This window comes from Geotrypetes seraphini, chromosome 1, assembly GCF_902459505.1.
Source record: "Geotrypetes seraphini chromosome 1, aGeoSer1.1, whole genome shotgun sequence".
NCBI classification, from domain to species: Eukaryota; Metazoa; Chordata; class Amphibia; order Gymnophiona; family Dermophiidae; genus Geotrypetes; species Geotrypetes seraphini.
This window is the reverse complement of record NC_047084.1, coordinates 520,987,256-521,059,344: the sequence shown is the minus strand read 5'-3', so window position 1 is coordinate 521,059,344 and position 72,089 is coordinate 520,987,256. Positions and strand designations below refer to the sequence as shown.

Genomic DNA, 72,089 nt, shown 5'->3' with positions numbered 1-72,089 from the left:
CTTTTAGTTGGCAGGGCTTCAGGAGCCCTGCATGCAAATTCTTATGAGTGCCAATTAATATTAATAATTCATTGTTGGCACCCAATTGTTGATGGTTAAGAGCTCGTTAACCAATTTGCGTGCACATCTGAGCAGTGTGTCCAAATTTGGGTGCTTAATTATGGGCATCATAAATAGAATCTGGGGGTATATGCATTTTTTTGTAGAGTTAATTGAGCACTGGGCACTATTCTATAGACATGGGTATGTCATGGGTGTGTTGACAAGCCATAGGAGCAAGGCTTGCTCACTTATGCCAGCCATTGACTTATCATACGTTGGCACACCGATTTGGCACAGGGGAGAGTATGGCACAGTGATTAAAGCTACAGCTTCAACACCCTGAGGCTGTGGGTTCAAACCCACACTGCTCCTTGTGACCCTAGGCAAGTCACTTAATTCCCCCATTGCCCCAGGTACATTAGATTGTGATCCCACCAGGACAGACAGGGAAAAATGCACGAGGACCTGAATAAATCCATGCAAACATTTCTGAGCTCCCTTGGGAGAACAGTATAGAAAATTGAATAAATTGGAGGAGATTAAATTATAACTTTTGGTGGAATTCTTTATGCCATATCTATAAAATGGAAAGATTTACTGCGTTACAAAAGGGATATTTTAAGAAATTTCAGGATGTGTGGAAACCATTAACAAAATATTGTCAGGATTAAGTATAATTATTTCCCTTATGTTTATTAGTTTATGAGGTAGGGAGGGGGGTATTTTATTATTACATATATCATACAAAAATGGAGTATATGGTTGGGGGGATGGGCGAGGGATAGGGATAAGAATATATGTAATATACCAATGATTGTTTATAAGTGATGTATTTATTGTTACTGTGAATGAAAATATTAACACTTAATGTAATTTGTGAAAATGAATAAAGAATTCTAAAAAAAAAAAAAAAGAAAATTGAATAAATAACAATGTGGCTCTGTGCTAATATACTGTATATCAAACTCTCTGAAATGTTCTTGTTTTGGAGTAACACATTTTATTTCCTTCTTCCTACCTCCCAACCCTCACCCCCCTATAGGTATCGAAGTTCAACTGAATAATGATTGCAACCAACAGATGATGAGGAAAAGAAAATTTTGTTTGTATTCCTTTCAGTTTTCTTGTATGATGGATGGGGAGCCTTTTACCACCAACTTTTTGGTATCAAGGGACAACTCTGATTCCAGCATGACAGTGGAACAAAAAATAACATTTATCTTTGTGATCATCTTGTTCGTTGTTTTGGGCATTCTCGTCATCAGGTGCTTCAGGATTCTTCTAGATCCTTACAGGAGCATGCCAACCTCCACATGGGCCGATGGACTTGAAGGGCTAGAAAAGGGGCAGTTTGATTATGCCTTGGCTTAATGGCCTAAAGACGGAACTTAATTTTTTAGGAGAGCTGCCTGCAATATAAGCGCAGTACTTCTTTTCAGACTCCAGAGCAGCCTGGAAAGAAGTGGAGGGGAGGGCGTAATCCTGGAGCAAAGCAGACAACAGTCAGTTACCCTGCTCTCGCATCCAGCCCCTATTCTCAGTTGCTCCTGATCCTCTAGCTCCACAGTTTCACTTACTTTTTTGTCTATAAGTTAAATCTTGCCTAAGGGTAACCATTATCTTTTTCTCTCTCCGAGAGATCCTACATGCCTATCCCAGGCCCTCTTGAATTCAGATACAGTCTCTGTCTCCACACATCTACCACCCTTTCTCTAAGGAAATACTTTTTTTTACAGAAAGGGTGGTAGATGCGTGGAACAGTCTCCCAGAAGAGGTGGTGGAGACAGAAACTGTGTCTGAACTCAAGAGGGCCTGGGATAGGCACATAGGAACTCTCAGAGAGAGAAAGAGATAATGGTTACTGCGGACGGGCAGATTAGATGGGCCATTTGGCCTTTATCTGCCATCATGTTTCTATATAAAATTGAGGGTCTTTTTTTTGTAATTGTTTCCAAACTTGATCCATTTTTTTTGGTTGCTCAGAAAAAAAAAATCAGATCTAACAAACACGAGATTTAGAATTTACACTTAATAAATTATAGGTTTAAAAACATGTCAGCTATGGCCCTCTTTTTAAAAGGCGCGCTAAGCATTTTAGCGTGGATTTGGCATACACTAAATCAACGTGTGCGCTAACCGCTAACGCGTCCATAGGATAACATGCACGCGTTAGCTTTTAGCACACCTTTGCAAAAGAGGGGGTATGTGTTACATTAAGAGGTGAACTTATTAACATGGACTACCATAAAATGTGTTATTTTACTGTTAACTCCAGTTAGTAACTAGATCTCATTGCATAAAATGGGACCTGTGCAAAAACTGAACTAATTAGTGGTAAAAGAGCATGTCTTAAAAGTAGCCCACGCGGATAACTACACCCCCAAATGCGTAAAACTGAGTGTGCCAGTTACCATTCTTGGAGAAATAAAGAAGAAATATAACCCTGCTGCATTTTCATTATAAACTTTAGTCCACACAAAGGAACATTTAATATGATGCTTTCATTTGTGATTGCCAGAGTAATACTTAAAAGTATCATTGCCCTTATAAATGATTAGATTTATCATTCTTATGAGAATTAAAACAAATCTGAAATGTGTATTAATGACATACATTTGCATAAACTGAGTAAACACATCGTAAGAGAGCTGCAAGAAGGTATTTTTTTTTTCTCTGTAAATACGAGGGCAAGACCTTGAAAAGTTTCAAGTAATGTCTTAATTTGTAGGTTACTCAATTATATTTTATTGCTATATGCAAAGCCTGCTGCCTCTTAATAACTAGCAGTAAATTAATAGCAAAGGGTATCTAGTTCTTTGTACTTTTACTGTTTCTTTGACTTCGTATTAATGTGAATTATGTGCTACACTGTATATTGGTGAGAGCTCTAAATCCAGCCTAGAAAGTACTCTACTCTTGACAGCTTGCAACAAAAAAAGTGAAATGAGTGACTTTCAAAATATTATTGGTGTGGTAAATAACGCCATTTAGAAATACCTTGTGTCAGCATTAGTATGCTGGCTGTGACCAGAGGGTCAGCAAAGCATTCTGGGAAATTATAATACACTATCTTTTAAAATATATATATATATATATTTTTTTTTTTTTTTGAAAATGGTCGGTGGCACATGCAGCAGAATGCAGAAATAACAACCATGATGGTAAGAATACACAAACGAGCATTAACATGAACATAACTAATAACAAACAGCTGCTCTACCCCTCCAGTATCTGATCCTTGGGAATGTCTGTAGATAGACTGAATGGGGCCCACCTTTTGCTCTACCCTTGGGACAAACAAAAGGCACCTAGACTCCATAGGCTAGGTGCACCAAAGTCTCTGCTCATCTAACGATCGCCGCTAAACCAGTTTGGCTGATTTAGCGACCAATCGAATTTGCTGACCCAATGCACAAAATGGCTTACTGCATGGTTTTCCGTGCAGTCGGTGCATTCTCTGATTCTGGCATGCAAATGAGGTCATTAAAATTAAAACCAGCCATCCGATCGATGGCCTAACATTGCATGTCATAATCTGATCGGTATTAATGACCTGAAAAAACTGTGTTACCATCAGGTCTGCCTGTTTTTGGTTTTTTTTCCCCTATGGGCACAGATGTATGTATGGGCACAGATGTATGTAACATACATGCAATATCTGGCCCATAAAAAAAATGATTAGATTGTTAGATTGTTAGATTGTTAGATTGTTAGATTGTTAGATTGTTAGATTGTTAGATTGTTAGAAATAAAGGCAGAAACCTGGTGAGGGAACAGTACTAAACTCAGGTTCTCATACAGCCATGCAGTCTTACAAATACGGCAATTGTTAATTCTCAGACTGAACAAGAAGGGGAGGGGGGGGCGGGCTTAAGCTCTGTGGTTGTAGCCTAGTTCTCTGGGAGAAGCAAAGCCCTCTGGGGATTTAAGTCCACAGCGCATACTTTACTCATACATTTTAGCATAAACACATACTAGTTCTTATACAAGAAACTGAGTAAATACCCACATAAAATGGGGTCAGAACACACCTTGTTTCTAAAAATAGCTCACAAACTTTCAACATTACAGGTGGACATATTTTTTTGTTTCAGCATTTCTTTTTTAAAAAATGTTATCTTACTGTCAAGAGCCTTGTTGTGGTATCTTATTAATAGTTTAAATACTACAAATATGACAATTCTTCCTGACCATTAGTTCTCTTAAAAGCAGTGACAGGCTGATGAAGCCAGGATCCTATGTGTCTCCATTAGCTCCTTCTTGAATCTACTATCTCTTGTTATGCAAACAATGGATAGGTTTGGTCCTCCTTTGAGTGGACAGTAACCTCTAGTGTTGCTGGATGCTTGGTGGAGATATGGGACCTGTTAATGGAACTTTGTACATAGGCAACCCATGAACAGCTCCAAGGTACAAGAAACACTTTCACTGATACATGCTTTTTTGATGCAGGGGGATAGACTTTAGAATTAGGATATTACATGGACATTTTTGCTCTCTTAAGAACATAAGGATAGCCATATTGGGTCAGACCAGTTTTCTAAATAGCCCAGTATTCCATCTTCATATTCTGCTTTCAGATGTGACCTCTTGATCCTTCTCCCTGTCCTCCATTCTTGCTGTGTTTGAGGCCTGGAAAACATTTGGGATAAACTGAAATGGTTTTGTTCCATAGAAAAAACAAGGGTTCTAGCTGGTAAGAAATTGTAGCCAGTAAGTAAATAATCTTGTGTCCTTAATCTTTTGTCTGTCTGTTCTGTTTCACCAGTGTCTAAATACCTGGGGACCATTCATGATGTTTGCTCTACTTTAAATTTTGATATTTGAAGGCAACATTATAACAGAACAAAAAAAAAAAAAGTAGAGTTCCAGTCTAATCAATTATTTGGGAAACATAAAGAACTAGGATCCTGGATCTTTCTCTGCATTTATCTTCCTACCTTTGGTCTATCCCTGTGCATTCACATATTTGCACCAGAGATTTATTTTGAAGTTTGATTACAAGGTATGATTCATGAACTATCAGAAAACATGGCGTTGCAGCTAAGACATCTGCCAAAGGAGCTACTATGGAGTTTCACTTCTCTCTCCTAATTCCCTTGAGAAAGGCACAACTAAGGGATTCTTGTGGGTGTTGACTATAGGCACCCCCCCCCCCCCCAGGCATGGTGCCTGTGACTGGAGCCATTGGCATTAGCTTTGGAGATTCTTAGCGGTTCTTTCTTTGCTTCAGACAGGATATGAAGGCAGAGTACAATATATTCTCCCACTGTTTTTGAGCTGGAAGAGGTGACACCCCTTCAAGATAAGTCAGTTACCTGAGTTTTTACTTCAGTGCCAAGTGGGAGGAGCTGAAGAGATGCTGGCCTTCCCCACTGCACCCTGGAGACCAACAAGAGGGGAGAAGAGTTGTAGTCATTGCTTAAGGATAATAACAAGTGAGCCCATGATTGCAGGGTTGTGAAGGGAGTAGCCTAATGATTAGAGCACCAGGGAAGCCGGGTTCAAATCCAATTACTGCTATTCATGCTCTTGGGCAAGACATTTAACCTTCCATTACCTCCAGGGTCAAGAAAATACCTACTTTCTTTGGCATTTCTCTACAGCATGACACAATTGGGTTTGTACTCCTACTAGCAGATAGACTGAGAACACTAATACAAGTCTCTTTGTTAGGTTGGATGCTAGGCAATTGCCTAGACCAGGGGTGTCCAACCTTTAGGCTTCCCTGGGTTGCATTGGTTGAAAAAAATGTTTCTGGGGCTGCACAAATGCTGGAGGGAGGGAGCCGGCACAAACAGAGGAGGGAGCCGGCAAGATGATAAACATCTGGGGGCAGCAGAGGAAAACACTACTGCTGGGGACTTTGTATTTCAATTACTCTCTGTAATAGTATAGGTCTTTTCAAGCTTTTTCAGTCCTGGGACCCCCTGACAGCTCCTCCATGATGGATAGTTTTTCTCAAACACTAGGCAGTATCCCCCCACCCCAGAGCTGTCACCACTAAAATAGTATGTCTTTCTCCACAAAATAGAATCACTCAATCCCCTTCACATTTCTATACCTTGTGTTTACATTATAGCTTCCACATCAGTGCAGTCCATGTACTCTGAATCAGACATTTGCTCTTCCACATGTACCCCAGGCCCCCCTTTGCACCTGCTGAGAGCCATTATATACAGTTTATGGATCCAGGTAGCCTGGTCTTCCTCAGGGCCTCTCCTTTCCTTAAGCCTTCCCCTCAAAAATCTCCTGTGCATCTGTTATCTCCCCTCCCTTCTTGCCTGGTATTCCCTCCCTTCTTGTCTCTCCCTCCCTTCTTGTCTCCCCTCCCTTCTTGTTTGGGATTCCCTCCCTTCTTGTCTCTCCCTCCCTTCTTGCACCTCTCCCTTCTTGTCTGGGATTCCCTCCCTTCTTGTCCATTCCTCCCTTCTTGTCTGGGATTCCCCTGTCTCCTGCTATATCCTGTGTTCCAGGAGCTGATTTCTGGCTGAATCCTGTATTGATTCTGTGGAATATATCTGGTGTGGGCTTCCAGAATGGTATTTTTGAATAACATCCACACTTGATGTAATTTTTTCTTACATTTGCAGCTGCTCCTCTATATTGGTTTTTGTCCATTCTCCTCTTTTTATCATAGTCTCCTTTTTGAAAATTAAACACAGACATATTGGATTTCCTGTGTATACTTACTCCAGTTATTATATCAGATCAAGTTAAGGTCAGTGTTATGAAGTAGCTCAAGCAGCGTTACCTTCTGCCCTGGATCATGCACTCCACTAAGGATGAGGACTAGAATTGTTCCTCCTCTAGTTGGTTCCTGAACCAGTTGCTCGATAAAGCCGTCCTTGATTTCTTCTAGGAAGTTTGCCTCCATAGCATACCCCTGATGTTTCATTTATCCAGTTAATTGAATTTGTCCATTATTATTGATAGCCTCCCAAATTTATGCTATCATTTCTACATGTGTTTGTTCATTCTGGCCAGGTGGATGGTAGTATATTGCTATCACTGTCTTTTTCCCCTTCACACATGACATTTCTATCTATAAGGATTCCGAGGTGTAGTTTGTGTCCTGTAAAATTTTTAGACTATTTGATTCAAAGCCCTCTTTAACATATAATGCTCCCATTTCACCAATCAATCTACTCTGTTATTGTGATGTAATTTGTAGTTGTACCCTGTTATGGCAGTGTCCCATTGGTTATCTTCCTTCCACCAGGCCTTTGGGATGTCTATTATATCTGTCTTTTCAATTAATGCAATATATTTTAACTCCCATCTTATTTTTTTAGGCTTCTGGCATTTGCACTCAGATATTTTAAACAATGTTTTTTATTCCTATTTATAACTTCCTCAATAGTTACAGTGAAAATTTGCATCTTTAAAAATTATCTGCTCTTCATTTTTCTAACTCTCCCATCTACAAAATCCTGAGTGGTCTAGAATGGGTAAAAATGAATTGATGTTTTTACTCTATCAAAAATTACGAGTAGTGGGACACTCAATGAAATTACATGGAAATAAATAGGAAGATGTATTTTTTGCTCAAAGAATAACAGTGGTTAGCCTATCTGGGTTTAAAAATAGTTTAGACAATTTCCAAGAGGAAAAGCCCATAGTCTGCTATTAAGACAGACATGGAGGAAGACATTGCTTGCCCTGGGATTAGTACCTTGGAAAGTTGCTACTGTTTGGGTTTTTCTTAGATATTTGTGATCTGGATTGGTCATTGTGGAAACAGGATACTGGGCTAGATACTAGACCATTAGTCTGACCCAGTAAGGCTATTCTTAGGTTCTAATCATAAGTGTGTGTGTGTGAGAAAAACTTCAAATTTGTGACCAACAGATTTCCCTCCCTCAGTTTGTCGCAGAAATCTCCTCTCTGAGGAAACCACCTACCTCAAACCCCAGCCAATCAGGTTTGAGAATCCACTCTATAGAAAGACAAACTACAGACCCTGAAGAAATCCATAGCACAATGACTGAAACATCAGTTTCACTTACTCAGAAGTGGCAAGACCTGGAAACTGCAACAATCATGAGACCAGCTGCAGAAGTCTAACAGAATAACAGAGATGATCTGTTCTTCAAGTAATTGTGTTAGCTTTCTCTCTTCCACTATTTAGCAGATACTGTTATTTGAGAAATATATTCGGCAGGTGGAGAACACCCTTGTTACATTTATTCTTTCTGTTGTTCCCAAATTCAAACATGAGCTTATTGGCATTGAAAGAGATTGGGATGGGAGGTTGCTATGAATGTTTCATATTTTACAATACAGTGATTTTCACAGCTGCTACTTTGTAGAGAGCTTTTGTTTATACATATATTACTTACAAAAATGTCACTTTTTTTTTTTTGTTCTCCGTGTATTTTGGTATAGAATGTTTTGACCCATGAGGCAGGCACTTTTCCTTGAAACATTGTGCCATGTCAGGTCCACTATACGTAATCATTTTTGAGGATTTATGGAATAAACTATACCAAAAAGCAAACAGACAAAAGTTCAATGCCTTAAAGCACAAATGATACCCATACAGTGTTTGGTCTTTTATGCCCTGTTGCAGCATTAAGCAAAACTCTGGCTGACCATAGCTGGTTGCACTGAGTTATAAAGATAAGCTAACAGTTTGTGGCAAAAGAATGATTAAGAACAATTTTGAAACATTGGTGAAATTTTGAACACATAAGTTTAGAAGCACGTTTAAATTAGTGTCAACCCTTTTTGATATCTGTTTGTTTCACTGGGATGGAAAAGTAGGTTTTTCAGCCGATGAGGTGAACTGTCCCTTTCTAGTCTGCTCATTTTGTCTGAGGCCTTTTCTCTTTTCCATTATTATTACATTTAAATTTTGTGCAAGTAAATAATTTTGAGAAATTGTATGGTAGGTTGTGCAGTCTAATGGTCCCCTGGCTCCCTTTCATACATGCTTAATTTCACATAAAACAAGCATGGACAGGGGCCCAGGAAATGCAGTAGGCCTCTGTTGGAGGAGGGCTTCCACTGGTGGGTATTGGGGACCTCTGCCAGCAGAAGGCAATACCTCAATTGTTTTTGGGGTGGCCTAGGCCTCCCAGGGCTACACCACAGCTAAGAGGTGTACAATCTAAAAGCATAAGACAAAAAAGAAAGGAATACCAAATATCAGGAAGGAAAGATAATTTCTTCAGTCATCCAAAGGACACGTACTAACTGCTCTCTAGGCCACAGTTCTTCAACCGCCGGTCCGCAGGAAATTTTTGCCGGTCCGCGCAGGGCCAGCAAGATCAACATCTGAAGTCTGCGCTGGGCCGGAGAGATCTTGGGGAGCCTCCGACAGTGGCTTTCTCCCCTCTCTGCAGCTCTCCTTTACTTCCCAGCACAGCGATTCACGAAGGCAGCCTCGGGGCTTTTGCTGAGTCGCGGCTGCCTCTGATGATGCAACTTCCTCTTTCCTCAGAGGCGGCGCGACCCAACAAAGGACCCGAGGCTGCATTCCTGAATCGCTGCGCTGGGAAGTAAGGAGAGCTGCTGGGAGGGGAGAAAGCCACTATCAGAAGCTGCTGGGCAAGGGAAAAAAAGAGACAGCTGCTACTGGAGAGGGAGAAGGAGAGATGCTGCTGGGAGGGGAGGAAGGGAAGAGAGTTACTGCTGGACAGGAGGAGGAGGGAAGGGAGAATGAAAAAAGGAAGGAAACAGCTGGCAGAGAGATTAGAGGAGGGGAAGGGGAGACACAGGCATGAGAAAGTAGAGAGATTGATGATAGGAAGGGGTCAGCAGAAAAATAAGCAAAGAGGGACAACGATGATAGATCTGGTGTAGGAGAGATAAAAATGAAGAGAGCAATGAAGCTGGAATGAATCATGTAAAAAGGAGAGAGGGGTACAAGCTGGATGGAAAGGGGAGAGGGGCATAGAAAGAAGACAGATACCATATGGAAGGGGGAGAGGACAGACAGTGGATGGAAGGGGCAGATGCTGGATTGAAGAGACAGAGAGGGCAGACGCTAGAAGGAAGAGAGTGAAAAGAAGATTGAAAGCAGAAACCAGAGACGACAAAAGGTAGAAAAAAATAATTTTATTTCTATTTTGTGATTAGAATATATCAGATTTGAAATATATATCCTGCTAGAGCTGGTGTTAGACATAACTGGGGACTGCAAAACCCAGGAAGTGCTTCTTTAGCTTCCAGCTGGCTTAGTGCGCTCTCTGACCAGGGGGCAGTTGCCCTAGTTGCACTCCCCTAAAACTATTCCTGTCATGTGTGATTGCAGTATTCTGTTAGCATGATATTTCCGTGTAGCATTCTGTAATAATTTGGCTTGTTCAGTTTTCTTGATAGTAGAGGGGATATATGTGAAGGGGAGGGGAGACAGGGGTTTTGTTGATCCTTGCTCTGAATTATTTGTATTTATAAAATGACAATTGTACAGAATATTGTTTCTTTTTATACTTTAATAAAATACATTCAATATAAAATCATAACTGAGGCTTGTGTGGATGGGATCAGATGATTTGTGGGGACCAAGCTCGCGGAGATGGGGCGGAAACGGGGTTTTAAAATTTTAGTCCTAGTAGTTTGCCGGTCCACAAAATAATTCTTTTTTTTCTGCCGGTCCATGGGTGTAAAAAGGTTGAAGAACACTGCTCTAGATCAGTGGTTCCCAACCCTGTCCTGGAGGACCACCAGGCCAATTAGGTTTTCAGGCTAGCCCTAATGAATATGCATGAAAGAGATTTGCATATAATGGAAGTGATAGGCATGCAAATCTGCTCCATGCATATTCATTAGGGCTATCCTGAAAACCCAGTTGGCCTGGTGGTCCTCCAGGAGAGGGTTGGGAACCACTGCTCTAGACCACTCCCAGTGTGGCAATCCCTCAGCCTAAATAACACAAAACTTCCTTAAATAAATATGTATCAGGGAGAGTGTGGTGCAGTGGTTAAAGTTATAGCCTCAGCACCCTGAGGTCATGGGTTCAAGCCCACACTGCTCCTTGTGATCCTGGACAAGTCACTTAATCCCCAATTGCCCCAGGTATATTAGTTAAATTGTGAGCCCACTGGGACAGACAGGGGAAAATGCTTGAGTATTTGAATAAATTCATGTAAACATTTCTGAGCTCCCCTGGGAGAATGGTATAGAAAATTGAATAAATAATGTGTTGAATTTTAAAAAGGAGAGTTCCATATGAAGAGAAGTTGGAAGATTATTCCACAGAGCTGCAGCAAGAAAGAAAAAAGCACTATGACATGTGGCTTCATTGCGTGCACCAGTCCCAAATTAAATGAATGTCTATGTCTGTATGTAACCAGATTCCTAACTTCCTTCCTGCATCTCCACAACAAACAGGGTTGAAGCATGAATAACAGATTGTTCCTAAAGTAGACCTGCTTGAAATAAACTATTTTTAGCTTTCCCTTTTATCAGTAATGTTCTATGTGCTCTAATAATGAAGAAAACTGCAACTAATTTCCTTTTTTCAAGACTCTGCACTTTTGTTTATTAACTGCACCAATATTGTACTTAAGGAGGCCAGCTGGACCAGTGGCATACCACAGGGAGACTGGGAGGTCCTCCCCAAGTGCAAGCTCATAGGGGTATGCTCTGAGTCAAGTCTGATCCCTTCCTTCCCCATGCTTTAACACTAGCCTGCAGACTTGGAGCCGCCAGCAGCATCAGTCAGTTAAACATGCTGTCTTCGGCCTGGAACATTTCCCTCTGCTGCATTCTGCCTCTGCAGGGACAGGAAGCTGAAGCAGAGAGAAAGCTTCCGGGGCAGCAGAAGGCAGCATGTTCAACTTACTGATGCTGCCAGCAACCCAAAGCCTGCGGGCAAGGGATTGAATCTCGAAGGAAAAAAAAAAGCCAAGATGTTTATCCTAAAGTGTGAGTGATGATATCATACAATACTCCCTTACCTGCTTTGATCAATATATTTGCTTATGGCAATCTTTATTCTAGAGAGGTTTTTTTTTTTTAAAGTTTTAACACGCAAGTATACAAGTACAATCTCATGTTTTTGCCTATAGGACCCTTTTGGTTAGAGAAGGCTGTGTTTAAGATTCTGATCTCATACTGAATACTCAACCATGAATCTGAGGATAAAAAGGAGTCCACAACAATTCCAAGTGTCTTTTTTAGTGAAAGAAACAAAAGACATTGGACATAAGAGATTGATATTGCGGTGTTTGAGCTTTTTTGAGTACCATTATATGAAATGTCATTCTCCAAATAACAGAATATATCAACAGTTTGACTCCTGAGGAAGGCACTAAGGTGCCGAAACACAGGCTGTGTTGAGTCTGATGTTTGTTGTCTTTCATCTCTACTTTTGTGGGTTGAATGTGATACTTCATAGAGGTGTTTCTCTATTTTTTTTTTTGTTTTGCTTTTATGGTAGGCACCAGCATCTATGAGCACATAATAGGAAAAAAGCTATGGAGCTCATTACCTGTTCTTATACACTCTCCCAGCCATTCCTCTAGACTAGAGCAGGGGTAGGCAATTCCGGTCCTCGAGAGCCGGAGCCAGGTCAGGTTTTCAGGATATCCACCATAAATATGCATGAGATAGATTTGCATCTCAAGGAGGCAGTGCATGCTAATCCATCTCATACATATTCATGGTGGATATCCTGAAAACTGACCTGGCTCCGGCTCTCAAGGACCGGAATTGCCTACCCCTGCTCTAGGGTCTCTGCATTCATTCAATAGTTCCCCTGAAAAAAACAATCATTGGATAATGCCTGTCAACATCTTTGCTTTCCACTAGAGGCTGGTTTGAGTATTCCCAGAAATCAGAAGAGGACTCAGGTCCCCAGGATCCCTTTGTTAACTCCAGGCAGGCACTCCCTATTGCAGTGATTCCCAACCCTGTCCTGGAGGAACACCAGGCCAATCGGGTTTTCAGGCTAGCCCTAATGAATATGCATGAGAGAGATTTGCATATGATGGAAGTGATAGGCATGCAAATTTGCTTCATGCATATTCATTAGGGCTAGCCTGAAAACCCAATTGGCCTGGTGTTCCTCCAGGACAGGTTGGGAACCACTGCCCTATTGGATGGATGCCACTGGACTTCTTTGCTTTTGGGTGGAATTATAAGTTCATAAGGATAGTGTCGGTTTTGTTGCTTTGCTTGGGTGAAGACAGAATACTTGCGGCCGGGGGTACATTTTAATAGTCTTTGTGTTCTGCTTTGAAGTAAGTCTTTCAATCTACTAGTTTTGGGTTCATTAGGAGAAGTCAATTTTCAAGTGGACTTAGCTAGCAGAGACAGCATTGGGCATAATTCTTAATATTTTTTTCCTTGGGCAGAAAAAAATGGTGCAGGTGCTGCACCTTTTGCTTCCACTCCAGGAAGGGAGAGTTCTGTGGCTGCAGTAAATTGCAGACCAGAGCAGGAGAGAACTGATTGATGTTATCAAATAATTTTAAAGGTAGTTTTACTGGCTGTTCAAACTGACCAAGAGCTTCTGTAGTGCTTAAATAGCTCTTGAGACCTTTTCGTGTCCTGTTACTTTTCCGTTTTTTGTACTCTATCTATCTATCTATTGAGAGATTTTATTTTCACTGGCATGATGGTTAAAAGGTTCAATAAAAGAAAAATGTCACTGTCTGTTTCTTTTCTGACCATTCATCTCATTTCATGGTTATTACTAAAAATACATTTTTTATATAGAGGAGGGGTGTTAAAATGATCGGCTGGGTGTCACATGCTGCGAGTAGGTACGCCACTGGGTTGGACGATCATTTCACCATCTGTATAAGCAAGGTTCACATTTTGAGTTTTAAAATGTTTGTGTCTTTATTCTAAAACCGTATTGTGTTACTGCTACCCAGTACATGGGTACCACAAACCTTTCACAGAGGGTAAGATGATAACTATTTGGTAATCCCTACACACCCCACCAGAGCTCCTTTCAAGCTCATCCACAGGTCAAAAGACATGTTGATTTCTTAAATCTGGAATCCTTTTGTTTGCCAGTTTTGCAACTCCATTCTCGCCCTTTCCCTTTTTCCTCTCCTACTCCCCCACATTCTGATCTGAGCTGGTGAAAAAACCAAGGGAGTGGTTCTTCTGTGTGAAATTGAATCTCCCCTCTGTTTTGAAGCCAGGCAGGCAGCTGTTTCCTCTAACGCCGATGCAGCTAAGCTGGTGGCATTTCACACTCACAGGATCCGATGATGGATTTTCCATCCCTGCCCAGTCTTGAATCTCCCCAGGAGGTTTTAGCTATGCTGTAGGATCACTGGAGTCTCGTGGGAGGATGCTATCAAGGGCAGGGCAGGAAATGGGATCATCTGAGCCATTTTAATTAAGTATTTAAAGCTATGATTTTTTTTTTTTTAATATCAATGCTGTTTTACTGTTTCTCTTTAAGTAGCATCCTAGCCCAATTCTGTAATGCTTTGGGTCTTTTTTATTCTCCACATTTTGCAAAATTAAATGATTTTAGGTGTGTCATGATCCAGAGCACGGTACTTCTTGTGGCTGCTTCAGGACACCACTAAATGATGACTGTTATTTCAGTTGAATAGAGGGAACGCTCACAGCAGGGGAGAAAACTTTGGGCTAGATTCACAAAGCAAAAGGGTCCAGAGAAGAGCGACTAAGATGGTTAAGGAGTTGGAGGAGCGAAAGATTAGAGAAACTGGGCCTCTTCTCCCTCGAACAGAGGAGATTGAGAGGAGACATGATCGAAACATTCAAGGTACTGAAGGGGATAGACTTAGTAGATAAGGACAGGTTGTTCACCCTCTCCAAGGTAGGGAGAACGAGAGGGCACTCTCTAAAGTTGAAAGGGGATAGATTCCGTCCAAATGTAAGGAAGTTCTTCTTCTCCTAGAGAGTGGTAGAAAACTGGAATGCTCTTCTAGAGTCTGTCATAGGGGAAAACACCCTCCAGGGATTCAAGACAAAGTTAGACAAGTTCCTGCTGAACAAGGACATAGGCTGGTAGAGTTAGTTTCAGTTAGGGCGCTGGTCTTTGACCAGAGGGCTGCCGCATGAGCGGACTGCTGGGCATGATGGACCACTGGTCTGACCCAGCAGCGGCAATTCTTATGTTCTTATGTTCAAACTGACCGTATACCGATCAGTTTGCGACCCCTTTGTGACCCGATTTCCCTCCGGCCCGATTCACCAACCTCCCCTGCGATCCGCTTCCGATCCGCGCATGCAAAGTAGACAGGGACCCGATTCACCAAACAAATTTGGGACACCGATTGGGATGGCCGATCAAGAGAAGAAGCGACTGCTGGGGACCAGTTGCACACATCTCTGCCGGCTCTCCTGCTCCATTGCTGCCCTGCGTTCTGCCCCGATCTTCCACCCATGCCTGATCTTAGCTGTCAGTCTCAGGTTTGTTTGTGTTTCTGCAAGCAACAAAATTGAAGCTCTAAGCTCTTGCTCTTTCACCTTTTACTTATGAAACTGATGCTCAGCTTGAATTTCTCCACAGAAAGCTCTATCAGACACATGCCAGCTGTGTCACATTTTATCACCCATCCTGGCAAGAGATGTGGAAAGGAAAATGGCTCTTGTAATGGTTCCCTGATGAAAGCCAGAGGGGAAAGAGAAAAGTAAGATGCTGTGCAGGAAGGATTTCAAAGCCTGTCCAGTCCCGATCTTTCAGCCCTGCTTTCTCCCCCATGTCCTCTCTGCTCCGAACCCCGGATCCCTGTCGCCTTCCTTGCAGTGCGAGCCCGCCCACAGGACATACATGTGCTGGTGCTGAAAGAGCCTGCCGTGAATTCTGGTGATGAAAGATGCCACAAATTCTATGCTGGGCTGCTGTGGGGCCTTGAGCATCTGCGAATGCTCAAGGCTTTCTGGTTTTCACCCTCTCCGAGATTCTCATGAGATTCTCGGAGAGCCTTCTCTGAGAATCTCATGAGAATCAGAAGGCCTTGAGCATTCGCAGATGCTCAAGGCCCCGCAGCAGCGCAGCAGCAGCATCAAGCCCAGTATCCTGTTTCCAACAGTGGCCAATCCAGGTCACAAGTACCTGGCAAGATCTCAAAAGAGTATAATAGATTTTATGCTGCGTATTTTAGAAATAAGCAGTGGATTATTCATCCCTTCAAAGAAATGTAGTAGATTGGTGAGGCATAATTTCCCTTGACTAAATCCAGAAACCGGCTTTGGCTTTGTCTCATTAATCCATGCTTTATAGTATGTTCTGTATATGCTCTGCAATTTTGTTCTTTATACACGTAGCCTCTACCATTTTGCCTGGCACTAATGTCAAACTCACTGGTCTATAATTACCCAGATCACCTCTGGAACCCTTTTTAAAAACTGGTGTTACATTGGCCATTCTCTAATCTTACGGTAGCATATTGGATTTTAAAGATAAATTACAATTACAATGGCTCTGCAAGTTAATTTTTCAATTTTATCAGTACTATGGGATATATACCAACTGGTCCAGGCAATTTGCTACTCATCAATTTGTCAAATTGCCCCATTACATCTTCTAGGTTTAGAGAGATTTGTTTCAGTTTCTCTGACTCATCAGCATTCTGGCACTGGTATCTCCCCCACATCTTCCTTGGTGAAGACCAAAGCAAAGAGTTCATTTAATCTCTACACTATGCTTTGTCTCCCCTGAGTGCCCCTTTTGCCCTTCGGTCATCTAATGGTCCAACTGATTCTTTTCCCATCTTGCTTCTAATATACCTAAACAAGTGGGTGTGTTTTTGAGTTAGTCATCTGTTTCTGACTTAAGAACTGTTGTGCACCTATCTTAGGTACAGGCATTTAGGCCCCAAAACCCTAACATAAATAGGGTGTGCCTAAATGTTGTGAGGCTTAGTGACACTTAACGCCAATTAGACAGTGCTAATCATGATTCTATACAGTGCGGCTAACATTTCTACCACTCTCTGGGAGAAGAAGAACTTCTTTACGTTTGTACAGAATTTTTTCCCTTCTGGCTTACATTACAAAATATACATAAAAGACACATAATCGCCACAATTCACAATTTAAAATCTGGAGTAGAAAAAAACATTGCACTAATCTGGAGTAAAAAAAAGTAAAACATATCCACCTGGCACATACAGTCCAATCCTAATAACAAAGCTTATAGCATTACCTATGACTGCAGACCTATAATTGTGCACATCCAAACCAGGACAAAAAAGATGTGAACCGGAAAAGTGTGGAGATCTACGTATGGTAATCTATGTTGGTTTAGATTAGGCTCAATTAGTTTATTGACATTTATTCAACCACCCTTCAATAACTATTGTAAAACATGAAAAAAGCACAAGAAAGGAAAAAAACATAGGGTAACACGAAGGGATTCAATAAGCAGCAGTTGCCCTCTATCACCCTCACTTGGTTCAGATTTAATGAATGATTCCAAACTTTTCAAATAATATGGAAGTTAATTTCATAATTGAGGGGCTTGATAAGAAAAAAAACTCCCAACTATTCTCTGGCTATTGTCTGAATAAGCAAACATACAATTTTGACGGAATTTGCAGACATTCAGGATCAGTTTGGCCACATCTAACAGGGGTAGTCTGATTTTCTTTTTTTCTGGGTTTTTTTTTTTCAATAATGCTGGTATTCTTCACCATTCCTACTTTTGCCATAACAATCAATATTACGTACAGTAAGGGGCTCATAATAAAAAAATAAATATATCTAAAAACCTGCCTAAATTGGTACTTGGACGATCTAAAAGGCAAGTCGCCCAAGTGCTGATATTCGAAATGGGTTTTAGACGTACCTAAAAATGACTTAGGCCTTCTCAGTGCTGCTGTATGACCAGAGCTAAAAGGGGCATTTTAGGAGGAGTGGTGAGGGTGGGATTTGGGCGGGACATGGGCTGATCTAAACTTAGGGCTCCATTTACTAAGCTGTGATAGCGTTTTTAGCGCGCGCTTAGCATGTGCAGAATTGCCGCGCACACTAGACACTAATGCCAGCATTGAGCTGGTATTAGTTCTAGTCGCATAGTGCGGGTTTAACATGCGCGGCAATTCTGTGCAAGCTAAAAAAGCTATCGCAGCTTAGTAAAAGGAGCCCTTAGTCGTACTGCAAGTATAACCAAAAGTTAAACGAGGCTGCCTGGACAGAAGTTATGCATTGTGACTTAGTGAGTAGTGGCGCTGGCTGGCTGATAGGGGGCGTTATAATGCTGTAATGGAATGGATATTGTTCAAGACATGTTTGTGGAGTATATTGTAGATTTTTCTACATATGAGATGCCTCGTTTTCATATGATTCTGGGTAAATCTAGCTAACAATGCACATGCAATAGATAAGACCATGCCCAAGTAGAAGCCTATGAAAAGGTTTGGTATACAAAAATAAAAATCTGAATATGGATTGCAGCAGAGGCCAGAAAAACTAGAGATTAACATAAAAACATTAAGGGGTACTAGGCAGAAAAAGCATAATAATATTTTCTGTATGTACTTTGCTGGTTGAAGCAAGACCATAAGGGGAATCAGGTGTAGATATATATAACACACACATAGAGGTATTAAACTGCCTCCATGTTTCTTTCTGTCTCTCTCTACATCTTTGTGTAGTTTCCCACCTTGACTTCATGGCTCTAATTAATGCCAGACCTCTCAGTCTTGCTTGGGAAAAATATAGTGTTTCAAATACAGATAGTTTATATGTACCTTAGCAATAATTATTCAAATATAACTTGTGGTGTGTATGGATGATGGGATCCCATGAGTGATTATGTATGTTTAAACATGAGAATTGGTTTTGAAAACATATCTTTATATTTTAAACCTCAAGAAATCCTGAGAAGTAACACATCTGCAGTTTGGCCTATTTGACCTTTAAGCTAGCCTACTATAAAAGCTTGTGAAGGGAGGGCTGTTCAGCCCGCATAGGAATTTTATTAAGGGTGGGCTCCTTTAGCCCACATGGAAATTCTCAGTAAGGGGGGTCTGGGTCTTTCTGTTCTTTTGTGTGTCAGTGAAATTTGAAGCTGTCAGCATTACTGAGTTTTGGGCAGAAAGCTGGTTTAAGCTAAACTGTTAAAGAATTATTGAGAGAAAAAATGTTCACAAAAATATGATTTGTAAAACTTTTCTTAAGCCTGGTAACTATGTTAAAAGGAATTTTCTTTGTTCATACCTAAGGACGGCCTCTCTGTTGGCTGATTGGTTGACAGGTGTGATGTCATACTAGGCATTGCAAAAGTACATAAGTGAACCTTGTGGGAGTGGTTCTTTGAGATCATATTTGCCAGGAGAGATGTACTTTGACATGCCTGACTTTATATGATTTTCTTGCACAAATTACTTAATGAAGGTTGATCATGATAAAGCTAATAAAAAATAACTGATTGGAAAAGATTTGTGCAATTGTCATTATTCCCGGGCAAATAAGGGCAGAGTTTGGTAAGTTACCCTGTTCACTTAGGCCATGTAAAAACAAGTCTATGTGGCAAAAAGATATCCAAAGTGACCAGATAATCACTGCAGACACAAAGTACAGACCCACACACACTACCCCAGTAATCACTGACCCACTCACACACACACACACACACAACACCATAAAAATCATAATAAAAACATACCTCCAGAACATCAGCACCTGGCAGCCTGGCATAGGAAAGCGTAGTAGGTGGCTTAAGTGGTCTTGGGGGTGGGTTAGTGAACCATGGAGAGGAGGACCCAGGCCCATAAACCACTCTAATCACTGCATTCATGGAGAAACATGAGCACCCCCAAAACCCTTTTGTACTGCCATATAAGTGGCACCTGCAAGCATAAGGGCTATTGGAGTGGTAGACAGGTGGTTCTAGTAGGTTCTGGGGGTGTTTTGTGGGGCTCACCATCACCTATAAGGGAGTTGTGGTGAGATATTTATGTGGCACCCTTTTTGTGAAGTTTACAGCAGTGCCGTGTAAGGTACCCCACTACTCTGGTGCAATGTCTGGGTGTCCGGTCCATCACTTTGCTGACCCCGCCCACATCTAAAAGGTCTTGTTCTGGGCATTTTTGACATGGATGAATTTTTAGACAAGAATGGGGTATAACGATGATCAAATGGCTGGTCGTCCAACTAGATGATTTTCAGGGGGAAAAATATTTTTAATGTATTTTTCCAGAATGGACATTTTACTTAGCCGACTTTGGGCGACTAGTGACTTAGGCCTAAAATGGACTTAGATGTTTCTTTTAATTATGCCCCTCCATGTATTTATGGAACCTCTATTCCTATGTGCATGTAAATGTATATTACTGTCTGTAAGTAAACTAAATTCCACATAATATGGATTGCTGAAAGCAATTGTCATGTTTTTAAGGCTAATGGAAACCAGTAACCAAGCTCTTCTCCAAAGAAAAAAAAAAGACTCACCCAAATATACCCACCATTACTTATGAGAAATACCTTTCTCTTGTTCCAGAAGTATTCTTAAATTTACCATTAACTTCTATAGTACTATCCCAAATCTGTACTAGAGAAACCCCAGCCAGTCAGATTTTCAGGATATCTACAATGAATATGCATAAGATGGATCTTCATACCAACAAGGCAGTGTATGCAAATTGATCCCATGAATATTCATTGTAGATATCCCGAAAACCTGACTGACTGGGGTTCCCCCCAAAGCAAGTTTAAGAATCACTGTGCTATGGGTTTCATGCGGGGGAAAAATCATAACTACATGGTGGCAATTTTAAGAAGGCCATCTAGTTACAAGTTAAGCATGAACATTGATACACATGCAATGACACTAATTTTCTAAGGGGTTTGACCTAGATAGCTCTTTTATGAAAATGATTTGCCTTAAAGTGCATAGAGTATGTACTAATGATGCTCGTACTTTGTGTCTGCAAGTAATTACACATGAACACAATTGCAGGAAAGGCTGTATTCTGAGAAAATTCTGTAAATACTCGATTTTCTGATGAAAGAAAAGGGAATCCTTTTTCTGACAAAAACATTCTAGGTACCAAGTCACTGTCAGAAAGACTAGCACCGGGCTGAAGAGTACTCCAAGTGGTCATGAGGTGCAGCCATGTGGGAATGGCCTGTACCAAGCTCTCCATCCTCCTCTTTCCTGTACTACTTCCTCCTCAGACTGCACTTCTAAGCAGTTGCTTCTCTTGTGGCAGTGCTGGTACCTCCTCTTCCCACCATAGCCCACATAGTTCAAACAGCTGATGAGTGAACTGTGTAGCGATTTGAGAGGGAAATGGGTAGTGTGGAGTTACTTTCTCTTGGCACTTCCATGTTGGCTTCCTGTGCAGTTGCCTGGCTTCTCTGCCTCTAACGATGGCTTTCATTTGCAAGAATGACCAATAAGGCACCGTAGGTAGATATCCACCCTTGTGTTGTTTCAAATGTAGCTAACAAATCCAGACTTGTAGTTGACTCAGATATGCTGCCTGCTTTTTCTTTCCTATCAACCTATTGAACTTTTGGAAAATGGTAAATCTTAGATGTAGTTGATAAAGTATCTGATGTTTGTTCAAGCCTTCTAAATATTTTTTCTTAAATATTTCATGAGGAAAATAAAATCAAGATCTTGGAAAGATCTGAAACTTTAGATTCCAGTTCCTCACAGTATTCTTCAAACATGAATCAATCTTAGCCATAAGCCATAAATTATTATCCTTAATAAGGATCAATAATTCATGACTGTAGAGTTGATACCTACCTTGATCGAATTCCAAACTTCTTGCTAAAAGTTGGATTAAGCTTTTCATAACAATATTCTATTTTATAGACACTATTCCAGACTTCCTTTAAAGTGATACCTCTTGAGGAAACAGTCATCCTGTCAGTTGCCCTGGTTGCTCATATAGAATGTTACTTACTCCTTTGATAGTAGAGTTATAAAGTCTTTTTAAGAGACAACAAATGCAGAGCTCTCAATACATGTGGTCATCTCATTACAATAGATAACTGCTTCCATCTGCATGATTCCTTCTTTAGTATTTCCTTCTCCAACCCTACTCAAACCACAACCATCCAATGTACTGGGAAGTGCAAGGGGGACATTGACTCAGTTCCATCACTGCATGGGATAGGAGAAGTCCTGCAAGATGGGCTCAATAAGACTGCTGAGACATCAGTGCTAACATCCTGGTGATCAATTCACTGCTCCAAAACAACCATCAAAGAAGCAGACTGCCCTAAAAGAGAAACAAAAGTATTCTTTGTCCCTTAAGCTGGAGTTTAAGGTTCCCTTGGAAAACTTAACACTTTACTCTCATTCTTCTTCCTAAAATCAGAGGCAAAAGGAGAAGAAAGGAAAGACGGATTAACTTGGTTCTAGGAGCTTAAATGAGGTTACTCCCTCAGCCAGCAGTCGTTTTGGCAGAGAGCCTCTTTTCCACTCAGCTAAAAGTATGCATATATTGGAAGTTTGCTTGCACTTTCAGCCAGAGAGAGAGAGAAGGGCAATTTTCAGCTAAACCAATTTACCTGGCTGAATGGCTTTAAAAACTGCCTTCTGCTGTAAATGAATCCAAAAATGGTAGGGGAACAAATACTATACTAGACATCAAAAGCAATCGTGGTAAATATGAAATAATGATCTCAATATTTAAACAAGAAGTTAGATAATGATATGAGCTGTTACATGTGCTCAGAGATATGTAGCCTTGTCAAAGACTACAATGTCTGTATAGCAAGACCCACCACCCAATCATTGCATATGTGACATAGGGCTCCTTTTACTAAGGTGCGCTAGGGCTTTAACGCACGAAATAGCTCACGCTACATTGCCGCACGCGCTAGTCCTTAACGCCAGCATTGAGCTGGCGTTAGTTCTAGAAGCGTAGCGTGCGGTAATTTCCTGCGTGCGCTAAAAACGCTAGCGCACCTTAGTGAAAGGAGCCCATAGTGAAAAGTGATAGTAAAAGAACTTTCAAACTAGTGCATTTCCTATGCTCATAAAACTCTAATCAATTCAACTTAGCTGAAAAATCCTTGAGGGTCCCGACGCGGACCGCGTTTCCATTGCCTGTTTCCAGGAACCCAAATTTTACTGCTGAAAACTATTTCCAATGCAAGATGAGATGGTAAGTCTAATTCAAAAATACCATCACAGCAACTGTAAAGTGAACACGTTTTAAACTATCCATTTGAAGAATTTATATATAAAATCACGTCTTTAAATGCTTAAAGGCATACGGGGATGGTACCTGTCAATACGCTGCTTATTTGTCTGCCATGGTTTCTCAACTGACAGAACAAACTTTTGCTAGTTTAAAGAGTGTATGACATCATCACGTCTAAACTGACAACGTGGGCAGTGATTGGCTGTTAGAAAAACAAGCTGTCAAAGGTGAGGATCACAAAAGAGCCTGTCATTCTATTTCGTTATTTAATCCCCCTGGGGAGAGTGTATTTAATTTATAGAGCCAACTTTGTTCACGGGAAATGAATCCACTTTCAGAAATGACCTCTTTGCCTCATGTCTTATTTTCCAGCCAGCCAGGCTTCCAGTGCACAAGGAGAAACCCATTGTCTCCCGATGACTCCCCTGAGAATATACCCTTTCTCTTTCTCTCTTACACTGACCACTCCTGCTATAGACTTCTTCCCACAGTTATTTCCTTCATGGAAAATTTCTTAAAGATACATTTGGCACAGGAAACAATACTGTGCATAAAACCCCTCAGCACTGACAATAGAGAACCCAACAGGAAAGTAAATTGTATAGACTGGATAAGAAAAGCATTCACTGCTTGCACCATCACACAGATGTGATGTGAAAAGTTGAGCTTTGTTTAGAAAATTCATAGCTTTTTAAAAAATTACGTGGAGAAGGGGATAAACCATTGTACTCTCATGCTTGGTTTGAAGAGGGTATGTAGCACATTCAACATGGTGTATGAAAAAGGGATATGGGGCAAGCTATAGTTATTTATATATACATTTATTACATAGAGAAATATACTAGGGGGTGCTGAAAAGTTCTTAGCCCAACCAAGATGAGAATGACATGGATAAGGTTCAATCAATAATCTGAAACAATGACAAAACATAGAATTTTGTTTCTGCAAATTGGAACTTAACAAAATAAGATAACACTTTTTTCAGCTACAATTTAGGAAGTTGGTTGGTTGGGCTGAGAACATTTCAGCACCCACCCCACCTCCATAAAAGGTACAGGTGTAGAGAAGTATATTGAAACACCAGGCTGCGGAGTATGGATGCAGCAATATGGGAAATGTCAGTGAAATATACTTTCTAAAAAATTCAGTCCCATTCACAGCAACCTTACGTGCATAATAATCACTTATAACCAAATGTCCAAAGATGATTTGTAATATATGCTCAGAGAAATAAAATCCCAAAATGAGTCTTACTCTTACCACACAATCATTGTATATACTGTATATAAATTTAAGTAATACTTATTGGAACAGTCTTACGCAATAAATATTCTCAAATGTAGGAAAAAAAACTTATCTCAAATAACTTTGTAGGGTCACGACATGGACTATGTTTCGATTACTGCTTCATGGAACCCGAATCAAAAATCCATGTCATTATCAAAGTCTGGGTCCCTGCTGCTACTATTACTTATTTCTATAGAGTTACTAGACATATGCAGTGCTGTACATGAAAACATAGAGGAGACAGTCCCTGCTCAAAAGAGCTTACAATCCAGTCCAGAGAGACAAAGTGGACAAGAAGGCGCATCTATCCACTGTGCTCAGGAGGGGGAAATATGAGAGAATAACCCATGGCACTATCACTGTCGTGACCCCTGAGGGGTCACTGCGACCACTTAGTAAGGTACATTTCATACATCATGCTTATAAATTCTGGAGCAAAAGTTGGAACTCTATGAGTGTCAGGAACAGCGCAGAGCATTCAGCGCACCGGCCTGAGCTAAAAAAACGCTATAGCGGTTTTGTAAAAAAAAGGGGGGGAGGCAATAATTTTTTTTTTTACTCAAAATACAATTTAGTAGTGGAATTTGTGACTTGAAAATGCAGTGAAAGCACCTAACATAGCTGGGATTAAAACAGATTTGGGCATGTTCCTGATGAAAAAGTCAACAAATGCTTATTCCTAGATGTTAGCAACAAGGAATAGATCGACTCTTTAGCATCCTGCCGGGGACTTGTGACCTGAATGCAGCAAGGTTAAAAAAAGGATGCTGGATTCTGTGAACTCTCAGTTTGACTCTGTATGGAATTTCATATGGTCTTATCATGCTGAGATGCTCTTTGAGCATAGTCCATGAGCTTCCTGCACCCAAATAGTAACAGCAACATTTACATAATAGCAGGCACAGCCCAAAATGTTCCGTCACCCAGTCTATCAATGCGATGTTTAGTCATTGTGTAGTCTGTTCAGGATTCTAAAAGCAAAAGCTACATTGTCAGAATGACTCAGAAGATGAATAAAGAACCTTATGCCTGTTTTAAGAAGGCAAATAATGCACTGTGGGTCTACAGCAGGGTTGTCAAAGTCCCTCCTCGAAGGTCGCAATCCAGTTGGGTTTTCAGGATTTCCTCAATGAATATGCATGAGATCTATTTGCATGCACTGCTTTCATTATATGCTAATAGATCTCATGCATATTCATTGGGGAAATCCTGAAAACCCGATTGGATTGTGGCCCTCGCGGAAGGACTTTGACACCCCTGGTCTCCATTATACGCTCTTTGTCAGCCCGTCTTCCTCTTTAGTCTCTCCTAGGGAGACATATTTCAAACAAAAAAAAATAGCAAAAAAGATATTTGCCTGACCTTATTTTTTGGTTTTAGATTATAAACTGCCTGGATCTGTTAATTAGTACAGGCAGTATAGCAAATTTTAATCAACTATAAACAGATAACCGCATCCTCCTTACCGAACAGACATACACAGCCCCAATTTAATTGTCTTCAGTTTAATAGTGGTTGTGCTGTACTTGTTTTAATAATTTCTATACCACTATTAGATATCAAGAGTGCTGTGTTCTTTTAACTCAAAGGGGCTTCTTCAGCAGCTGCTATGCCTGAGCTAATGCAATATCAGGTCACATGATTGTGTAGGGCCACATGTTGTACACCAGAAGCGCTCTCAATATTTTTCTCTTTGATATGAGGACCTTCATGTACAATACTTTTCCCTCTTAAGAATTAAGAACAGAAAATCTTTAATAGGTAACATGATGGTTTCTGATAAAAGATTTTATTACACTTGAAAGTGGTTAAGAGAATGAGGTTATATAACTGAAGTGAGATGAGCACAGATACTCATCACAGTAAACTCTTCAAGTGACCAGTGAGAACTGACCCTGAATTTTTATTTTGTTTATGCCACATATAAATAGCATTTTCTTACAGATGTTAAATGAACTCCTTGTGTAGCAGTTTCAGGCTATTTTGATTGCAGTATAGCTATTGGCTTATCTTCGTGATTTCTCACATTGATGACCGAGCAGTCAACTAAGCCCCCCCTTTTACGAAGCCGCTTTGGGCTTTTTTATTGCCGGCTGCGGAAGTATTAGCTCCAACGCTCATAGGAATTCTATGAATATCAAATTCTATGAGTATCACTGCGGCCAGTGATAAAAAAAAAGCCTAACACAGCTTTGTAAAAGGGGAGGGTGGGAATATGCTACATCAATGGCAAATACAATTGAACAGACGTGGAGGGGCATTTATGATACGATGTCTAAATCCGAGTTTAGACGTTATGTGGAACACACGCAAAAATCCAGTACCAAACGTGCCCATTTTCAAAACTGCACAATGTCTGTGTTGTTTTTCTGAAAATGGATGTGTTCGTGCTGTGCGTCTACCTTTTTGAACCATATTTGAAAAAAAAAAAAAGTCCAAAACAAAAACGCAAAGAACAAGTCATTGGGATGTAGGAAGGGTCAGCATTCTTAGTGGACTAGCCCACGCAGACACCCCAGCAGAGCAGTGATGCACTTAGGGAGTACTGCAGAGAACCTCACATTAAAGGCCCAGGTACACATCTTATATTGTATGGTGAGCCCTCCAAAACCCACCCAAAATCCACTGTACCCACATATAGGTAGCACCTGCAGGCATAAGGGCTATTGGTGTGGTGTACAGTTGGGATTCATATGGAGTTTGGAAGGCTCACATGTTCCAGCACAAGTATTATAGTCAGTGGTGTACCAAGGGCGGGGCGAGGGGTGCGGACCACCCCGGGTGCCACCCCTAGGGGGTTGCACAGCCGGCCAGGTCCGTAACTTCCTGCATTGCTCTAAATGGTACCTGCACCTCAGCGCGGTTGCTGTACTTATTCTGAAGTAGAGTCGGCAGCCGCGCTGAAGTGCAGGAAGGTCCCGCGATGACTGCTTCTGCTGCCTCTGCTCTGAAAGACATCAGTGACATCGGAGGGGGGTGGACCAGCAGCCGCAGTCATCGCGGGACCTTGCCGCAACTCCCTGCATCATCCATCCCACCCCCTCTGACGTCACTGACGTCTTTCGGAGCAGAGGCAGCAGAAGCAGTCATCGCGGGACCTTGCTGGTTTGGAGGGAGAGAGGAGCATAGAAGGGTGGTGGAGGGAGAGAAAGGGAGTCAGGGTGGTTTGGAAGTGTGATGGAGGGAGAGAAAGGGGGTCAGGGTGGTATGGCAGGGTGGTTGTAGGGGTGTTTCAGTATTTGCACCTGAAGGTTAGGCCTCTATGACCTCACCAAGCCTGAACCATTGTCTGCAAGAAACTTTCCAGCATGAATTTTGCAAGAAGAAAGAAGTACACAGCTTTGCTGTTTCTGCCTGATGCATTATGGGTATGTACCAGAATGTTATTCTACTCAAGGACATCTATCTGTGCCTTCATAATGGGACTGTGTGATTCTGGGGGAAGTTATCCTGTTCTTATCTGTCTAACGGCCCTGGGTCTACCAGCCTATATGATACTTTACACAGAAAGGCTATTCATCCAAGTTCTGTTTCTGGATTGGTCCGAGGAAGTCATCTGATGAGATCCAAGGGAGAAGGTGCTAATTATTAATTAGTCTGTGTTGGGATGAGAGGAAGCTCACATCTTCCCACAGGTGTTCTGCACGTAACTTTTTCTTTTAATAATTAGACCTGAGAAGTTACCTCGTGTGACTCTCTGCCTAAGAGAGAGTGATTCGGACTCTAATACAGCTCTGAATTCAGCACTAAAAGGAACTTGTCTGCTGATGAATTATAGCCTTACCCAGGACTGACTAACACGTGTGCCTGTTACAAGGAATTTCTTGCATCTCCTGAAGCCAACAAGAAAGTTTTCCATTTCACCTAATTTGTGCCGGGGTTAGTTAAGGATCCAATTGTGATATGGGACAAGGTTTGTAAAGTTACCTTGGTGATACGGTAATCATTTGCTAATCAGGGATTATTATTATTATAAGGAATTGTTTGGTGTGTGTAACAAGTAGTTTTACTTAGTTTCTAACAAGTGTATTGTGATAATTATGTACTGAGTTTCATTTATGTAATCAGATATTTTGTGAACAATATTTAGATATTGCAGCTGGCTTGTGAATTATATTTTTCTATTTTCATAATAAAGATATTTCTCATTAGCCTGGGTTTTGTGTCGTGTAAACAGGCAATAAAGCTGAACCTGGATCAGCGTTTATGGTTTTCCCTAGACAACAGTATCAGAGACGTAACTTGTTTATGTAACTGATTAGTACCATAAATCTTGCTACATGGTGAAGGGAGAGAAAGGGGCAGGGTGGTATGAATGCTTGATGGAAGGAGAGAAAGGGGCAGATGCTAATGGAATTGGTGTACAGGGAAAGGGGAGAGAGACATAAGGGGGAAGGATACTGGATGGAATTGGGTTGGGAAAGAAAGGGGACAGATGCTCATGGAATTGGTGTGCAGCGAAAGGAGAGAAAGACATAAAGGGAAAGGATACTGGATGGAATTGGGTTGGAGGGAAAGAAAGGGGGCAAATGATGATGGAAGTGGGGGGAAGGGAGAGGAGAGAGTGAAATGCCAGACCATTGGGGTGTGGGAGAGGGAAGGGAAGGACAGGAGAGAGATGCCAGACCATTGGAGGAGGAAAGGGAATAAGATGGATGCCAGACCATTGGGGGTGAAGGAAGAGATGGAAGGGGGAGGCATAAAGTTTCTGGAAGGGGAATAGAAGGAGAGAAGATGCTATATAGAAAGGGCAGAGAGAGGGTAGACAGTAGATGAAAGGAATAGAGTGATAAGAAGATGAGGAAAGCAGAAACCAGAGAAGACAAGGTAGAAAAAAAATTCTATTTATTTATTTTTTTTTGCTTTAGGGGAGATGCATAGCTGTTTCTGTGGTGTTGCATTGTATGCAGAGTCCAGCTTCTTGGTGGTTCAGTTTAACCTTTATCTACGTATTTCTATCTTATCCCCCCTTTTACAAAACTGTAGAGCGTTTTTTAGTGCTGGCTGTGGTGGTAACAGCTCTGATGCTCAGAATTCTATGAGAGTTGGAGCTGTTACCACCATGGCTAAAAACCACACTACAGTTTTGTAAAAGGGGGAGGGGTTAGTTTGTGATTACATATTCCTTACTAGACAAAGGTGTTGTCTGTGTTCTGTGTGTTCGAAAGACATGGTTTTCTGTTAGGATTGACTGTGCAGGATTGATCTGTACTAGTCTGGCTTGTTTAGTTTTACAATGGGTGTATTGATGTTGTACTGCTCACTACAGTATATAAGATGCTGCCTTTTCCTAGGTACACTCTTGTGTGACGTGTGAATTGTTACTAAAAATCATGTTTTTCATACAGATGGGGGGTATGAAAAAAATGATGGGCCCCGGTACAATTAGAGTGGGGTATGGGCCTGAGTCTCCATCTCTTTGGTTCACTACACCACCCACGAGGTGATCTGAAGCTGTCAGACAGGCAGGTATATACTGTTTAATTCACATCTTTGGGGGGGCGGGAGGGGGAGTATGGGGGGATCATACCTTCATCCCTCCAGTGGTCATCTGGTCAGTTTGGGCACCTTTTTGGCACTTATTTGTTGTTAAAACAGGTCCAGCCCCTAAATTGTCCAAGTCATGAGCCCTATGAGCCCACCCTAGTGCCACCCAAACCACATCTCTAACATGCCCCCTTGAGATTTAGATGAGCTGTAGATGAAAGCAAGAAAAACATCCATCCACCCCTTTATGCAACGTTTTAGACCTCTTTCTTTTTTTGAAATTGAGCCCCCTAGCCTGCTACATCATTGGCAAATATAATTGAGCAGACGTTGTCTGCTACGTATCTGAGGTCCAGCTCCATAGCAGTGTTTTAAATGTAAAGCAAACTAAACACATAGGGGATACTTTCTAAAAGTTTCTTACAATATTTGAAACTGCTGAAATGAATGATTTCAGAGACTGTTATTTAGCCCACATTCATATTTGGGTTTTATCTGATGTATTGCTTAATCAAAATATATGAGTATATCAAAGCGGTTTACAATAAAATGAATAAAAAGACAGGAAAAGGGAAAGATATACACAAAAGAAGCCTAGATTAGAAAATGTTTCAAGTATTAATATCCAATCTATAATTGGCTAACACTTTTTTATCTTTTCAATTTTGTACTTTTTCCCTTTCTCCCCCAGAGTGAATGTTTTTATTTTGATTTAAATGGGATTTTGATTAGATTGATAATATTAAATAGACTAAATGATGTATGGGGCAGTTCTTATTTAGACTTATGTCTGGTGCTGGTCACCTATGAGTTACTGCCCGAGCCCACAATCCCTCGCTTGCATGTCAAGGGCTCAAACTGATGTCCATTATTTAAAGAACTTTTATTTTATATTTTTCTAAATTCAAACATTCTCCCCGAGGGATTAAGAGTGTTAGCCAATTATAGATTGGATTCTAGATTGGACATTATTGGCAACAAAATTATCCAAACAGTTGTATTTTTTGTGCTGGTTCAAGTATTAAACATAAGTATTAGCAGTTAAGCTAAGATACAAAAGGAAGGGAGGGTAGCACAAAAGAATGTCAGAACAAGACAAAGACAGAAGCAACTCTGGAGGTTGCATGGTCCAAAAAGTTAAAATGTATTTGGAAACATCTGACTAACCCCCTCCTTTACAAAGCCGCGCTAGCGTTTTTAGCGCTGGCCATGACGGTAACCGCTTGGATGCTCCCAGGAATTCTATGAGCATCGGAGCTGTTACTGTCATGTCCAGCGCTAAAAACATTAGCGAAGCTTTGTAAAGGAGGGGATAAAAAGGTAAGTTTTTAAAGCCATTTTACCCCCTCCCCTTTTTACTAAGCCATGGTACAGATTTCTACTGTGTCCCGGAGTGCTAAATGCTCCGATGCAGGACGACTAAGTGTAGGTTGGCCCACATCCCGCCCAAATACTGCCCTAACCACTCCTCCAGATACGTCCCTTTCAGCTCTGGGCACACAGTGGCATTCAGAGGCCTAAAATGTCCCTCAATACATTCAGAAATTCAGTTTGATTATCGGTACTTGGACAACCTGTCTTTTAGGTCATCCAAGTGCCAATTTGGGCTAGGGCATGCAAGTAAACAAAGATAAAACAGAAAGGCCATTAACTGCAGAAAAGAGGCCAGGTTCTCCACAAATAATATATTAACTAAAGAGCAGTCTCCAGTCCATTAAACAGCAGAACCTCTAGTCCACTAAAAGATTATGTTTCATGGACTGGAGGTTCTTCTCTTATGTTACAGATTGTTAACCAAATTTGTTGCTAGAGAGTGGCATGGGGTGGCAAGTGTCTCCCCCCCCCCCCAAACTGACTTGCCACAGTTTTGCCACATCAGGTTCATCATCAATGAAGTTCAGGGTAACAGGACGCCGCAACAATACCAGAAGCAGTGAAAGTGTTCAAAGGAGTAATAGAGGACAGCCTCACCACATTAGAAGTGGACTTGGACCAGATATACTACCAGATCGACAATCTTAAAATTGACAAATCCCCTGGACCTGATGGAATTCACCCGAGAGTCTTAAAAGAAATGAAGGTTGAAATCGGAGAGCTTTTGCAAAAACTTGCCAACCTGTCAATTAGAACTGGACAGATATCAGACGATTGGAAGATAGCGAACGTCATGCCAATTTTCAAAAAAGGATCAAGAGGAGAACCGGGCAACTACAGACCTGTGAGTCTTACGTCTGTCCGTGGAAAGATGGTTGAAGCTCTGATTAAAGATAGCATAGTCCGGCACTTGGATACACACAACCTGATGAGAGCCAGTCAACATGGCTTCCGGAAAGGGAAATCATATTTGACGAATTTACTTCAATTTTTTGAGACCGTGAACAAAGAAATTGATAGTGGAGAACCGGTGGACATAATATACTTGGACTTCCAGAAAGCGTTTGACAAGGATCTACATGAAAGACTTCTCAGGAAACTACAAAGCCATGGAATAGAGGGAGATATGCTAAGATGGATAGGCAATTGGCTGGAGAACAGAAAGCAGAGAGTAGGCATAAATGGGAAGTTCTCAGACTGGGAGAAAGTGGCTAGCGTTGTGCCCCAGGGCTCGGTACTTGGGCCCATCTTATTTAATATTTTCATCAATGACCTAGAAGAAGGAACATCCAATGAGATCATCAAGTTTGCAGACAACACAAAGCTATGCCGGGCAATCAGATCGCAGAAGGATAGCGAGGAACTCCAGAGTGACTTGTGTCAGTTAGAGCAGTGTTTTTCAACCTTTTTTGGGCAAAGGCACACTTGTTTCATGAAAAAAATCATGAGGCACACCACCATTAGAAAATGTTAAAAAATTTAACTCTGTGCCTATATTGACTATATATAAAGTAATTCTCTTGAATAGGAATCAAATAAACACAAAGAAAGTATTTTATAATTACTTTATTATGAAATATTAAGTAAACAGAATAGTGAAAAATTATAAAATACTTTATTCAGTGCGAAACCTGGGCCTGTTTGGCTGAACACAAAGCTGATATTCTGGCTGGAATCGAAGAAAGACACACACGTAGCTCTTCGTCAACAGCTCTCAGTCTCTCTCTGTATTTGGTTTTTATAGCATACAAAAATAGACAAATATACCCTCCATCCTTTTTATTAAACCACAATAGCAGTTTTTAGCGCAGGGAGCTGCGCTGAATGTCCAGCGCTGCTCTTGACGCTCATAGGCTCCCTGCGCTAAAAACCACTATGGCGGTTTAGTAAAAGGTGACCATATTGTAAAATATAGACAGCAGATATAAATTCAGAACTGTGCATAGTAAGTGAAGGGAAGTTTTCATCTCTGGGAATTTACCCAGTTAACTATTAAGTTATTTGGGCAAATTCCTTTGAAAACTGTGGTAATACTGCCTCCACTTTGCTAAATTTAAAATAAAATCATTTTTCCTACCTTGTCTGGTGATTTCTGGTTGCACTTTCTTCTTCTGACTGTGCATCCAATCTTTCTTCCCTTCTATCAGCCTGTATGCTTTCTCTCCTCCACACCTCATTCCCTCCCCCAACTTTTTCTTCCTCTCTCCCTGACCTTTCTTTCTTTTTTTCTGTTTCTCTTCTTTCCTTCTGTTTCCCTGCCTGCCCCCTTTCTTTCTTTCTCCCTGCCGTTCCCCAAGCCACTGCCACTGCCGCTGCCATCGGGGAACAGGACCCACCAATGGATAACAGGCCCCAAAGCCGACGCCGACGCATGCTCTCCCTGATGTCAATTCTGCAATTGGAGAGGAAGTTCCGCCCAGCCAGGCAGCGATTGGCTGGCCCGAACTTCCTCTCCGACTGCAGAATTGACGTTGGGGAGAAGAAGACTTATCGGCTCGATAGATTAGATCGCCAAGACAAAGTGAGTCCTGGGTGATCGACTCACTTTGCCTTGGCGAGCTACTGGCACCCCTGCCTCGGGCCCCCTGTCAGCTCCGGGACCCTGAATGCAGGACTGGTAGTACTGCCCTGATGGCGGCCCTGCGGCACACCAGGCAACATCTCGCGGCACACTAATGTGCCGCGAACAGCGGTTGAAAAACACTGAGTTAGAGAAATGGGTGGAGAAATGGCAGATGAAGTTTAATATGGAAAAGTGCAGAGTAATGCATTTAGGCAGAAAGAACAAGGAACACGAGTATAGAATGTCAGGTGCAACTCTGGGTAAGAGTGAACAAGAAAAGGACCTGGGTGTACTGATAGATAGGACCCTGAAACCATTGGCACAATGCGCGGCAGCAGCAAAGAAAGCAAATAGAATGTTAGGCATGATAAAGAAAGGAATCACAAGTAGATCAGAGAAAGTTATAATGCCACTTTATAGGGCAATGGTCAGACCACACTGTGTCCAACATTGGTCTCCCAACCTAAAAAAAGGATATAAAACTGCTGGAGAGGGTGCAGAGACGAGCAACGAAGCTAATAAAAGGTATGGAGAACTTGTAATACGAGGAACGACTTAAGAGACTGGGATTGTTCTCCCTTGAGAAAAGGAGACTACGAGGGGATATGATCGAGACTTTCAAAATACTGAAAGGAATCGACAAAATAGAGCAGGTAAAAAATTATTTGCAATGTCCAATGTGACATGGACAAGAGGACATGGACAGAAGCTAAGGGGGGACAAGTCCAGGACAAATATCAGGAAGTTCTGCTTCACGCAACGAGTGGTGGACACCTGGAATGCTCTCCCAGAGGAGGTTATTGCAGAATCCACCGTTCTAGGATTTAAAAGCAAACTAGATGCACATCTCCTTACGAGAGGCTGACTAAAATTACACCTGGATGGGCTTCCGCGTGTGCGGATCGCCAGACTTGATGGACCGAAGGTCTGATCCGGAATTGCAGTTTTTATGTTCTTATATCACTGTCAAACTAACCAAGCTTTAATTGCCAATCCCATTTCAACCACCAGGTAGGTGACATCTTTCTCTCCTGACTGTGATAGAATTCTGCAGATAGCAGGGTTCCAAAGCCAGGGCTGCCACTGTGAATCAAGCTACAATACAGATTTGCATTTCTGGAAGAATGAGCTGGCTTGCTGAGTTTAAGCTGAGCCTTTGAGGACAACAATGCCAGATAACTATTCAATACAGAAATGGGATGCCAAATGGCATCTGTAATAATTTTATAAATCCAGGGCCAAATGTCATGCTACAGAGAGCTAGGTCACAGTACATTTATGGAGCACTGGAAATTCTGCAGCATGACATCCTATGCCTGCTAATACATATGGCTGGTGCTCTTTTATTGTTCCTAAATATAAAGGCAATAAAAATGATTTCATATTTGGGCTCTGCCACTAGGGTGCGCTCTTTACCATCAAAATAGTAAAAAAAAGACTGTGGGAAGATGCAGAATCTTTTCTTCACATATTTGAACACCTAAGAGCCTGATTTGCTAAGTATTTTACTGTGTATCACCAGGGAAAAATTCTTAGTAAACAGGCTATTTATTGCAAAGCAGAACTCCAAAGGACCCAATGGAATGCCACAGCAGCAGATGAATCAGAATTCCGCCTCTCCTCACATTCCTGTCAGCAGAATACCTCAAGCACCTGCAGCCTGACGCACTGCTTGCTTGCTGCCAGATGAAGAGGAAACCAGTTTTCAAAGCCATTAACCCAAGTAAAATGGCCCAGCTGAAAGGATGTGTTGGCTTTCACAGGGCATTTATTTTTAGCTGGGTTAATGGGAGTCATGCACTTGGCTGTAATGAGGTCGGAGAATGACAGAGTACTTGCACTTGGCATTTCCAAAATGATGTGCAGCATTTTCACTCTAGTTACTTGCATGCACAGTACATGGAGCGCTTTTCTCTGTGTACTTTGTGATTGCTAATTTTCAAAAGAAAATGCCATGGGGATAATTGTATAACTGGGTACTTCCGTTTAGGTATCCCAAATGCATGCAGTAAGAGTCTATTTTCCTGGTTCCTGGTCCTGAAGGCACCCCAGCCAGTCAGGTTTTTAAGATATCCATAATGAATATTAAGGAGAGATATTTGCATGCACTGCCTCCACTGCATACAAATCTCTCTTATGAATATTCATTGTGGATATCTTGAAAACCTGACTGGCTGGGATGCCTCCAGGCAGTGGCATAGCAAGGGAGGTTGATGCCAAGGGGTGTGGTGCTCAGTATCTCCGTGCTATGTGCCCCCCTCCCCTCTTCCCCGCTGCTTGGGCACCCCCCCCCCCCCCATTCTTCCCCACCACTTGAGCACCCCCTGTCTCCCCTCCCCCGGGTACCTCTTGAAATGTTCGTTGGGATGGAGCATCTTCCATCCACTGACCAGGTCGGCATCAGCTCCCTTCTGACCTCAAGTCCTGGTCCTGTGACCAGGAAGTGAATTCAGAAGGGAGCCGACACCGGCACAAGCCAGCAAACATTTAAAGAGGTATGCAGGGGAGCGGAGAGGAGAAGAGGTGCCGGTGCCTTCCACGAAGATAACACCTGGGACAGTCCCCAACCCTGTCTCCACATACTACGCCACTATCTCCAGGACCTGGGTTGGATCTAGATCTAGGGAAAAGGTTCTTTTACAGAATATTAATATAACCCAGTGTAGGCATGGCTGACAGGCATTCACGCTTACATCAACCAACATAAGTACTAGTGCCTGCATAACTAAGCATATGTAGTTTCACTTTCACTATATTTACAAATATATACATTTTCTAAGATCCATGATGCACGCCACACAAGACATTCACAGTCTTAGCTCCAAATAAATCACTATCCAAATATGTTCACGCATATTCATGTATTTTCACAGTCTTGGTTTCATTATATCACCATTTTACCCCAAAATATATATTTTTGTTTTTCTGCTCACACTTGGTTGTTTTTCTTTAACTTTTGTCTTACTATAACTTTTATTTTTATTTTGGTTTTGATCTATTTCATACCTTAGGACCCTTGAGAAAGGCTTTGTCAGCCAAAACATGGCCCATGTCGGGTCCATTAGTTTTTCATGCGGTTGATGTGGCCATTTTCGTAACATTGATTGAAGATATTCTGAAGACATAAAGGAAAGTCAAGGACATTGTGTTTTGTCCACATTTTGTTTCTTTGTTGGATTGCTCTTTTTTCTGTGGAACATCAGGTCTTCTTGGTTTTGTTTCTCACTTAGACCTGCCAACAGAGTAGTGGGGCACCTTAGATAGCACTGCTGTGAACTTCACATAAAAGGGTGCCAGATACCCTTATAATTTAAGATGAGTCCTCCAAAACTCCCCCAAACCTACTATACCCACCTGTCTACCACCTCAATAGCCCTTATGGCTACAGGTGGCACCTATATGGCAGTATAGTAGAGTTTTGTTGTGGTTACTAGCCCATCCGCCAGGTTACTTAAGACAGTGTTTCTCAACTCGGTCCTTGAGTACCCCCTTGCTAGTCTGGTTTTCAAGATATCCACAATGAATATGATGAAATAAATTTGCATATAATGCAGGCAGTGTATGCAAATCAAGTTTATACATATTCATTAAGGATATCCTAAGAAAAAAAAGACTGGCAAAGGGGTACTCCAGGACCGAGTTGAGAAACACTGACTTAAGATACCTGTGTGATACTTTACTAGGTTTTCCCATACCAGGTGCTGCTGTTCTAGAGACAGGTATGTACTTTTCATTCAGATTTTAGGGTGGGTGGGAGGGGGGTTAGTGAGCAGTAGGGGAGTATGTGTGTGTAGGTCATACCTTAATGTATCCAGTGGTCATCTAGTCAATTTGGGTACCTTTGTCCAGAACGTTTTGGAAAATGTTTGATTATTATCACTGCAAGATGTCCAAGTTAAACTCGCCCAAAACATACCCATAACATACCACCCAATATGCCCCATGGAACTCTGGAAGCACGGTGGATGAAACATCTTGCTGTCCAGAAAAACAGTTTTGATTATTGGCACTTGGCTTTGTAAAAGGGGCTCAAAATATCCTTTATAAAATTGCCCCTGAGAGCAGTCCTCTGGTATTAGGTTCTGTGCAAATGGCAACATTAATAACTTAATATTAGCCTGAAAACAAGATTTCATTTTTTTATTCTTTATTTATAAATTCAAGAAAAATTAAACAAGAAATACACTTGAACAAGCAACACGGAAAGGAAACTTTTTTTTACAGAAATTCAAAAAGAAAAAGGAAATCATGTTAACAATCCCTCATAGACCTCCAAAACAAGAGAGTGTTATCAGTAATGATAAGGAGATCCAAGAAGATATATAATAATACTTGAAAGGCCTTTATGCGATCCCTCAATTCCTTTAAAGCAGGAGTGTCCAACCTTTTGGATTCATTGGGCCGCATTGGCCAAAAAAATGTTTCTGGGGCCGCACAAACATGCAAACGCTGCAGTAAGACACAGGAGGGAGCCGGCAAGACGGTAAACACCCAGGGGCAGCAAAGGAAAATACTGCATCGCCCTCGACCGGGGCCTCACAAAATACTACACTGGGCCGCAGGTTGGACACCCCTGCTTTAAAGCAACCCAAGATGCTAAAGCACCTAAGATGTTTTTATCAAGAAAATCAGTGTCAAATCAAGAAGTAATTTTCTTCTAATCAAGGAAGGCCCTTAATTGTTCAGTGATAGAGAAAACATATTTTGCCCCTAAATATTTAATTAAACATTTATATAGATAGGTCAATTAAAAAAGTACTTCCTAAGAACAAAATTTATTGTTTCATAGATTTAAAAAAACTCTTCAATCCTGTATCTGCTTTGTTACATCTGAATATATCCAAACTTTTTTCCCATATAATAACACTTGTGCATTGTAAAAAAAAAAAAAAAAGTCTTAATATCGCATTTAAGTCTTGTTCAGACTCAAATGAAATTATTAATGTAGCTCTTTCAGTCTCTTTAGTTAAAGATGACTCAAGTATCTCAGATACATTTAACACCTAGGCCTTTTTTCTACCATGGCCCGCGGCGCTAAATGCTCCAAAGCTGCTCAGATGCTCATAGCGTCGGAGCATTTAGTGCTCTGGGCCATGGTAGAAACTTCTACCGCAGCTTAGTAAAAGGGGTGGGAGGAGGGGGGCTAATTTTTTTACCTTATGAACTCTAGACCCTTAACTCCCCTCTGAAATTATTTTAGAAGGAATAAAATAAATGTGATTCCCAAGAGGTATAGTTTCAAGGGTGAACGTGAAGTCCCCTACCAAATATGTCCTAAAAATATCCATTGGTGGAATCCCCAAGGGCTTTGGAAAATTCAAGGGGCAAAGATTAAGCCTGAAGTAACAGTTTTCTAATTGTTCTATCTTACTGTTATAGTTATTTTATTTGATATAATACACAAAAAGTTAAAATAAAAGCGGTTTACAACAATAAAAGCAAGGGTGACATTTCAAAAATCTATAAATACAAAACAGGGTAAAACCATGAACAGGTGCAGATTGACAAGAGAGGAAAGAAATGATTTACAATATATTATAGGGGGGAAGGGGGAAGGAAAACAAGAAAAGGTTGTAACTGGATAGAATGAAGTAGTCGAAGTTTTAAAAATGAAGAAGAAACAACTCTGGAAATATGCGAATGGCATGAAAAAGAATTGTCTAAAGTTACTCCAAGAATTTTAATAGATGCAGAGTGTGGCAAAGAAGTACCTTTCATAGTGAAACATAGAAGGTTCAATAGACATTTGATAGAAGAAAAAATCATAGTGGATGTTTTCTGAGAATTAATTTTTACATATTCAACATTAACCAATAAGCCACTTGGTCTAATTTTTCAGAAATTAAAAGAAAAATCATTAGGACATTGAGTGGAGCAAGAAAAATATTAAAAAGTATAGGCCCAAGGACTGATCCCTGAGGAATCCTCGATTGAAGTTGTTTTGGACTTAAAAGATAACCAGAAGAGTATAGAGAATAAGATTGCTCAGCAAGATAGGAATGAAACCATTGAAAGGCTTTGTCAGTGAAATGTAACCCACTCCTTTACAAAGCCACGCTAGTTTTTTTTAGCGCCGGCCCCCAAAGTAACAGCTCTGATGCTCATAGAATTCCTATGCAGTACTTGAGAGAGTCCAAAGGAGAGCAACGAAACTGGTAAGAGGGCTGGAACACTGCCCATACGCTGAGAGGTTGGATAGGCTGGGGCTCTTCTCTCTGGAAAAAAGGAGGCTCAGGGGAGATATGATAGAGACCTTCAAGATCATGAGGGGCATAGAGAGGGTGGATAGGGACAGATTCTTCAGGCTGAAGGAGACAACAGGTACGAGGGGCCATTCGGAGAAACTGAAGGGAGATAGGTTCAAAACAAATGCAAGGAAGTTTTTTTTCACGCAAAGGGTCGTGGACACTTGGAATACGCTACCGGAGGAAGTGATCAGGCAGAGTACGGTACAGGGATTCAAACAGGGATTGGACGAATTCCTGAGGGATAAAGGGATCGTGGGATACTGAGGGAGGAGCTGGGATGTAACACAAGTATAGAAAGCTAACCAGGTAATGAGTATAGAAACCCAACCAGGTCGTGCATGCGCAAGACCAGAGGGTTAGGACTTCGATGGGAAGATAGGACTTCAATGAGAAACCAAGGTGGCAAGGGAGCCCCTTCTGGTGATTCAGACAGGTCGTGACCTGTTTGGGCCGCCGCGGGAGCGGACTGCCGGGCAGGATGGACCTATGGTCTGACCCGGCAGAGGCACTGCTTATGTTCTTATGTTCTATGAGTGTCTGAGCTGTTATCACTGTGGCTAGTGCTAAAAATACTAGCGTGGCTGTGTAAAGGAGAGGGTAAATCCCTAAGACAATCCAATAAAACAGAATGATTCACCAAGTCAAAAGCAGTTGACATGTCCAACGAGAAAAGAAAAATATTGCAATTATCATCCAGAACTTATCTTATGTAATTTACCCTTAATAATTACTGCTGTTTCTTGCCGATTTCAACCCTTCCTTGAGACTCAAAATTTGAGTAGAAAATAGAGAATGACACAGGGACAAATTTTTCCCCATTCCTGCAGGAACTCAATTTCCCTGTCCCCACAAGTTATGACACTGTCCCTGTCCCATTTCTTTAAGCTCTGACTTAACCACATAAGCCTCGAACACTTATTTACATGTTCAAAGCACGTGCACGCTAAGAGCACATTGGGAATAGGTGTGACTTGTTTTAAGTGTCCACATGCAAGACCAGCTTTACTGCACAGATAGAATATTTCAGGCAGCCCTAAACTGAGTGATCAGTGCTGATTCTCTGATCTTTACATGGTAATGTAATTGAGTGAAATGAAGAAGTGGCTTGTTCTGCCATTTCCCCAGCAAAAAACACATTGAAATTATATTATGAAACATGATACAGAATCTCCTCTTGCACAATTTCTTGTGTTCTCTTATTTCCATTATACTCTTTTTTTTTTTGGAAAAAGGTTCTTAAAATATAGGGAAAGTTAAATAGGGATGGAAGGGGAGCACTGTCCCTGAAGACTGAGCAAATAATATTGAGATTGGGAAAGACATTTATTTATTTATTTTCAAAATTTATAAACCGCTTGAATCTAAACGGTGTACAAACATCATACATACACAAATTGAAAACATAGACAAAACATCATGAAATATTACAATTAACTTAACTTACTCCCTCTTTTGTGAAGGCATAGGGTGAGATTTAGCGCCAGGAGTGGAGGTAACTGCTCCAACGCTCATAGAATTCCTATGAGCATCGAAGCAGTTACCGCCACTGCCGGCGCTAAAACCCATGCAATGCCTTCGTGAAAGAGGGAGTTAATCTTTCCAATTTTCCTTAGTACCCAAGTCTACTGAAATCTAGTTTAGAGAATGACAAGGGGACACATTTTTTCTCATCCCCGCAGGAATTCATTTTCCCGTCCTATCCCCGTGAGTTCTTTTCCTGTCCTTGCCCTATTCATGAAAGCTTCATCCTCATCTGCACAAGCCTCAAATGCTTTAAAATCATAAGTATTCGAGGCTTGTGTGGTTAAGGCAGAGCTTACAGGAATGGAGCAGGGATAGGCATAGGGACAGTGACATAACTCAGGGAGAAAGGATGGGGAAATTGAATTCCTGCGGGGATGGTGACAAATTTGTCCCCATATCATTCTTTAATCTAGATAAATCAAAACCCACTGAGTTAGAAAAAGGCATCTACGAATAGTTGTGTATTTAATAATTTCTTAAATGATATACGATCTTTACATAATCTCATTGTTCCTGGGGTGGAGTTCCAGAGGTTTTTACCAGCAATGAAAAAAATAGATATTTTAGATTTCACATAACATAAGAACATATGAATTGCCGCTGCTGGGTCAGACTAGTGGTCCATCATGCCCAGCAGTCCGCTTCCATGGCGGCCCCTAGGTCAAAGACCAGTGCCCTAACTGAGACCAGCCCTACCTGCATATGCTCCGATTCAGCAGGAACTTGTCTAACTTTGTCTTGAATCCCTGGAGGGTGTTTTCCCCTATAAAAGCCTTCGGAAGAGCGTTCCAGTTGTCTACCACTCTCTGGGTGAAGAAGAACTTCCTTACGTTTGTACGGAATCTATCCCCTTTTAACTTTAGAGAGTGCCCTCTTGTTCTCTCTACCTTGGAGAGGGTGAATAATCTGTCTTTATCTACTAAGTCTATCCCTTCAGTATCTTGAATGTTTCGATCATGTGCCCTCTTAATCTCCTCTGTTCGAGGGAGAAGAGGCCCATTTTCTCTAATCTCTCACTGTATGGCAACTCCTCCAGTCCCTTAACCATTTTAGTTGCTCTTCTCTGGACTCTTTCGAGTAGTACTGTGTCCTTCTTCATGTACGGTGACCAGTGCTGAATGCAGTATTCCAGGTGAGGTCATACAGCAGCATGATAACCTTCTCTGATCTGTTCGTTATACCCTTCGCAATCATTCCTAGCATTCTGTTCGCCCTTTTCGCCGCCACCACCCATTGCGCGGACAACTTCATCGACTTGTCGACTAGTACTCCTAAATCTCTTTCTTGGGGGTAGCACCCCGGACATCTTGTATTCATGTATAAGATTTTTGTTACCGACATACATCACTTATCCATGTTGAACCTCATTTGCCATGTCAGGGCTCATTTCTCGAGCGTGTTTATGTCACGTTGCAGATCTTCGCAATCCTCCCGCATCTTCACTACTCTGAATAACTTTGTATCGTCCGCAAATTTAATCACCTTACTCATCGTACCAATTTCCAGATCGTTTATAAATATGTTGAAGAGCACGGGTCCAAGCACCGAACCCTGCGGCACTCCACTCGTGATGCTTTTCCAGTCCGAGTATTGTCCATTTACCCCCACTCTCTGTTTCCTATCTGCCAGCCAGTTTTTAATCCACGTGAGTATCTCACCCTTAATTCCATGGCTCGCAATTTTTCAAAGTAGTCGTTCATGCGGAACCTTGTCAAAAGCCTTCTGAAAATCCAGATATACAATGTCTACTGGGTCACCCTTGTCTATCCACCTGTTTACTCCCTCGAAGAAGTGCAGCAAGTCAAGCAAGATCTTCCTTTGCTGAAGCCATGCTGGCTTTCTTTAGACTAGTTAATAACATTCTCCCAGCAGATCTCAAGCTTCTTATGGGGTAATAAACTTCCCATAAGTGGGAGAAGGGGAATATAATATTTGGTGAACAACTGACAATACTTTGTAACATATCTGCTGCTGAATAGGTAACCAGTGTAAAGATTTTAGAACTGGAGTAATATGGGCAATCCTAGAAATGCCCATTACCAATCTAGCAGCTGAATTCATTAAAAGCTGCAAAGGTTTACATGTTTTCTTTGTTAGTCCCAGGAAAAGTAAATTGTAATAATCAAGTCGCGTCAATAGCAAAGCTTGAACAACAGAGCAAAAATCTACAGGCAAAAGCAGTGATGTAGAGGGAAATATGTGTTGCACTTGTATTACACTGAATGCAGTGTGCAGGTTCTGGGGATAATTTTTGACTACATATTTCTATTTTTAGTTTGTGATAATGTATTCTGTACTTGGAAAGGTTCTATCTGTGCTGAGCATGTGTGATGAAGGCCAGCTATTCACTCAGTGGGAAGTTTCTATAAAGGTATATGTAATAACCCAGCTTGTTCATCTTTCCCAGTTGGTGCATTTTTGTTAAAGAATTTTTAGAGCAGGATCCTTGTTATGTCAGGTTCTGAGTGACAGTTTTAGGGTTTTGTATTACTGGTTTTTGAGAGGGTTGACTGTGTGTGTGTTATGAGTGCTATGGAGAGACAGGGGTCAGTATTATTTATATTAGAATCCTAAGGTATATAGTTTAGCTACTATAATTTTTGCCATGAATAACCAGCAATTCTGTTATGTCCCTTCCTGATTCTGTATGCTAGGTATTCAATCCCTTCCTACATTTGGGAGTTGCAGAAATCCAAACACTTTTCTGAGCACATGCTCCTCTCACCTTAGAGAGAGAGTTAGAGCCCCCTGCAGTTTTCAATTTCTGCAAGCAATCCATACAGAAGTCTTTTAAATATGTTCTGCATCTTTTTCTTATTTTTTTGCTTAAAGTTCCTTTTTTTTTGGTGGCTTTAGTGTCTTGAGACCCTGTGCGGCGTCCTCTGCTGGAGGAAAGGATGCAGTCCTGCAGAGCTGGACTGCTGCTTCACAATGGATCTGTGGAACCAGCCTACTTGTGCCACCCTTCTCAGACTCGGCGTCCATTCCCCTGAGAGTTTGCTTGCCCTCTGACCCTGTAAGAGGTTTAAGCACAGGCTGTATGCATCCTGAGTAAAATTTCCCTCTGGGTTTCCTGCCCCCCGGGTCACGTGGAGAGTTTCTGTATGAGTGGAGGTTACAGTCGATGTCTGTCCAACTAACAGTCTAAAGATCTTCAAGTTTGGTCATTTGAAGCAGTTACTGAGGCAGAAAATCATTTTCCTTCATTTAGCTGCAGTGTATCAGAGCTGGAAAGCAGGCACTTCACAGAGTGTAAGTGCATCTTCATTATTTCTTATGGAAGCTTCGGGGGTGGTCTGTGGGATTCTGTAAAATGCATTTTTCAGAGATTCTGAGGGTAGGGTTCAGGTCTCCCACCTCCCTAAACCCCAAATTGCTATTTTATATTTTCAGATATTCTTTATTTTTGCCATTTTTGGTGTGAATTCACTGGCAGTTGCCATCTTGGAGTTTTATTGATCTTTTATTCATAGTTTTATTTCTGCCTCAAAACCCCTTGATTTGATTAAAAGTCATTTGGAATGGACTCCCCAGCTCCTAATCTGTAATATGTGTGCATTGATTGTGCTGGATTGACACTGGACCATGTACTGCGTGTCACAGTGTGCTGGGAGTGGGGGGCAGGAGCTTCGAGCTTCATCTCCTTCATGTCCTCCAGGGCTCACCCAGAGGCTGTTCTGGAGTTTGGCACCAAACACCTGTGTTCCGAGTCAGGGGAATCTTTTAACATGATGTGAACATCTCAGCAGGGCCATGCAGTGGAAAAGGTGTGAATTTTAACCAGACTTTTGTTGGTTCCTCTGGAAAGTGTATTCTTCGGGCCCTATCACACGAGATTGCACAGGGTGCCCTCTGTGGAAGTGGATGTCTGTCCCCAACTCGTGATGACCAGTGTGGATTCGAGTTCTTACCACTTATGCGGTGTCTGCATGCTAGCCTCTTTGAATCCTTCATTGGGCTGGGGACGCTGCTTCCAAGGCCACTTTAAGCAGACTTCCTTTCAAGGATCAGCTTCTTTTTGGAAAAGGTCGGGATGATCTCTTGGTCAGTGTTGCTGATCGCCACCCTTAGTCTCTCCCTGTGAACAAGTCTCGCTGGACTTCAGGAGGGGACAGTAGTAATTTTCTTCTCTCCTTTCGCTTTTGTCAGAGATCCTCAGGCTCTTCCTCCCCGAGATATTCCCAGGGATAAAGTCCCCGTGATAACACTTCCTATTCCAGATGTCCTCAGGCATCCGGATCCCGGGCAGCTACTGCTCCTAAACAGCCCCCACCAGAGGGCCGCCTTTCTCAGTTTTATCAGGAGTGGATGCATATGTCCTCAGATAAATGGGTGCTGGACATCATTCAGGAGGGGCACAAGATAGATTTCTTTTGCCTGCCTCCAAATTTGTTTCTGGACTCGCCAGCAGGTCAGCTGGAAAAGGAGTCAAAGGTCCGCACTACTTTGCAGTGTCTCTTGGACATCTGAGCACTAGAATCCATTCCAGAACATGAATGGCAGATACTCTTTATACTTCATCGTACCAAACTATGGCTCAGAGGACTGGAGGCCTGCTCTGGATTTCAAGTCAGTCAATCAAGTCCTGCAGATTCCTAATTTCTGAATGGAAACCATGCATACAGTCATTGCTGCTGTCTCTCCTGGAGAGTTTCTACCATCCTTGGATCTCATGGAGGATTACCTTCATATTCCAATATCTCCAAAACATAGCTGGTTTCTGTGTTTCCATGTTCTATAGCTGCATTTTTAGTTTGCGGCTCTTCCCTTTGGGCTCACAACAGCTCCCCGCACTTTTAGCAAGGTGATGGTAGTTGTAGTGACTTTTCTCTGCAGGCAGGGTGTCCAGGTCCATCATTTCTTGGATGACTGGTTGATTCAGGCTCCATCTCAATGTGAATGCACCCATTCGGTGGAGACGGTGGTCTCTCTGCTACAGAGCTTGGGTTAGATTGTCAACTTCAGAAAGAGACAGTTGATGCCATCACAGACCTTGGAATATCTGGGCCTTTTCTTCGACACCTGACAGGATTGTGCATTTCTTCCTGAGCCATGCAGTCCAAAAGTTCAGCAGCAGATCAGAGATCTCCTGAACCTTCCAGTTCCCACACCCTGATATTATCTGCAGGTGCTGGGGTCAATGGCAGCCTCCTTGAAGGTGGTCCCCTGGGCCAGTGTGCACATTCACCCTGTAGAGGAGTCCCACCTTTTTTGTGGTCTCTGCAACGTCATCCCTTTCAGATGCTGCTCCCCTGGACAGAACCAGCGTGCAGAAGTCTGCACTGGTGGCTTCAGATGCAGGTTCTTCACCACAGCAAGCTTCTTTGGATCTTAGAATGGTTAACTCTTATGACAGATGCCAGCCTGTTGGTTTGGGGTAATCACTGCGGAGACCGCTCCATTCAGGGGCAGTGGACTCCTTATCAGAGATGTTGGTTGATCAATCAGTTGGAACTTCAGGCAATTCGCCTGGTGTTACTTGCTTCCAGCCCACTCTGGTAGGAAAAGCAATGTGAGTGTTCTCAGACAACGCCATGGCAGTGGCATATGTAATTCATCAAGGGGGCACAAGAAGTGCTCCCTTGGGCCAGGAGGCTTGCATGCTGTTTTGCTGGGTGGAGTTACATCTTATGTCTCTCTCTGTTGTACATGTACAGACAGACTTCCTCAGTTGACAAGTCTTGGACCCAGGATAATGGCCCCTTTCATGGAAAGCATTTCCATTTGTGCTGGGGTCGGCCCCAGATGGACTCAGTGACTTCAACAGAGAACTCGAAGGTCAGGCGCTTCTTCAGTTGAAAGACAGTGTGGGAAAGCTTAGGGCTGGATGCCTTGGTTCAGCCCTGGCCAGCTCACATGATCCTTTATGTGTTTCCTCCATGGCCTCTGGTTGGTCAGGTCATCTGTCGGATAGCGACACATCCCAGCTTTGTGATTCTAGTTGCTCCAGACTGGCCTCATCGTCTATGGTTTGTGGATATCATCCACCTTCAGCAGGACAGAAAGTTCAACCTTTCTCTTCCTTGCAACTTTCTCGGTCAGTGTCTGGGGCCCATGGAGACCCATAGTGATTTGGTTTTCTGGCATGGCTTTTGAGTGCTCAGCCTTGATGAGGCATGGTTATTCAGAGGAGGTTCTTTCAACGCTATTGAAGTATAAGAAACCCTAAACTCTGGCTTCTTATGCCTCAGGCTGGAAGGCTTCAGTGGTGTGCTAAGGACTGGGTGGAGCCTGTGTGGGCTCCCTTCTCGATGGTCCTGGCTTTTCTTCAGGCAGGCTTAGATAAAGGTTTAGCGGTGGCCTCCCTTATAGATCCAGTAGCAGGCTTTTCAGCTTCAGGGCATACAGGGGTTCTAGTTCGCTTCCTGCTCATCCGGATATGACCAACCTCTCTTGTGTCATTCTTTTCCTTCGTGGAATCTTACCATCTTTCTACAGGGCCTTGTGGAAGTCCCATTCGAGCTATTGAAGGCTGCTACTCTTCTGGATCTGATGCTCAGACTGTCTTTCTGGTTGCCTATGTCTTGGCACTGCATATTTTGGAGCTTTAAGCTCTTTCATGCCGAGAACCCTTTCTCTGTACTGCACCTTCCTTTCTACTGACAATAGTTTTTGCTTTCCATGTCACCCAGGAGGTTTGTTTGCCTGCTTTTCATTCCACAGGCTCGGAGCAAAAGGATCAGATCTTACACAAGTTGGACATCAAGAGAGCCATGCTCCACTTTCGGAGAGGACTGATCATTTTCGGCTAACTGATCTCCTCTTTGTCCTGTGCTCTGCCTCAGCATAGTTGGATGGTGTCTATGACCTCAATCGCCTAATGGATTCGTATGGCCATTTCTGTAAAAAATTATTTCCTTAAATTATACCGCTTAACTTCATCATATGCCCTCTCATTCCGAAGCTTCCTTTCAAATAAAAGAGATTTGCCTCAAGCGCATTTATGTTCTTAAACTCCTGAGACGCCATTACAAACAATTTCAACTCTTCCGCTGTGATTGCTTTAATTTGTTCACGCCTTGGAATTTAGAGTCGACAGTTTTGAACAGTATTCTGTCGAATGAAAATAAACCGGCAACATACCCATCTGATAACAAACCACAGGCAAAGTCATCATCTTAATAGTTTTACCTTCTGGACCACTCTGCAAGAGTTTGGACTAAGAGACGCTGAATTAGACTGGCTTTTCTTTTATCTTCTAATTGCTCTTATACAGTTAAAACTGGACAAAACACATTGCAATCTTTTACCCCGCCTCAGGGATCCATTTTTGTCCCCATTCTATTCAATATCTACTTAGCACCACTACTAACTCTCTTTTAGTCCCTAGATTTTACATCATATGTTTATGCTGAGGACATTCAGGTCATATGCACCCTAGATCCCACTGACCAAGCTCTTATCACTTCCATAAACACAAAATTAAGATGCTTAACAAACCTAGAAACATGACGGCCCATCCTTATCTCCTCCTCTCCCCATAGGCTAAGGCTCTTTCTACCTGCATTATGAGATCTTAAAGATTTATGGTTATAGAAACATAGAAAACACCAAAAAGTCCAACAAGACAGAGAACCCACGGGTATAAAACAGTACAAAAAGAAGTGGCAACGGACAATGAGCACTCCACTAAAGAAAACCAACTTGTTTATTTCATAAAAGGACACAAGCAGAAGCTGTGGACCCAAACATAGAAACATAATGGTAGATAAAGGCCAAAAGGCCCATCCAGTCTGCCCATCCGCAGCATCCACTATCTCCTCCTCTCCCTAAGAGATCCCACATGCTTTCTAGAATTCAGATACAGTCTCTGTCTCCACCACCTCTGGGAATCTATTCCACACATCTACCACCCTTTCTGTAAAAAAGTATTTGCTTAGATTACTCCGGAGCCTATCACCTCTTCACTTCATCCTATGCCCTCTCATTCTGGAGCTTCCTTTCAACTCCTCGAGTGGCATTAGTTTTGAAACAAGACAGTATTTTTGAAACAAGACAGTGTATTGTGATTTTTGACCAGAATGTTTCACGAATGAAGTGACATTATGAACTGCTTGTAGATAGATGAACTGTCATGAAGCATTAGGAACGATTTTGAGTAATTTATGAATTATTATAACATATACGAATGTTTATGTACTTATAGTTTGTTTGTTTGTATGACATTATTAACCTATTTATTAAGATTTATAGTTTGTTCATGTGATATTATCCACTATATATTGTTCATGTGATATATATATATCACATGATATATATATATCACATGATATATATATTCATGTGATATATATATCACATGATATATATATATCACATGATATATATATATCACATGATATATATATATCACATGATATATATATTCATGTGATATATATATTGTTCACTATATATTGTTCATGTGATATAACCACTATATATGGTGCTGAGAATAAATGTCCAAATAAGTGTTCTCAACTTTTTTTTATTTATTATCCGTGTCACATTTTTTATAAAGGTTAGTACCAATAACATGTTTCATTTAACATATTGATATATATCACAGTAATGATGTATTTTATTATCTCTCATGTAATTTACAAACTTAAAAATGGGAGGTGAAAGGGCCTCATAAGTGGAATAACCTAGGGCCTCTTTTCATCTAAATCCGGCCCTGTTTGCCACCAAAGAGTTTATTCTGCCCTGGATGCTTCAGTTCAAAACGCCACTAAAGTAACCGTTTTGCACCTCTAAAAAGACAGAGGAAACCTTCACAGAGCAGCAGTGCCAGTTTTAGATTCAAACAATTTTTATTGATGCATACAATATCAAAAGCAACATAAGAGTATCACATTATGTATAATACAACAACAATGCATCAAATAATATAAAATAAGAAGCATAAATACCCTCCACCTCCCCACCCAAAACCCTCCCTCCCCCCCTAATGGTATTCTCTAATTCACCTCACTATGACACATCAATACACTCTAGGAAACCCATCTTATGGCCCTTAGGATGCAAGGTTTGTAAGTAAGGTTCCCATATATTCATAAACATCAGCTTTTGCTTCTCAGCCCTTCCAGCATCTCTCGCCTCCCAGATGGCCAACTGATGTAATTGGTTTCGCCAATGCCAAAACTTTGGGGGGGGTCAATGATAGTATGGGGGAGTGGAGGAATGGGTGAATAATCTGTATGGAGTGATCTGGACATACTAAATAGGTCATTTTATTTATATATTTAATTCATTTTCTATTCTGCTCTCCCCAAAGAACTCAGAACAGATTACAGGTTAACATACATAACACTGGTCAACAAAAAAAAGTTTTTCTTTGCTACTGAAGAAGTATTCTTAGTTAATTTAATGATGCTGATTTCAGATCTGTAATTGAAATTCAACTAGAACATCAGGTTTCTGAGATACACGTTACTGATTTTTTTTAGACAGTTTGCAATATCGGCACAATATTGTGAGTACTAGTGTTTAAGCCTGTTACATTAACGGGTGCTAGAATATATATATGGCTGGCTGTCTTTCTTTATTTATGTCTCTCTCCCTGCTCCTGTCTCTTTCTTTCTTTCTTCCTTTCTTTCTGTCTCTCTCCCTCCTGCAATTTTTCTGTCTCTCTCCCTGGCACCCTTTGTCTGTCTGTCTTTCTTTCTGTCTCTCTCTGGTCCCCTGTCTGTCTTTATTTCTGTCTGTCTCTCTCCCTAGCCTCCTTTTTCTGTCTGTATTTCTTTCTGTCTCTCCCTCCCCCCCCCCACTTTCCTTTGCAGAAGCAGCAGTGATATTTCCCTTCCCCTCCAGATCCCTGTGAAGTAGTAGCAGCATTTTCCCCCACCCACCCCCCATTCCCTTCTCTCCCCCCAACCACTTTCCTTTGCAGAAGCAGCAGTGATATTTCCCTTCCCCTCCAGGTCCCTGCTGAAGCAGTAGAAGCATTTCCCCCCCCCATTCCCTTCTCTTACCGTGAGCTGCCCTGCTCCGTTCGGCCCCTCCCCCTTCCCTTCCCGCATGCTGGCCTGCTGCGGCTGAAGGTTTTTTTTCGGCGGCTCTTCTCACGATCCCCGTGGTGGCTGATCCTCCTGTTCAAAGCGGCCTGCTGAGGTTCGCGGCCGGCTGTAAAGAACCTCACAGGCCGTTCTCCAACTCGGTAGCATGTTCCCTCTGACGCAATCGCGTCAGAGGGAACGTGCTACCATGTGGAGAGCGGCCTGCGAGGTTCGTTACAGCCGGCCGCGAACCTCAGAACTGGAGCGGTAGCGGTTGTTGCGGGAAGGAGGGAGTCGGCGACGTGCAGGCTGCTGTGAACAGGAGCGGCAGCAGCGGCAGGACCATGAGCCTTCCTCCCGCCATCCGCCGCCAGCGCCGCTCCTGTCGCCCGATGCACCTAACTGGCGCATACGCCTCAAGCCGCGGCCACGGACGGACACAGCACACATCATGTCCCCACAGGAGATGAGCCACCGCTGCTGACGGCCAAGGTAGGCTGGGAAGAAGGCTGGGGACTCACGCATGCGCACTCATGCGGCCACGGAACTACAGATCATGGAAGCACGCAAATAGGAGAGTGCTCATGCGCGAGTTAGCCTTTTATTATATAGGATGAACTGTGTCTCATCAAACTTGTGTTAAGGAGTTTACTTTGAAAACACACACGAAGACAATAAGGAGACATGTTACAGCATATATTTATGCCTCTCTTAGCTCACACAAAAGTGATATCAGCATGTTCAGAAATGTTTGAGACACTTGCTTTTACGCTTGTGTCATTTGGGAAAAGGAAGCCAGGATGGTGTGACAATCATGGAAAAAAAAGATATTTTGGTGTCCTGCCTTAAAAGATTCCATTGATTCAGCCTTGACCCCAACAATTCTGCTTTCTCCTTTGACAGTGACAAGTCTTAACCAGATTATTAAGATCTTCGTGAGTTAGCAGGTGAAGTTGTTTTTCATCCACTTCAGGTTCATACAACTCCTCCACAGCAGCAGAGGCACATTCTTCATCTGAACTTTCGGCACACTGTGCTGCAGATGTGGAAGGAGGAATTGGAACTGGATTCTCCAAGTCATGAGGAACAGGTTTAATTGCTGATGGGCAACCAGGATACACAATTTTTGATTTATTCCTCTTTGTGAATCCAGCAATTTTTGTCATGCAAAAATAACAGTCTGAGTGATGATTTGTTGGTTCACGCCACACCATGGGTACAGCGAAAGGCATCTTCTTTCGTTTCCCATTAGCCACTGTGTTAATCCGGAATAGCAGACAGTGAAGCACACATGAGGTGCCCATGCTTTATCTTGGTCGCCAACTTTACAGCCAGAATAATGCTTGTATGCACTTTGTATTAAACTAAATGTAACAGGGAATTCAATTTAGATAAATCAGAATGTATGTCAAACAAATTGAATATAAGTTTCAGTAGCTGGACCTTGTTCACACCACTTTTAACTGAAGACCTTCAAGCTACACACTCTCAATGACATCACACATGAAAAATAATATAGACATAAAACAACGGAGAAAAATGAACCTCAATTGTGAGAGGCCAGGACTACACAAGTGCCTGAACCCACTCACATCATCACGGGTTCATAAAAAAACTCCGTGTACATTTAAATGATTTTCATTCATACGTTTTATCAAAAACTCTTTTTTCTTTTTCAAACTTTTTCGTGTGAGCTTAGTCAGTAATATTAATAATCTATCTTTAAGTGTGAACCGGAACCAAGCTAACCAAAAATTCTTTCTTATGAGGGCAACAGCTAAACTTCACAGGTGTAAGCAATTGTAGAAGCCTGAAAATACTGCCAATAATAAGAGCAAAAAACATTCACTCATCTGAAAAAAAGATGGTTCTGACGATTCTTCAGATCGTGTCCCAACAGAAAAGTCCTTCTGTTTCTCCTACAAGGCTACTTCAGGGGAGTATTGCATTATCCAGAATTTTCACTTCTACCAATATAGTCCATATACAGCTGGCTCCTCTCCAAAATGGTTCTGGCCAGAACCATTTTGGAGAGGAGCCAGCTGTATATGGACTATATTGGTAGAAGTGAAAATTCTGGATAATGCAATACTCCCCTGAAGTAGCCTTGTAGGAGAAACAGAAGGACTTTTCTGTTGGGACACGATCTGAAGAATCGTCAGAACCATCTTTTTTTCAGATGAGTGAATGTTTTTTGCTCTTATTATTGGCAGTATTTTCAGGCTTCTACAATTGCTTACACCTGTGAAGTTTAGCTGTTGCCCTCATAAGAAAGAATTTTTGGTTAGCTTGGTTCCTGTTCACACTTAAAGATAGATTATTAATATTACTGACTAAGCTCACACGAAAAAGTTTGAAAAAGAAAAAAGAGTTTTTGATAAAACGTATGAATGAAAATCATTTAAATGTACACGGAGTTTTTTTATGAACCCGTGATGATGTGAGTGGGTTCAGGCACTTGTGTAGTCCTGGCCTCTCACAATTGAGGTTCATTTTTCTCCGTTGTTTTATGTCTATATTATTTTTCATGTGTGATGTCATTGAGAGTGTGTAGCTTGAAGGTCTTCAGTTAAAAGTGGTGTGAACAAGGTCCAGCTACTGAAACTTATATTCAATTTGTTTGACATACATTCTGCACTTTGTATTAACCATACTGATAATTTCTGTTATGTCAGTGGACAATTTACTGCACAAGATCAGTGAGTCTGTCCATCAGACTTCAACCTCGTCTGCTCATAATAATTTTAATATCTTAGACAAAAACCAAACAAAATATAAAAATTCACAAGTAGAAAAAACAGTACAATCACTTTTTAGTATAAACTTTCAAATTACTGGGATATGTGATCGATGAGCTGTCCTAAAATGCAATATTGTGTTGCAGAAACAGTAAAATACCAACGTTTCACAGTATTGTTATTGACAAAAATGATATAAACACAAACTGATGCATAACTTAAAAACAGGATGTGATAGATGAAAACTATTTTCAGATTTAGATTCAGCATGTGGCTCTTGTTAAGGTAAAGGTGACAGAAGTCCAGTAGCAAAATGCTTGTTGACCAGTATAATATACAGTTAGGTTACAATTTGCTGTAGTTCCAGTACAAGTTTTGTTCATATAAGTTTTTATCCTAACATGACACATACTAGGGATCTAATACCAATATACATAATATATAGGTTACAGGTTAAATTTGCATAGAGCATTCTGGACCCCTGTTCGTTTAAAAAAATTAGACAGCTCTAAGTCTGATAGATGCTGGCATTGTCATCTTGAAGCAGGGACTTTAGACCATTTATCATTCTAATGTCCATTTATTATGGAATTTTGGAAATCAATTTGGAGTCAAATAAATTGTTTATTAGAAAATCATGTGGCATTATCCTATGATACAATATTATTTGGCATGGAGATGAGAGCTAAGAGTCAAATACCCTCTACAAATAATAAATTATTGCTCATTTTGACAGGAGTTGCCATACAACAAATAACACTTAATTGGAAAAGTTGGAATAGATTGAACTTTAGTTTTTGGTGGAATTCAGTATGCCATATTTATAAAATGGAAAGAACATTAGCCATTCAAAAAGGGAACTTTAATAAATTTCAGGATGTATGGAGGCCATTATCAGATTATTGTAAATAATCTAATATAATAAAACTCTAAGCCGCGCATGCGCACTCCCTTTGCGTGTGCCGGTTTTCCGTGAGCTGTAGGGACCCGCAGGTAGGAGTGCGCATGCGCGGCTTAGGATTCTGTTTTTCAGTCTGGCCTGCTCCCTGCTGCTCCTTGCCGTATTGTATTTTTTAGTTTAAAGACGCAGCGATGGCTCCTCTCAAGATTCCCGCCTGTGTCGGACTTCCGGCGCAGGTGGGGATCATGAGAGGAGCTGCTGCCGCGTCTTTCAACTAAAAAAATACAATAAGCCAAGGCAAGCAGGGAGCAGGCCAGACCGAAGCTCCGACTTGAACTGTCAGTTGGCCGGCTCCCTTGCCACAGTTATTTTTTTCAGTTTAAAGGTGTCGCTGCGGCTCCTGTCACCATCCGCACCTGCTTCAGAGAAGGCGGGAAAAGCCTGAAAGCGACAGGGAGGAGCCACCCCCAACACAAAGATGCCAGCAGAAATGGAACAGGGCTGCATTTTCAAGGTCTACTTGACTTGAAGCATTTATTTCTTGATAAAATGTTCTCAGCGTTTTTGAAGTTCAAAAATGTAACTATTGCAGACTGTTTGGGGGGGAAGGAAGGGAGGCCTACTGCTGGACAGGGGGGAGCAGGAAAAGGTGCTGATGGACAGGGGGGGAAAAAAGGAAGGGAGGCCTACTCCTGGACAGGGGGAGCAGGAAGAGGTGCTGATGGATAGGGGGAGGTAAAACAAAGGGAGAAGGGCTGCTGCTGAATAAGGGGAGCAGTGAAGGGGTGGTGGTGGACACAGGGGAGGTAAAAGGAAGGGAGAATGGACAGGGGGAGCATGCAAGGGGTGGTGGTGGACAGCCAAAAGAAAGACAGAAATACAGAAAGCGGCTAAGGAGACAGAGAGAGACAGACACACATATATATTCTAGCACCCGTTAATGTAACGGGCTATTCAGTGAGGGTCTAGGCAGGGTGAGCGACAGAAAGAAAAAAAGATAGAAAGAAAGAAATAAAGATAGACAGCGGGAGGGAGAAAGAAAGATAGAAAGAAATAAAGAAAGATAGACAGGGCAGGGAGAGAGACAGAAAGAAAAAAGATAGACGGGGCCAGACATCTGTTCTAGCACCTGTTAATGTAACGGGCTTAAACACTAGTGAGTATATATTTTTCTTCCCTGATTAGTACAAATGGAAATTGGGTGGGGGGAGGGGAGTATTTATTATTGGAAAATGTTTTTATGAAATATAAAAGGATGGGAGGGAAGGGGATAAATTTAATTTGATAAGATTAATTGTAGAATTTCAAGTGATATATCTATGTTAAAATGTTAATACCAATGTTGATGTACTTGATGTAAGTTATAAAATGAATAAAGAATTATAAAAAAAAAGTTTTTTCAATACAAGTTTATTTCTTACCTGACACATACCGAGGAACTAGTACCAACATACATTTCTTTGTAATTCATCAGTCGAAAGCAGGTATGCTTTTATTGTATTTTGGTATTCACCTACCATCATCTACTATGTTATGATGTTTAAGCTTGAAATACAGTGACACTTGCTTGCTAGATATTAGCCCTTTGTTAATCTGCTTGGTTGGCAATAGATCACACAAAACCTGGTGCATGTAAGAGCTGATGGCTGGCACAAAGGAAAAGTTCAGTGTGCTGAAAGCATTCATAGTTTACCCAAGATGTAAGAGGAATGATTGTTACTATTATTGTAAAACAATTGAGGCATTGTGACCCTAAAGGTTGCCTTATCCTCTAAAGTCATAGAATGAAGTTCTCAGGACATTTTTCAAGGTTAACGTGGGTTTTGGGTTATTTAAACAGCTCTTCTCTACTTTAAAATTTCTACTAATCAACTTATTTTGGATGAGTGCACAGTGAAAATGCTACACAAAACAACAAAGTAAAAATATACTACAGTATGTGCCAACAGCAAAGAAAATACATACCAGCCCAGATTAAAAATGGAACACAGGATAGGTGCCATCAGCTATTTTCCATTCTTAGCTTTCATTCAAAAGAAGGTTCCCAAGATCTTTAGTGGCCAAGAGTGAACGATGAAATGTGGCTTAAGCTATTAGAAGTATCCTACTGGTTAGGACAATAAGCTTAGAACCAGGAAAGCAGTCCTCAAATCCTGCTTCTGTTATTGACACTCCCATGGCATCAGACACTCATTTATTTACTGTTCTGGCTGAGAAACAAACACTCATAAAATATCACATCCTGTATCGTTGGTTAGAATCTATCATAAAATGTGGACAAAAGGTAACATGAAATCAATCTTTAGCATATAACTAGTAAAAAAAACCCAAAACAACAAACCACCCTCCTTTACAAAGCCACGCTAATGTTTTTAGTGCCGGCTGCCGCAGTAACAGCTCTGAGGCTCATAAAATTCCTATGAGCGTCTGAGCTGTTATCGCCAGGGCCAGCACTAAAAATGCTGAAGCTGCATAGGGAAAACCGTAACTAGCAGTAGAAGGAGGTGATAATGGCTCTGTACAAGTGATTGGTGAGCAGGGCCGGCTCAAGGCATGGCCCAGGTGAGGCACTAGCTCACCAAAAGCTTTCCTCACCTGCTCTCCTGCACTGGTCAAAACCTTTATCCCTGGAACTAGCAACCACCCTCTTTCTCAGGCCCCCCTCCCCCCCAGTCTACCTTAAATGTAGTTGCCTTCTTTCACCTACCCACACCAGCCCTGGAATTTCCCTTCTGTTGTGCCCTGTTGGAAATAGTCCAAGTTCAATTAAAAGTTTATTTCGCTTATAGCCGACATATCAATGTTATCTATGCGGCTTACAATAAATTAAGAGATTAAAATAATATCAAAATAGGAAAGAGAAGTATTAAAGATAAAATTAAGCTACATCCAAGTGGGGCAGAGGGAAGATGTCGGAAGTGGAATGGGTAGCATTAGATGAAATGCTGCTGGTACTTGAGAGGGGATAACTGCATTTACAGATAGACAGGGGGGAGGAGCATGAGAGAAAGAAGGGGGAGCCAAATCAAAAGAAGGCTCAGGATGCCACAGTCTCACTTAGAGTACTTCTTTCAGTTTTGAACACCAATATTTTTCTTGAAGCAGGTCTGACGTGTGTCAGACGATGTATGAGAAGAGATCTAAAGACCTGAATACAAGCATTTAAATAATTCAAAGCTATTTCAAATATTTACATGGCAAAAGAAAGCATGCCTAGATACGGCTGTGCCAATGCCAACTTTATATTAGTATTCTATAATGGAATCTTGGAATTGGAGCTAAAACTGAGGCACCAATTCATAGAATTGCCTCCATTCGCTTTTATATTTATTGTGTTCTTGTAAATGATAGGGATAGAGCAAAATGGATATATGGACCATACTCCCTGTCTTTTTTTTTTTTTTTGTACATGTATCTATTTCTTCTTAAAATTGAGCTGCTAGAACATAAGAATACCCTTACTGGGTCATCCCAATAGTCCATCTAGCCCAGTAGCTCTTCATCAAGGTGGCTAATCCATGTCACTAATAGCTGGCAAACATCCAAATAGTAGCAACATTCAATGCTACCGATCCAGGTCAAGCAGTGGCTTCCCCCATGTTTGTCTCAATACTAGACTATGAACTTTTCCTCCAGGAACCTGTCCAAACCTTTTTTAAAACCAGCTACATTAACCACTCTTACCACAATCTCTGGCAATCATAGAATGTCATAACATTTTATGTAAGGATATTTTATAGCTGGAATATTTCATACCTGATATTTGGTAGTGCTGCCATATTGAATTCCTACCTTTGAAAGATAAAATAAGAGGTTAGGTTCACCTACAACATTTTACCTCTGGAATCCAAATAGAGCAAAATATTTCAAATTTTTAAGCATTAGCAGTTGTAAAATAACAAACAAACAAAAAAACACCCATAGGGGATGATCCAGTGGCAGAGCTGGGATGCAGTGAATCCTGGGCAGGAGGACTGAGATGGGCTCCACCACAGTGTGCGTGCACCCTCTCCAGTTCTAGCACTTCCCTAGGGGTCCAGCATCCCCCAGGGTCCAGCGCCTCACCCCCCCCCCCACCAGCGCTCAACTACTTACCCACCTGCCAAGTTCTCCTCTGCTACATCATCAGCGATGGCGCTAAAGGCTGCTTCTCTGGCCAGTGGGACCTACAGCTGTGGAGGACTTGGTGGGTAGATAAGTAGCTGAGCACTGGGGGGAGGGGGCACTGGACCCTGGGAGAGTGCTGGACCTAGGGAGGGTGCACGCACATTGTAGTGGTGCCCATCTCACTCCTCCCGCCCAGGGTCCATTGCTTCCCAGCTATGCCTCTGGATCATCCCCTATGTTTTGTTTTGTTTTTTTAACAACTACTAATGTTTGAAAATTTTGAAATATTTTGCTCTGTTTGAATTCCAGAAGTAAAATGTTGTAGGTGAACCTAGCCCCTTATTTTATCTTTCAAAGGTAGGAATTCAACATGACAGCACTACCATATACTAGGTATGAAATATTCCAGCTATAAAATATCCTTACACAAACCTGTTATCACATCCCATGAATATCAGTTTTTCTGCCAGTTGCTGTTTATGTTTTGAGCTCGGTTTGCACTCTGCAAGCCAAAAACTGAATGCTATTACTTGAAGATGATTAAAAAGAAGTAAAACAGACTTTACCTTGCGCAAGACCCAGACTGTGCTTTGCGATATTTGCATATTATTGAAATCTACGACTGCACTGCCTTGCATAGATCCAGACAGCTCTGGCAGGTAACCAAGAGGAAAATGTATCAATGCATTGGAAAAATGCCATTTCATTCTCTGGTGTATGTGCGTCAGATGATGTCTATCAGGACATGTGGAATCCATGTTCTTTTTCCATGAATTGACAGTATAGAACTAGTCAGCCAAAGCTTGAAGCAATCAGCCCTCCTTCCACCCCCGCTACTGCTATGCTGTTAGGTATTTATGTAACTTACTTGGAATCTGCCTCACCAGACCTTAAGGAGTGGTACAGATTGTACCTTTCAGTCAACTTAGGGAACAGATGTGGAAGACTTTCATATTATGGCTCGAGGCACACAACCAAAATTAGTGGAGCAGGAAACTCCAAATAATGTAGAGATAACTTCCTAAATGGATGTTAGATTTCCTGACATTTTACAATACTTTCATAATGCTGAACAATTGCCGTGAGCAAAACCTCTCTCATAATGCTGGCAGACCATGATGGGGCATAGGAAAACCGGGTTCAGAATGTGACTTCCTATTAGATAATGAGATCCTCCACAGGGCCACATTTAGAGCAGCAACACAACTGTGGATGTCAACATTAAGAGGGACCATTTACTAGAGTACATTAATGCATTTTAAATGTTTACATCAGTGCATTAACAAATATTAGTGCAACAAACACCTTTTTACTGTAAATGCAAAAGAGGCCCACGCTAATAAAGAAACAAAAATATGAATGAGCTGTTTCACATGCAAATTTACTGAAAGGATCTCATTAACAAGAAAGAATTATGCAAATGATGTTAACACACTGTGGCAGAGTGAGGGATTTTCCCTCTCTGGGACTACTGTTATGCCACTGGGCATTAGAGGGTATTATGTATTTGAGAAGGATTACAGATCCCAGAGTGCCCTGCACTGCTTGGCTCAATGCTGAGTCAGAGGGGCGGGTCTCAGGGAGGAGTATTTCTTCCCAGGCTTGAGACAGTTAGAGAGAGGTCCAAGGAGAAAGGAGAGGTCTGGGGTAGACACTATGGCCCGGATTCTGTATAGGACGCCAGTCCAGGGCATCCTATACAGAATCGGGCCTACACCCGCCCAAAGTTAACCCGATTCTGTAACCGACGTCCATGTTGCTGACACCGGCTACAGAATCACTCCACTCCAGGTGGTCTTTTACACACATGCAATTTGTGTTCTCTCTCTCATTAGCACAAAAATATAACTCAACCTTAAGAGGTATAATCATTTTTGGAAAGGACACCGAGGGCCTAAATCGGCAGCCATCTCCATAAAAGACACTGGATGCGTGTCTCACGCTTAGGCGCCATTTAAAGAATCACGGCTAACGGCGTCTATCAGAAAACATAGGTGTCTGTAACGCAGGCCAGGGTTTTTCTGTCCAACATTGCAGATGCCTACGCTCTTTTGAGGATCGCACCTAGCGGTGCCTAAGGTCATCTCTGCCCCTAACCACACCTACTTAGGCGCCATGAGGCGGCTTGCTGTAGATACAATTATGACTCCTACTTTTTAAATGACTTCTTAATTGGGTTTTAATAGCATGGTCCGTTACTGGGCCGATTAAAGCCAATTAAAAGCGCGCCGCAGGGCCCTATTGCTGCCTATCTTATGGTGCCAGTTACAGAATATGGCCTGAGGGGCCATATCAGTACTCAGGAGGTGTGGGAGCAAGTGGATGTTGAACCAAGGGGGTCGTGGTCAGGGGACAAGAGCACGTTACCCGTGGCAGTAATTTATCTGTGTTAAACCTACGTTTCATGCTGGTGTTATGCTCTGTAATAGGTGGCGTTGCAACTTAAGATAAATTTCTCTTCTCATAAGAATGAAATAAAGAAAGAAAATATTAAATAAAATATTATGGTAAAAAAAAGATTAACAAGATTAGGATAATACCTGAATGGGATCAATGAGGATCAAGTTATTGGCAGTCTGAAGATCCCTTAAAATCTGCTGTATTGTTTTTTACTTCGATTTTAAGCCTATAAATTATAATAAGATATTGAATAGCCACTATTTAGGGGTCCTTTTATCAAGCCGCGCTAGTGGGGTTAGTGTGTTGGACATTTCATCACGCGCCAACCCCCGTGGCCGGCTAAAAAACTAACGGCTGCTCAATGCAGGCGTTAGCGGCTAGCGCGGCAGGCAGTTTAACGCAGGGTATTATGCGCGTTAAACCCCTACCGCAGCTTGATAAAAGGACCCCTTAGTTACTTTAGTAAATTCAGCATTAATTCTGGAACTGCATTGACGCTGGACATGCTCTTGTTTCCTTTTAAGACTGAATAATATTCTTTTTTTTATTAGCATTTCCATTTTAATTTCAGAATCAATGAGGAAAATAAGAAATCACAAATCATAAATCAAGAATAAGAAATAATTCTCTTCTAGCCCACAAACTAAAAGTACTAATATATACAAACAAACCCTAAGATGCAAGACTCCCCAGAGGAAAAGAAACAAATTGATTTACATCTGCTGTCTGTTCAGAAAGAAATACATCACTAAATTCAAAACTAAAATCATTTCCCCCACCTTTGTTGTCTCCCTCCCTCCATGCTGTGCCTTAATTTCTGACCTGCTCCCGCCTTGCCATTTTATACTGCCCCTGGTGTTGTCTTCCTCAGTATTGCAGTGAACAAAGACACGGGCAGTGGCTCCTCGCACGCCCCGCACCTCATTGTGACGTCAGAGAGAAGGCTTCCAGTTCAGATGCAGGAAGCGCGTAGGAGTCACTGCCCATGTCTTTGTGCACTGCAGTACTGACCAGTGGCTGAAGAACACTGTCTCAGGTCCGGTGCACATGCCGGCCCTGTGGACCGGCAGGAAATTTCTGTGGACTGGCACCGGTCCACGGGCCGGTGGTTAAAGAACACTGGTCTAGTGGGTTGAGACCCTCCCCCCTTCTCGTCGTACAGGCCAGGACTCCCCCTGAGACCCTCAGCACCCCAAACCCCATATCTAAATTTGAAGACTGTCAGGAGAGATGCCAACTCCCTTCTGTCTCAGGGCTTGTCTCTCTAAAATGACAGTCCTGTCCCTTGCCCCATGCATCCTGGGATACACTGGGAGGGGCCTAAATATATGGAAACAAAGAAAGGTTTACACTTCCACTTATATTTCCTTTGTGAAATGAAAAATACATATGTAGATTTTAGTCCTGCTTAAAATGTGTCCAAACCACGCCCCATAAATCTCTGTGTGGTGTGGATCTCCATGTCTAAATAGCAACTTTCCAAAACTGCTATTTACACAGGCAGCATACATGTATAAATTTCAGTACTTACATATGTATATATTAGAAAGGCTAAAAGAACTGAAGACCACTTATACAGTGCATTAAAAACATGTAAACTATATAACTGATACACTTTTGATGGTGTTCCATAGCCAATGAACTTTGTTATGCCTGAGTGAAATTCAAAAGTGTTGAATTTGCACAATTGACCTTTGTTGAAAGTGTTGAAAAAATGTGGTTTTGATTTTCTCATAGTATTTAGTTTCTGTATTTTGTAATCACAGTAATATATCCTGGTATACAGTGCCATGGTAATTCTATACTCCTATGTAAAGCGGCACACAGATTCTACCCTCATGTCTAAGACAAACCTATTGTAGGTATGCGTATTGCGTAAGACATCACTGCAAGTCTTATTGGCCACAGAATTCCATAACCTTTATTATGGCAACCTTGGAGAAAGCGACTGCTTGTCCCTGGCGATAAGCAGCGTGGAATCTTGCTACTTTTTGGGATTCTTGTGACCTGGATTGATCACTGCTGGAAACAGGATACTGGGCTTGATGGACCTTTAATCTGTCCCAGTATGGCTTTTCTTATTTTCTTATGCCTCCTTGTTTCCAACAGCTTGCTTGCTGGTGCTTACGTCTTTGGATTTACCATTATTAATGCAGGAACTAATTTACTTTAAAAAAATTTTAATCTTAGGCAAATTTTTATTTTTGTTGGCTCTTGGATATTGACAGATTTTGATCATATGGTGTGTGTTGGATATATGAACAATAACTTTCAGAAGTGGTAAATAAATAGAACACACTGACATAAGCTGGAAGTGAATGTATTTATATAATTTCTTCCAAACAATTTACACACCTTCAACCAAAAGATAGCTAACAAATATGAATAAATGAAAAACCATGGAGGGGCATTTTCAATAGGATATCTAAGAGCTCCTTTTACTAAGCTGCGCTAGCGGTTCTAGCTTGCGCTACAATGCCACGCGCACTAGACGCTAAAGCCTCCATAGAGCTGACGTTAGTTTATCCGCCTAGCTTAGTAAAAGGAGCCCTAAGTCTGTATTTGGACATTTTGGTAAAGACGTCCAGAAAGCCAGTAGAGAAAATGTCCGTTCTCAAAACAGCAAAACGTCTACTTTTTTAATCAAGTTTCAAGTTTTATTAATGCTTGATAAATCGCCTATTTAATTTCCTAAGCGATGTACAATACAAATTAAAATATAACAACTAATACAATAACAAATAAAAGACAAACTAAATAAGACAATACACGAATAGGGAAGGAAAAAAGGGAGAAATTACAATTTCTTTTCAGGAGTTGAAGAATATAAAAAGGAAAATAACATAAGGGGAATAGGATTTTAAAATAGCAAGTTAAAAAGAAATTTTGGTTGAGAAAATCATAGATTAAAAGCATCTTTGAAGAGATAAGTTTATGACCTATGTAGACGTTTTGGCCCTTAGTACATCTATCTTTTTTGGCCATTCTCGAATATACATAACGTCCACATGAAAAACACACAAAAGAAAGGTTTTTCAGACCTCAAAGCAGCCAGCATTCTGTTTACAGAGAGCTGAGCACAGCAGAGGGCACTCTAGGGGGACTCTCACATTTCAAAGTCCCAATCAAAAATGTCACTATAAACTGCTTACCTTGTATGGCGAGTCCCTCAAAACCCATCCAAAACTTACTGTACCCACCTGTATATCACAGCAATAGCCCTTATGCCTGCAGGTGTCATCTTAATGTAGGTACAGTAGGTTTTGGGGGGCTCACTGTACAATATAAACAAGAAATGGTGATATCTATACCTGGGACTTTTAATGTGAAATTCACTACAGTAATCCTTAGCGTGCCCCTCTGCTCTCTGGGCTCAAATGTCTGTATTAACATCTGAAGCTGCTTGGGCTGAGAACTTTTCAGCACCCCCTCATAATACAGGTTAGAATGTACTGGTTTTTTAAACATCTTTGGCTGGTGGGAGGGGGTTAGTGACTATTGGGGGAGTAAGGGTGGGGTCATGCCATAATCTCCTTCAGTGGACATCTGATCAGTTTGGGCATCCTTTTAGCATTTAGACACTTTTAAAACAGGTCTAGTTTCAAACGTCAGGACCCTTTCTTAAAGGTTTGATTATGCCTAATGAGCGTCCAAGTCCTAAGCCCACCCCAAACCCGCCACTGACATGCTCTCTTAAGATTTGGACGCACTGAAGACATAACAACTAGAAAGACGTCTAGGAAGCCTGTTTTGAGAATGCCCACTTGGACGTTTTGACTAGTTAGACATCCAAGTGCTGTTTTATTCTGTTCTTTGGACTTTTTTTTTTTTAATGAGCCCCAAAGCATAAAACAACATAAAATGGATTAATACATGGATGTTGGCAAATCTGAAAAAAAGTGAACACCCTTGAAGGAAGGTAATGCATAAAAAAAAAAAGATTAGAGGAAATTTAAACCAAATGTATAGAAGCAGAATGAATAGAGAAGGAAGAGTGCCAAACGCTGGGGCAAAGAAGTTAAGGAATCAATATGTGAATAAACATAAAGGAAAGGACAGAGTAGGAGAAGTTAATACCAGAAAAAAAAAAGGCATAAATGAACATAAGAATAGCCTTACTGGGTCAGACCAATGGTCCATCAAGCCCAGTAGCCCGTTCTCACAGTGGCCAATCCAGGCCATTAGTACCGGGCCAAAATCCAATGAAATTAAGGCCCTCTTTTACAAAGGCACGCTAAGCGTTTTAGTGTGGATTTAGTGCATGCTAAATCAGTGTGTGCACTAAATCAACGTGTGCGCTAACTGCTAACGTGTCCATAGCATTAGCGCATTAGCATTTAGCGTGCGCTAAAAAGCTTAGCGCACCTTTGTAAAAGAGGGGGGTAAGTGGATATTTCTAGAGAATAAAAACTGTGAAGAAAAAAATGTAATTACATAAGTACAACCATGGAATTAAGAGATGTTTGAGCTGAATTTAAAATTAAACGGGAAACTTGTGAAGAGTGGCTAATAGAAGAGAACTAGAGGTCTGCACGGGAATGGGGATCACGGGAATCCCGCGGAGATTCCCCCCTAGGTCAATGGGAATCCCACGGGATTCCCACGGGGATCCCTCCGAGGCCCACAGGACTCCCACGAGGCTGGAACTGGGGTTCCTATCTTCCCGACTCGAGGCCTACCTTATTTCCAGTCCGGCGCTGCGCTGAGCTCCGTCCGAGTCCCAACGAATCAGCAGCATGTCACGTAGGCATGGAGCTTATCATGTAGGCAGTAAGCTCAGCACAGGCACACATTGGTTCAACTGCAGCACAACGGGCTAATCACAAATGAACTCAGAGTTCTAAGGTCGTTTGTGATTGGCCCATTGTGCTGCAGCTGAACCAATGTGTGCCTGTGCTGAGCTTACTGCCTACATGATGAGCTCCAGACTGGAATGCTGCTTGCTTCTGTGTCTCTTCGCAGCCCTGGCGTTCTTCGCCAGGTGAGTCCCGTGCAGGGGAACGGTTTGAATGCTGCTTCCGTTTCGGGAGGGCAGCCGTTGTCGCATTGATCTCAGACTGACCGTCTTCTCCCCCCCTTAGCAGCTCGTAACGGGTTAAAATACTGGGCAAAGTGGTGAAGATGCTTGGCAGGAGTCAGGCACTTAAAAAGACCTGGTTTTGCCTCCCTGGCGTGCATGGTATAACTGATGCCATTGGAAAAACCAGGAGTGGATCAACTTCTTTGGTTGGCCCGGATTAAGATAGTAACCATGAGCCTGCTGAGGGGGAAGGAAAAGAAAGTTGTAATAGAGATGGCAATTATCCAGTTTAAGGCTGGAGGCTTTATAGCCAGGTTTGGTTTAGCATTTACATCCCCAAGCAGTGTGAGATTTGTAATCTCGGATTCTACCCATTGGAATTGGTGCAGCACATGGATTATTACGAAAAATATTTTTATAGAGAGGAGGGAGGTATTAAAAAAAGGAGAGGGGTGTTAAAAAAAGATTGTATTTTATCATTGATTTAAATAAACTAAGGCTTAAAAAAAAAATCAAAACTTTCTGAAGTAATTGCTGCTTTTTATGGGGACAGGTAACTTGGAGGGGGGGATGGGCTTGACAGGCTGGGACGGAGGGTTTCTTCGCGGGGACGGGTGGGATTTTGGCAGTGGCGGGTGGAATTTCTGTCCCCGTGCAACTCTGTAAAGAGAACCCTGTAACAAGAGGGAGTTTAAACAAGGTAAACTGAAAACGGAGACTTTTGGGAAAAGATCAAACTTCCCTCCCTTCCAGTACCTACAGCATGGCAACTTTTGTATTTGAGCTTAAGTTATCTGTCAGAATCAAATTTATCATATTAAGAACTATTGGAAAAGGCTCATTCCTTAAGACAAACAGCATTTTCTAGGATAAAGCAGTGCACTTAGAAACTCAGCACATCTGACCACTGGATGACACTGTTTTCCTTTGAGAGGTTTTATGATTATATCAAGTACTTTTACTGCTGTAGAATATTTTCAGCGAGCAAAGAACAGGGCTTGTCTGATTTATGGAATCAAATTAAGACGTGATGATAACGCAGGCCTAGAAAGTCATTTCTACCATTTCTTTTGTCGTCACTCCTCTCTGGCATTTGTCCTTCATTTCTCCTTGAAACAAAATTAAAATGGGGTGGGCAGGAAAGAACAGGTGGAGGGGGGCCTAGCAGAATGGTTTAAAAGGAAGAAGGTTTGAGTGTTTTGGGTTGGTTTGTTTTTTTTAAATAGTATCTATTTTTATAACTCAGCCAATGGTGACTGTGCTCTTGTTGTCTAGCGTATTTATAGTCCACCGATACTATACAGCACTGGCCCTGGGCATGACCTAGCAAAATTCAGAAGAATAGAAAGCAGTCTACAAGCAGTAGCAGGGGCAACATACAAATGCTTCTAACATATATTTAAGAGCAGTGGTATGGGGAGGGGGAGAAGAAATACACAGCGAATCACAGGTTGTATCTGCTGTCTCTGTAAAATTAAATTAATTTGCCCTATTTGATCTAAAAGATGTCATATGTTGAAAAACATATGCTACTGCAGTTCTATAATATAAAGCTGGATGCAGAAGCTGGCAGGAAATTTACCTGCAACACAGAAGATTCAAAGCAGCAGATCAAATTAGAAAGCTCAGATTAGCAACCTCCTTACTTGGCTTTCTATTCTGGTTTTATTCTTTATTATTTTGTGTCTGAATATATTTAGAAAACTACATAGGATTACACATTTATAAAATATCATTTACATATGTGAATTTTCTGTCATAATTTTCTTTCATATTTTAGAAGAGGTAGTACTTATGCGTATGTGTGGTTCAGTGCCGGCTCAAAAGATTAAGGCACCATACCTCATACTCCGCCCCTTGGTCCATGCCCTGCCTTTACCACCCCCCTCCCTCCCCGGGTCAGTTCCCGCTTCCCTTCTATGACATTACATGTTACTGCCCTGTGGCTTCGTAGGCCAGTGTCAGTATCAAACAGTAGCATCAGACAAGAGAGGAGGGAAGTGCTGCACTTCCTCTGAAGCTGGCCCTCCCCACTTACGGCATCTGGCCTATGAAGTTGCACCCTGCTGGGACAGGGCACCAGCGTCAGAAGAGGGATGAGGAGGAGGGAAGCTGCATCTATGGGCTGGTGATGTCGTGGCCTTGAGCGCTTGGCACCGTGGGCCAGAGCCTCACCTGGTCCATAGGTTAAGACGGTCCTGGTGTTGTTTGGACAGAGCTTAAAATTATATGTGTCATTCCTATTTTGCATCAGAAATACATCATTTTAAAAAAATGTCCTTAGCATTTACATCTGGGCCAAGACACGTATCTATTAGTTTACTGTTCAATTGTATTAAAGTTTGGAAAAGTGATTGAAGGGGAAATTGTACAGGTGACAGTCATTCAGGGTGCGGCTCAGTGCAAAAAAAGCTCACTTCTGCTTGGTACACCGCTGGGCCACGAGAACTCAGGCAGCCATTCAGGGCAGGAGGGGCTCAGCACAGGGCAGGAGCGTGGAAAGCTCGCTCCTGCCCGATACGCTGCTGTACCACCAGGGATTCAAAAAGGTACACGGTGGGAGATGGGAGGGATGTAAAAAAATTGTTAGAGTTGGCCGGGACAGGAGGTGGGAGGGATCCTTCCTGTCCTGACCTACCAGGTCATATGACAGGCTGGCGAATGCCTGCAACAAGTCCGGGCAGGGCAGGATTAATTTGTCAAGAGCCCCTAGTCACACAAGTACACTGGGCCCCCTACCCCGCCCCTCCTCACCATGCGCCCAGGTGGAAACAAGAAGCTGTGTCAGAGGGAAGCTTTGGGCAAGCAGCACGCACCACTTGCACAATTACAGTTCCCGTTGCCTTTCTTACCCATGTTGCTTGCTTGTCTTAATCTCCGTCGATGGGGGGGGCCACGTTGCCGATCGGGGTTGAGCCCGCGTTGCCGATCGGGGGGGCCCGCGTTGCCAATCGATGCTGGAGGGGCCCATCGCCATTTGGAAAAAACAATGTTGATGCCCTCCTTCATCGAGCCCTCCTGACCATTTTGGGCCCTAGGCACGTGCCTACATGGCCTATTGGTTAATCCTGCCCTGAGTCCGGGATGGGGACAGGTGGGCGCTGACCCGAATATAAGACGAGACCCCCATTTTTGGGCCATTTTATTGGCCTCAAAATCTTGTCTTATATTTGAGTATATACGTTACTTCACCTTTGAAGATGACTTACATTTTTTTAAATGTAAAAGTTAAAATCGGAAGTATAGAGAAACACCATGGATTGAGAAACCCAGACACTGATTCTGTAGCTGCAGCTTGGAAAAAGATAGCTAGACACTGTTTCTGCTGTTTCCCTTTTGAAGAGATGGCATGCTTGGCAATGGTTTTAATTCTTCCCATTAACATCCTCTGGCTGCAAATGCAAATTGCAGGCAAGAGAGGACAGAGAAAAGACAGAGAGAACTCCAGTGCAGGAGATTCTAAGCATGTGTTTATGTTCCCTGGATGACTCAAAAGACAAGAATCTTTTATCCCTTTTGGGTCTTCCAAAGGCAGATGTAGTGCAGTGATGGTACATAAGAACATAGCATATGAATAGCCTTACTGGGTCAAACCAACGGTCCTTCAAGCCCAGTAGCCCGTTCTCCAATCCTGGTCGCTAGTACCCAAAGAGTAGCAACATTCCATGCTACCAATTCAGGGCAAGCAGTGGCTTCCCCCATGTCTTTCTCAATAACAGACTATGGACTTTTCCTCCAGGAAATTGTCCAAACCTTTCTTAAAAACCAGCTACTCTATCCGCTCTCACCACAACCTCTGGCAATGCGTTCCAGAGCTTAAATTACTGCTTCTTTGTGTTCTGCCGACTTCCTTTTAACCCTTTATTTGGCATTGTTGTCTTTTTATATTTCAGATTCTTGTAGGAATCCACAACCTGAAACTAAGGTAAAGTCTCTAAATTGGGTGCCTTCAAAGAAAGAACTGGGATAAGTGCAAGTTTAATCTCTCTTCTCCCCTTTCCCCCTTATAAATTCTTTCCAGTTAATGACTTGAAATGATTTGAAGAGGTGAGATGAAGCTAGGCTAGTAGCAGTCCTGTCATGTAGGAGTCCTTTAACTCTTGGTAGGGCTGAGAATGTTTCAGGACTTACATATCCTATTGGCTGGACTCCAGGTCAATGTCTCCTTAAGCTAGTCCTGGACCTCAGTGAGGTGCTCAAGACTAAAATGACTGCTTGTGGGTGTGCTGTCCCAAGTGTTGTCAAGCTCCTGAGTACACTATATTTTTTGTAGCCTCTGGATTCTTCCCAAATACTGTGGCTGTTGTGGGCATGATGTCACTTTAGGAATGTGCTTCAGGCAACAAAACTAAAGTGCCCTCTTTATATTTTTTAAACACAAGAGATGATGCAATAGGAAAGCCGATCTGGGCATTCTATCACACTGTTGGTGTACATACTGAATGGGAGCAACAGACTATATACATAAGCAGATATAACTTATCACACTGAGGAAGCCCAATAGAGCTCACTCACAACACTACAGTAGTATAAAGTATTTATGAAACTGAAGAGAAAAAAGACATAAGTGAAATTACAATGGTCCTGAAGATTATTGTTTGTTATTACAGGCTTACTTCACACCATTAAAAAATGCCATACCAAAGCAGTTTGCAGATTAACAGGGGCAAAATCACCATCATAGGTTTGAAAAGACTCCACTAGAGAGCTACAACAATGGCAGAAGGATGGAAGGATGTTGCAGACGGCAGACAAGACATAAATGAGGTCATATAACAGTAATTCATTGAAATACAAAAGCAGTTTCTGCAGTTTTTTAAATCATTGAATTCAGTTGCCAATTGTTTAAGACGTGTTAAGTTTTTACAGATTGATACTAATCTCAAGTTTAATTGGAGAATGACATGGGGGCAAAGTTTGTCCCTGTCCCCACGGGCTGTGTCCCCGTGGGATCTGTCGGTGTCCCTGTCCCATCCCCATGGGCTCTGTCCCATCCCTGTGGGTTCTGTTCCCATCCCTGCCCAGCGGGCTCTGTTCCTGTCCCCGCCCTACAGGTACCTGGTATCTCCGGGTCATTCTTTAATCAAAATACTGGATCTCAGTGATTCTTCATGTTTTAAAGGGCAACTGAATTTAAAAGATACATACATTTATACATGTTCTATTACTTTAGCTTATTCTGATTAGTCTTGAATATATATTAGCTAGGTAGTAGTGTGAATGCAGCTCATATAAGGGCTGTACTTAGTGCTCTGATTTACTTCAGTTTAGTGCTGATTTTTTGAGAGCTAAAATTATATCTGATGCAGGAAGAGTTTTGATGCACAACAATAACAAAGAAAAAAAAAGTTTGTACTTTGGGGAAGAAAG

The 72,089-nt window shown here is 41.8% G+C and overlaps 1 protein-coding gene and 1 long non-coding RNA gene across 2 annotated transcripts in view; one reads left to right on the top strand and one right to left on the bottom strand.

Annotated features, from left to right (window-relative positions):
• CTXN3 (cortexin 3) overlaps positions 1–1,733 on the top strand; it is a 19,704-nt gene extending 17,971 nt beyond the window's left edge. Inside the window, exon 2 of the mRNA XM_033928972.1 lies at positions 1,085–1,733. Within this exon, the coding sequence (XP_033784863.1) occupies positions 1,085–1,413 (329 nt within the window). The 3' untranslated portion in view covers positions 1,414–1,733. The remainder of the gene's footprint in view (positions 1–1,084) is intronic.
• Positions 1,734–36,660: 34,927 nt separating this feature from the next.
• On the bottom strand, positions 36,661–59,410 carry LOC117352525. Its single transcript, XR_004537714.1, has 3 exons — positions 59,292–59,410; positions 58,949–58,984; positions 36,661–37,036 (listed from the first exon to the last, which is right to left on the bottom strand). It is a non-coding gene; the product is annotated as an uncharacterized LOC117352525 (long non-coding RNA).
• Positions 59,411–72,089: the final 12,679 nt, after the last annotated feature.